Source organism: Ursus arctos, unplaced genomic scaffold (assembly GCF_023065955.2).
Source record: "Ursus arctos isolate Adak ecotype North America unplaced genomic scaffold, UrsArc2.0 scaffold_15, whole genome shotgun sequence".
Lineage (NCBI taxonomy): Eukaryota > Metazoa > Chordata > Mammalia > Carnivora > Ursidae > Ursus > Ursus arctos.
This window is the reverse complement of record NW_026622819.1, coordinates 20,305,629-20,377,717: the sequence shown is the minus strand read 5'-3', so window position 1 is coordinate 20,377,717 and position 72,089 is coordinate 20,305,629. Positions and strand designations below refer to the sequence as shown.

At 36.1% G+C, this 72,089-nt stretch overlaps 1 long non-coding RNA gene across 1 annotated transcript; it reads left to right on the top strand.

The window, feature by feature from the left end:
- The first annotated feature begins 15,794 nt into the window (after positions 1-15,794).
- LOC130543692 (uncharacterized) lies at positions 15,795-63,695 on the top strand. The gene is made up of 4 exons (XR_008959189.1): positions 15,795-15,872; positions 16,654-16,792; positions 55,770-55,929; positions 61,901-63,695. It is a non-coding gene; the product is annotated as an uncharacterized LOC130543692 (long non-coding RNA).
- Positions 63,696-72,089: the final 8,394 nt, after the last annotated feature.

Genomic DNA, 72,089 nt, shown 5'->3' with positions numbered 1-72,089 from the left:
ACATGTTTTGTCTGTGTATATATATGCTATATCCCTATTATAAATAATATCCCTATTATAAATACTATATACCTATGTAATAGGTTACTATACTTAAATATAAAACAGACTATCCGTTAGCAAGGGAGTACAAAAGGTTGAAATCACTTCAAATCTAAAAACAAATCTCAGGAAAAATATTGTGCCTCATAACATCTGACATACATTTACTTGAGCAAAAAATAATAGATAAATATAAAATAAGCTCAAATGCTACAAACAGACTTTCAATAACATTTTCACACAAAACGCTTGTGAGCTTCGAAATCAAAAGTGTACTTCAAAACAATAGTTCATTCTATAGAAAAAGTATGAAACAACAAATTAAGATATATATATATATATACTTATGGTATATATAAATGTATTTCATACACTGGCTTTTCCAGGTAAATCTACGAATGAAATATCATAAGACCATTGAAAAACATACCTCAAGTGCAAGTAGAGCATTTTTGGGGGGTATAAAATAGGCATGTGTAAGAATATTATACACTTCAAAAACCACCATAATTGATCAAACTTTTCTAAAATTACAGGGAATTTCTTTTTTGGATCCTATGCAAATCCTAAATCTCTTTTTTTATGGATGTAGAAACAGAGATTATAAGCAAATGACATTCACTTGAATCAAAAATATTTCGAAACAAGTGATCACACAGACAATTCATACTGATAGAAAAACAGTCTCTTGCTGTGGCACTAAGAGAAAAAAGAGACTGCATTGTTTAAAAAAAAAGCTCGTAAAGTCAATTGGCTGGGAAGAAATAAAGACTAAACAGATTTTTTTAAAAAGGAATTTTCTAACTAGTCAATAATATCACTCTATTCTCCCTACAACACAAACTTTCTTTAAATAGTTGGTTCAAGAAAAAAAAAAAGCTCAGTAAATATTAATAACTTAAAAAGTGAAACATATAAATTTAAAGATAAAAAGGAATTTTAAAAAACAGTGAAGTATGAAGTATTCTACTAAGAAAAATAATACTGCATTTACGTGCATTAATATTGTGAACGAACATGTCATCATTACACAAAAACCATAATGAATCCATATCCTATACAAAGATTTTTAAAAGGTAAACTACATTATATCAGAGAAGAGATGATAACATATCAGAGATGGAACTTGCATTGGCATAATTAGGAAAAGAGAAAAAGAAAAGCAGATCGTCCCCAAAAAATGAAGGCAAGCCTCAAAAGATCAAATGGAAGAAGAGATCCAAAAGAAAACCCAGTAAGGAACAGTGTATATAATTCCAGCCTATGTTACTAAAACAGATATTATCCTTTTGTTTTCCAGGTAGAAAGGTTTTAACTATAAAGCAGTGGTTCTTGGGGCGCCTGGGTGGCTCATTCCTTAAGCATCTGCCTTTGGCTCGGGTCATGACCCCAGGGTCCTGGGATGAGCCTCGCAATGGGCTCCCTAATCAGTGGGAAGCCTGCTTCTCCCTCTCCCACTCCCCCTGCTTGTGTTCCCTCTCTCACTGTGTCTCTCTCTGTCAAATAAATAAAATCTTTAAATAAAAATAAATAAAGCAGTGGTTCTCAAACTTTTCATCTCAGAAATACTTCATACTCTTAAAAACTGAGAACCCAAAGAGCTTTAGATGATGTGGTATTTTTGCAGTAATATTACCATATTTGAAATTAAAACTGAGTTATTTATATTTATTAATTGATTTAAAAATAGCCATAATAAGCCCAGTATGTGTTAACATAAATATTTTCATGTGAGACATATTTCCAGAACTAAAAAATGTGAGAGGAGTGGCTTCATTTACATGAATGTCTCCCTTCATTAAAGACAGGTGGATTCTCCTATCTGCTTCTGCACCCAATGTTATATCATGTTATTTTGGTGGAACGGCATTTAAAAAAAAAAAAAAAGGTCCATTCCCACAGAGACACGTAGTTGGTAAAGGGCAAGTTTTTTTTCAAAGACTTCTGAGATAATTGTGGATATTCTTTGATCCTACACTGAATATGATGTAGAATCTGATCAATGATAAAATCCATTGGTCTATCTTGTGCTCTGAATGGACTTTTACTCAAAAATGATTTTTTCCTGTATTGTCTCATTTTCCATCCTTCCTAATTATTAAAACTTACATTATATACTCGTGGTGTGACCAGCTGTGTGTGATGCCTATTCACCACCACATGACTGAATAGTTTAGTGACATGGCATTGATTGCATAAGATACACCTCGAACCAGGACCTAGATGCTACATGTGGGTAGCATAGCTCACCAAAAAGATGTTTTTGAAAACATTTATATCTTAAAAAATTATACTGAAATTACTTGGAAACATGGCTAGTCCACAAACAATCTGAAAAGCTTATTTCTACCCTGAGCTCATTGATTCCACTCTACTCATGCTGGCAGACTGATTGCTCAGAAGAGAATGTGGTAGGCAAACAGAGGAATGTATGTTCATGAATATTCCTCAGGCTGAAACCTAGGAATAACAAGAGTAAAACTCATTTTGTGCATATTTTATGTGTGCATTGGAATGCTGATTTTTGCCAATCCTTAAATCCAGTTCTCAATGGGACTGATTCAAGTAGTAAGGGAGTGGCCTCTCTTACATGTCTTTTATGCGCTCATATATGACATTTTGAATACTTTTTTGGAAATAGCATAAAACCATTTGTGAAATGTGGCACAATGTATGCATAGGGAGAGTTATCTCCATCATTCTATAACAATTATGTAATTATTAAGAAATGAAAATCGAAAGTCATTTATGCTTTCTAAAACCCACTCCTAGCTTAATAACAGTAAACACTGCTCCTGCTAAGCATTTCTCCCTCAGAAATTATATCTACTTAGAAATATACAAGCTGTGTAAAATAAATGGAAACTTCAATTTCTTCTAGAAAATATTCTAAGCTGGCTTCTTGGGTTGAAACTTTCATTGGGTAGCTAATGATAGTCAATATTCCACGATATGATTATAAATGATAATATGAAAGATACAGTAAAATTGAATTTTGACCTCATATTCACCTCTGGATAAAAATGATAAAAGACCATGGGGACTAGGGAATTTAAGTTGAAGGAAAAAAAATCAATAAAATTAAGTAGACTTTTCTCAGTAGCCTGGAATGTATCTTTGTGCTTAAGCTGCATTTAAAGTCTCTCTTTTTTTTTTCTTTTTGCATTGACAAAAAGCTCTTTATATTATTGTAGAAATAAAAACCTTTCATACTCATTTCAAGTTAATGTCTTTGAAGGAAATTATTTAGGTGTCCAGAGTTTTTGCTCTCTTATCTACAATCACTCCAACATATTCCGAAAAAACTAAAGATTACTCTTTAAGAGAGGATTTTTCTACCTATCTGCTAATTTCTAATCTAGTTAAAAACAGTCTACCTTTGGAATCTTAGTAATTACTTATTTTTTCAAATTTCTTTATCTTTCCAGTTGCTTATTTCTCTGGGTTAGAAATATTGGTATGGATATTTTTTAAGTATCTTGCTATACTCACTTCAAGCTAAAGCAGTTCTGAGTTTTGATATTCCTTATTATATTTCAGGTTACTGAATATATATTTGTATACATACATAATTATATGTATGCATATATATGCATCTCTTTAAATATATATTTCAGTTTGAAAGTTATATACGCTTAAATTTTAAATCCTGAATATTGATATGTAAGGAAAAAAAGTTATAAAGCACCCAAACGATTCTCGGGCTCAAAAAGTCCTATTAGCCCGTGGGCTGACTTCATCCACAGGTATACTGTACTTGACTTTGTTACCAACATTTTAAATGGGAAGATTTTACCTAAGTACTCTATAGGCGGGGCGCCTGGGTGGCTCAGTCAGTTAAACGTCAGCCTTCGGCTCAGGTTATGATCTCAGGGTCCTGGGACACAGCCCCACATCAAGTCTGCTTCTCCCTTCCCCTCTCCCTCTGTGATCTCTCTGGTGCTCTCTCTCTCTCAAATACATTTTAAAAAATAATAAAATCTTTAAAAAAAATACTCTATAGGCATTTGAAGTTTTGACTTTTGTTCTCCTTTGGTTTATTGCTGAGAAAGACTGTAAGGAGGTGGGAAAGAGGCAGATTTCACATTGTTTAAAAAGTAAATATTTCAATGTGCTAATAGAGAAAATTTCTGTAATTCAGGGCTGGGTTTTGTTTTTGCTTTTTGTGTGCTTTGTTTGTTTGTTTGTTTGTTTGTTTAAGATTTTATTTATTTATTTGACAGAGACAGCCAGCTAGAGAGGGAACACAAGCAGGGGAGTGGGAGAGGAAGAAGCAGGCTCATAGCGGAGGAGCCTGATGTGGGGCTTGATCCCAGAACACCGGGATCATGCCCTGAGCTGAAGGCAGACGCTTAACAACTGCGCCACCCAGGCGCCCCATGCTTTTTGTTTTTTTTTAAAGAGCCATCATTGTCATATAACTTGTCTTAGTCAGCTCAGGCTACTATAACAAAATACCAGACTGACTGGCTTAAACAACAGACATTTATTGCTCACAGTTCTGGAGGCTGGGAAGTCCAAGATCAAGGTGCCAGCCAATTCCATTCCTGGTGAGAGCACTCGACTTGCAGACAGCAGTCCTCACCGTGTGTGATCACATAGGAGAGAGAGAGCTGTCACAGCTTTTCTTATAAAGTTACTGATTCCATTGTGAGGGCTTCATCCTCATGATTTCACCTAAACCAAACTACACCCTAAAGGCACCATCTCCTAATACCATCACATTGGGAATTAGGGCTTCAACATATGAATCTGGGGGGCACACATTCAGTCTACAATAATGCCCATGAAAATCTACCTCCCTTTCTATTCTGTAAAATCTTAAAGGCAATGTAAAACAGTTTCTAAGAAACTTACAGGAGATCCTTAATATCACTCAAAATGACTGTGAAGATGTGATCGTTCTTAAAACAACCCTAACGATGAAACTTCCTTTTGCCTTCTCTGCGACTCTATGTTAGGTAGAATCAATGAACATCATATCACCCTCTAGATAATGTTTAAAAATAAAGTAACAAGGGAATGAGACAAAACTGAACACAGGTTTTAGGAAGTACAGAACCGCATGAGAAGTAAAGGAAAATGACCACACTAAACTGAATGATTTATTATATTCATTTTTTTCTAAATGAGCATAACTTCTAGTCCCTCCCAACAAGCAACCATAAAAACATCATATTTCCATCAATTCCAAAGCGTAGCTCCTGTTAAAATTGGGAAAATGATGGAATCTGCTCTTCCTGTCATCAGTAAATCTGTTCGAGAGAAGAGGTTGGTAAGGAGTGCTAACAGGACCTGCGTGGGAAGAGGCCTTCACACTTGCCTCCCTTTGTTCTACCCCCCACAGTGCATCCAGAATAAACATTCTTATAAAATATCACCTCATTATGTTGAGCCTACGTATTGCTCTCAGGGTAAAAAAACAGATTCTTCTGCTGACCCTATCAGCCACCAACAGGTTCCCCTACAGAGATGGCATCATTTTGGTACATCACATAGTGTTACTAATTTGGCAATGATCCAAGAATTACTTGCTTCAGGAAGCACAACCAAGAAAGAAAATGCTTAAATGTACACAGTTAAAGTGGTTTTTCGGAAGGTATTTTCCTTTGATGAAATACATTTAAAACTCTTTTCCTTATGAGCACCCGGGTGGCTCAGTCTGTTAAGTGTAAAACTCTTTATTTCTGCTGGGGTCATGATCTCAGGGTTGTGAGATCAAGTCCCGAGCTGGGCTGGGGTGGAGCCTGCTTAAGTTTCTCTCTCTCTTTTTGCTTAGATTTATAGACTACATCGTTTCTGAGAAATACCCACACAGTGAATCCCTGTGAGTTTACCAAAGTCCCACTGAAAGGGTAAGATGAAAGCAGCAGCAATAAATAATATGAACAATTAAAAAGCATTTTCTACGTATGATCTGATTCAGTCTTCTCAACCAGTTTATAAATTAAAAATTTAATAAATTTAAAAATTGCTGCTCTCCTTTTGCAAGGATGTAAACAAAGGCTTTATGATTATATAAGTAACTTCAACAGAAGGTATAAATCTCGTTAAGGGCCAGCAGAAAAATCTGGTTTTATCTCATTTCAAAAACATATTCTATTAGTAACTTTACTATCCTTCCTTCTAGAGAATGTAGAGTTGATACTTTCTGATAGACAAGACATTCTGGTCCATTGAATTATAGATCCAGAATCCTTCAAAGTAGCATCAGAATGCTGTCCATTTTGTTTCTACTTTTTCTTCTGATTGACTCTGGATATCCTGTTCTTACTCCAAATATTTACAAACTCAGACCATCCTCTTTCTTGTCTGTCTCTTCTTTCTCTTCCTCTTCCTCCCTCTCTACTTCCCTATTCTTTTTTGACCTTTTTAAAGATTTCCTTATAAGGAACTATATGACACATGGACCCCAATTACTTACCTCAGGGTTTTTTTTATATATTCAATTCTGGACAAAAACTTTCTTCCCTTCTCCGTTGTGTGCAGTGTAAGCAATCCAAAGCAGAATGTTTTCCACATTCAGATTGGGCAAATGCAGAATAAGTGCAATACCTTTAGGAGTAAGCCTTTCCAAAATGATGATTTAAATGCATTTGGACTCTTACTCCCTTTACTGTCTATGCCAAAGTAGAATGATTTACATATATTTAATCAACTTATTTAAATAATTACTTCCCTGTCATTGTCTGCCTTCTTAATTCTTAAGTTCTTGCTTAGCAAGAACCTTGACACTGTTATCCTTTACTTTGTAGTGAGAATTATAGGCATTATTGGATGGGAAAGCCTTTAACTGAAGAGATATATAACCAACTTCATGAGTATAAGGAACATTAATTTTGTCAGTATTTGAATACAAACAGAGAAGGAATATATCATGTTAGTAAAACTTGTTAGACTCTACATTTCTAGACTGCTGACCTAGATGCTAAATAGATATGGTAAAGTTTCTCGATATTGTTCTGAGTGGCCTCAAAGCATCAACTGTATAAATTGTGAGGTCCTGAAATTAAGAGAGCAAGCCTAAATGCTAACTAGCTGACTGCAAATTCTAAGATACAGGAAGCAAACATGTAATTCTGGTTTCATGATGATTTAGTTTCACTGTACCTTTACTATAGATAATATTTTAAATATGTATAAATAACTAAACAATTTTAGTTTATACTGGCTGGATTCCTGGTGGATTCCACCAGTAGAGTTGTTTAGACACAAGCAAGTAAACTGTTTACCAGTCCACAGTATTGACATGGTTGTTGTGTATCACTTTTAATATCATCATTTCTCTGTTCATTTCCCTCTACAAATATTTCCAGAACCCTATGTGTAATTATTCTCAGTCCCTCTTTCATTCCCCCAATGGTCTAAATCTACCTCATCAGGTGTTTTTGTAAATAAAGTTTTATTGGAACACACACTCCCACGTCATTTACCTATTGTCTATGGTTGATTTCCTGCTACAATGATGAAGTTGAGTGGTTTTGACACACTGTATTGCCTGCCAAGCTTAAAATACTGGTTATCTGACCCTTTACAGAAAGTCTGTCAACTCTGTACTAAATGGATAAATACACAAACACACAAACACACACACACACACACAGAGGCATGCAAACATTCATCCAATACCTCTGATAATGGTAGAGGATGTGTGGGTTGAAAAATGATCATGGTTTAAGTAGTAAAAATCACCTGAACACATCGAAATAATTCCCTGATAAGGATGCTACCAAATGGATCTCCTACATCCGGAAGGGATTTTTGGAATGGCTTCAAGGATTTAAGACCATAATTTAATTCATGGCTAGGAAACCATTTTTCTGCTATGTAGAAAATGGATTGGAAAAAACAGTTATAATAGAGAGTAAGACAGGTTGGAGAGTACACAGAAAAGAGTTAACATGGCAGGCTTGAGGTTGCTTGCAAGGTTTGTCCTTGGCCAAAATCTCAGAACCAGGATTTTGAGAGTGTTAAATGATGATAATGTTTCATCATGACTAGACTCTTTGTGCAAATGATTTATACTCAATACTTGCTTTCATTTGGGAGTCTGGAATTTTAATAAATCTTAGATAGGAGGTGCCTATGTAACTAGTTCCCAATAATAAAACTTGATACTGAGTCTCTAATGGGTTTTCCTGAGAAGAAACATCATATACATATTGCTGCATTTTCACTGCTTGAAGAAGAATTTTCTGTGACCACTCATAGGAAGGTGAGAGCATAAGATAGTCTGAATACAAATGCCTCCAGATTTCAACCATGTCTTTTCCCATTATGATCTGACTATATACTCCTACTACATCACTGTGATGAACCTTAGTAATGAGTACAATTATATACAGAGTCTTGCAAGTCCTCCTAACAAATCTTCAAAATGGGGGTGGTTTTGTGGAGCTCCAATACAAGTATTCCAATAGCACAGCAAAATTATGGCAAGTATAGAGAAGAACGAGGGCAGTGGTATGGAGAAGGAGGATATATTCATGGAATTGAAAGACAGACCATCCCCTAGCTTCTTACTAAAAAAAATACTGTCATAATGAACAAAACTGGAGAGGAAATGAGATATTTATTGTATTTCGGCACTCATCACAGAGAGCTATATAATCAGGATTATCTAGATATCTTATTAGAAGACAAGAGCAGGCTCAGAATATGTACAGGGGCGCCTGGGTGGCACAGCGGTTAAGCGTCTGCCTTCGGCTCAGGGCATGATCCCGGCGTTATGGGATCGAGCCCCACATCAGCCTCCTCTGCTAGGAGCCTGCTTCTTCCTCTCCCACTCCCCCTGCTTGTGTTCCCTCTCTCGCTGGCTGTCTCTATCTCTGTCAAATAAATAAAATCTTTAAAAAAAAAAAAAGAATATGTACAGAAGATATACAAAGGGAGAATGTGGAAGATTTTAAGCTGTGATTTCAGATGGCCAATTTCAGGGAAAAAGCATTTGACTCTAATTCCACTGCCTACAAAACAGAAGCAAATAGGAGCTTATGATCAGAAGTAAAGCATGCCATATAAGGAGTAAATTATATCACAGAAGCAATAGGTAATGAGAAAGTAAGTAAATGGATCTGTCATAAGAACTATTTCTATTACCCATCTTGAAAATTGTCTTAACTCTCAAAATCGGGGGTTCATGTAGCAAAGGATGCAAAAAGTTCATCTTACTTCTTAATGTCCCTCTGGAGAACAGGCCTATTTGAACAATTTTTTATAGCAATTAAGTAAATTCTCCAGTAATAAGGTCATATTGCATGACAAAGAAATTTCAGAACATGGATTTTTATTTTAGTTCTCCCAAGATTGTTATTAAAAAAAATGGAAGCTTAACTCCCACAGGAATATATTCATGTAAGACCCAGTCAGTAGAGTGTGGTATTATTAGTTCAACTATATCTCCCTTTTGAATAAAATTCATTTGGTAAGTACCAACATACTTCTAGTCAGACTGTGTTTTAAAAGTTATACATATCTAAATGAGATAAAACTATATTATTATTGATATCTTTTTACTAACCAACTTTTAGCTAATTCTACTTCAATGTCACAATTATTCTGCCTCTATAACAGGAGTTATTTAGACAAAACAAAGACTCATCAAAGTATAATTCCTGGAAGAAAGCTCTCTACATGGACAGGAACAGCAAAGTCCATGGCTCTGACTTTCCCACAGACTTTCAACATCATATTGAGGTTCTTTTGCTTTGATGGATGAAACTGTCACCAATGAAATGACTATAGACATATGCTGACTGAGAATATATAAACTAAAAAAGGACTAGAAGAAACTTAAGAGAGAGAAGAGACTTTCCTAAACACTCTAGAAGAATAAAAGGTACATAAATAATTAGAGAAAAAATAACTAATCTGAATTGTTCAAATTTTCTATCCTACATAACTAGTTTGCTCCTTGGTCATGAAAGCACTTAATCACTCAACATGCACTGAGGTAAAAGAAAATGAGATAAACAAAATAACCAACCCCAAAACTAACATTCTCTATTTGAGTCTATAGTGTCAGTGACACATGAAACAATGCAAGTTCTCAGGCAGAAAAGTTTGAGAATAACCACTAACGGATAAAGATTTTTTAAAATATATTATCAGCTTGTTACATTATAAACTTTCTCCACTTACTTATATCACCCTTAATTACATAAATAAGATATAGTTAGCCTGACCAGCTGTTTAAGTAGAAATGGTAACACATTTTATAACCATTAAGGTACATGAAAATTCATATTTAAAGTCCCATATCAGAGGCTTGTACTTGGACTCCTGAAAAATTTTATGCATCAGTACTTTGTTATTATTACTATGTATTTTAATCGCTAGTCTCATCAAAGACAGAGTATCTTGGAGAACTCTACTAAGTACATTCTTGCCAATGTAATTTTACTATGCCATTCAATCAAAATTCCAAACTGATCTAGCCAAATAAATCTGAACTTGTCTTATTAAAAACAGTCACAATTAACTAATATGAAATTATAATAACAAATGCAGCTAACATTAATAAAGTTTTAATTCATGCCTTCAGTAATAATAAAGCAAGGTTTCAACAGATATTACAAGTCACTGAATCATGAAAACAAAACGTAATGTGAGATCTTAAATTAGCTCCTGAAACAGGAAAAAAGAAAGAAAAAGACTTCAGTGGAAAAAGCAGGTGAAATCCAAATAAAGTCTGTAGTTTAGTTCATAGTATTCTATCCATATTATTGTTGCTGTTATTAGTTTTACTTTTGGTTTAGATCATTATTATGGTTACACATGTTGTTAATGCTGATAGTGAAGAACGTATGGAACTCTGTATATTTTTGCAACTCTTCTATAAATCTACCATTATTTGAAAGTCATAAGCTAAAAAAAAAAAAAAAAAGTCACTGTAGTTCAATTACATCTTTGGACAGTTCTAAAAGTAAAGAAAAAAAAGTTTTTATACTGAGCCAGTATTTGTCTTCCTAAAGCTTCCACCCATACATTTCAATCTTATCTCTTGAGAAACTATAGAACACAGTTAAAACCTACTCCATGATGGATAGCTTCAGATATTTAAAATGACTTTCCACATCGCCAAAATGTTAACTTTTCTAAGTTAAACATTCTCTAGTCCTTCAGCTTTTTTATCATGTAAAAGCTTTTTAATACCCACACCACCCAGTCACTTTCTCTCTAAAAGTGAAAGTACAGGATCTGTTTTGTCCTAAGGGCTTTACTTGACAGCACTGCCTCTTGGCAGATATAGACACTCTTGACAGAAACACTTCCTGATGCAGACCCTCAATGGCGAGGCCGACCACCAGTGTCTCCATCAGCTGTCAAACCCTCCTAGACACAGAAGTTCCTGGCAGCTTGTGAAACTAACAGTGACAGCTCCTGTTAATGTTAGCTAGTAATGTAGGTAGCAATTTCCAGCAGTCTTTAGGGCTGCCCAAAATTTCCTTGCGGTGACTGCTTTTTTGGAGTAGCTCTTCTACTCTTCACCATTGCTGTAATAATACACCTAGTCAGAAGTTTCTTGGATACCAAGGAAGAAGATTCATGTGACTATGACACCTATTGTCTTAGTCTACTCATGCCGCCCTAACAGATAACATAGATAGGTGGCTTAAACAATAGAAACTTCTCAAAGTTCTTGACACTAGGTAGTCCAAGATCAAGGTGCCAGCCAATGTGGTTTCCAGTGAGAGCTCTCCTCCTGACCGGCAGGAGGAGATGGCCTCATTCTCACTGTGTCCTCACATGGCCCTTCCTAGATGTATGCACAGGAGAGGGCTCTGTGTCTTTCTCTACCCCTCAAGGAGTAACAACTGCCCTGACAAAGAGTTCCGGGGGCCCACACCACCCAGGCCAGTTTGAACTTAAACCCTGACTCACACTTGCATACATGGACCATGGAGTGACCCATGGGGTGACCAACAGGTACCTTTACCTCATTATAATGCTAAAATCTCCAGCCAAGGGGGAAGCATAGCCTTACTTATATAACATATAATGTATGTATAGGCATGTATCCTTAAGGTGAGCCCTTATGCCTACCTCTATGTATGATGATAAGGCTCCCTTATCTAAGTATTAATCCCAACGCTAAATGAAAGAAGCCCATCCACCCTTGCTCAGGGAGTCACAGCTTTGGAAGTTATTTCCCATGATTCCCTTATTTGATGCAAATAAAGTTTCCTTTGCATGACAACTCCACCTGGTATAATTCTTATCTGTGACTAACCCAAGGAGCAAACTCACATTAGCTTGGTTACAAAACCAGACAGGTTATGTCCTTCCAAAATACAATAGTGGACAGGCATTAGATAGATCTTTCCATTCAAAGAAAAAGGAGTGATAAATATCAAGCAAGTCCAAATCCTAGCAAGGCAAATTCCATGAGAGTTTATGGCTTGAGAGTAATTCTCTTTAGTTCAATACTCTGTCCTAAAGGCCCACTGCAGTAGCAGAATCATCCCCATGGCTCTGTGGGTGGCTCTGCCTCTGTAACTCTTGCAAGGGTAGTCCCAACTTTGTGGAACTGGGCAGGTTCATCCTGGACCCCTGAAATCAGACAGGCAGCCCCACCTTCTGTTACTAGGGAGAGAAACAACCTTGCCCCGGGACTGTGGTGGGAGTAGTGGCTTTAATGATCTCTGAATCACCTTCTGGGTCATTCTCCCCTTTCCCTGAAGAATAGCACCCATTTGTAGCAAATCAGCTCTTTAGCCCCTCTTGCAGAATTCAAGGCCATACATATTAGGAAGAGCAATTGCTTTACTCAGTCTATGAATTCAAATGTTAATCTCATCCAAAGCACTCTCACAGACACAACCGAAATAATGTTTGACCAAATATCTGGACATCACATTCAAGTTGACAAATAAAACTAATCATCACATTCATGCAGTCAAACATTTTGTTTGTGAGATGTGTATTTCTCTGTATAGAGTGGCCATAGCTTTCCATGAGCACAGTCTCAGAAAAAAAATGCAAATATGTCAAACAACTTACAAATGGTTCCAATTTAACAGGTTGCTTCCTACATATTCCTGCTGTTTTCTAATGGCAAGCACAGCGAGGCTCATTTGTTTCCAAGAAGTTGCATTATGGAAGCAATGCTATCTATATAACAGAATCTTAGTCACCATCTAAGTCTTCTTTAAGAGGGATCATCAAATCACCCTGTGCTCAGATAAACAAGTGTTCCCAAATAAATTCTTTCCCAAAGTTTGTAAAGTGCATCTAACACTCCCTTGGGGAGTTTACACTGAGGTAACTAGAGGCATTGGTAGAAATTCCATTTTCTATGTGGCTATTTCTAAATGTAAAGAACTAGTTTCAAACATCAAATCATATCCTAAACAACATATCTGGCATATTATAGTTTTCCGATTTTGTTTCATTTTAGATTCTTTTCCACAAGGAACTTAGAACAAACTAGGCAGGCATAGTAGCTATGTTGTCTTAAGATAATTAAAGAACACACGGTTGCGGCTTTTGAATGTTTGGTAGAATTCCTGTGAAGCCAGCTTGACAAGTTGCATTTTTCAGGGCTGATTCCTTAAAAAGTTTCTCTATTCCACTCTTGGAAATTGATCTGTTTAAAAATTTTATCTTTGGGAGGGGGGCGCCTGGGTAGAGCAGTCGTTAAGCGTCTGCCTTCGGCTCAGGGCGTGATCCCTGTGTTCCGGGATCGAGTCCCACATCCGGCTCCTCCGCTGGGAGCCTGCTTCTTCCTCTCCCACTCCCCCTGCTTGTGTTCCCTCTCTCTCTGGCTGTCTCTCTGTCACATAAATAAATAAAATCTTAAAAAAAAAAAACTTATCTTTGGGACACCTGGGTGGCTCAGTGGTTAAGTGTCTGACTCTTGATTTCGGCTCAGGTCATGATCTCAGGGTCCTGAGATGGAGCCCCAAGTCAGGCTGTGTGCTCAATGGGGAGTCTGCTTGAGATTCTCTCTCTCCTTAACCCTCTGCCCCTCTCCCCTGTGCGCTCGCGCGCTCACTCTCTCTCTCTCTCTCAAATAAATCTTTAAAAAAATAGACTAAAAATTTTATTTTTAAAAAAATTATCTTTGGGGCCAATTTTAGAAATTATTTTTTCTATGAAATGATACATATAAATTATTTTGAAAAATGTTGCATGAAGTTTTAGAAATATATATTTTATAAATATAGTATATTATTCTCATTCCAATAATCATTTCTCCCTTGTAATTTCTTTTATTTATGACCTGAGCTGAAGCCAGATGCTTAACTGACTAAGCCACCCAGGCGCCCCTCTATTTCATTTTTAATTTTTAGTTGAGTCATCTCCCTCTCTCCCTCTCTCTCTCTCTCTCATTGGATGAGTCTGTATAAAGGTTTATCAGTTTTGTTGATCTTTTCAAAGAACCAGCTCCTGATTTCACTGATTTGTTATATTGTTTCTTTAGTGTCTATCTTACTTATCTCTGCTTAAAGCTTTATTATTTCCTTCCTTCTACTGGTTTTGAGCTTTGTCTATCTTTTCCCAGCTCCTTTAGGTGTAAGGTTAGGTTGCTTATTTGACATTTTTCTTGCTTCCTGAGGTAGGTCCATATTGCTATAAACTTCCCTCTTAGAACAACTTTTGCTGCATCTCAAAGATTTTAAACCATTGTGTTTTCATTTTCATTGCTTTCCATGTGTTTTTTGACTTCTTAGTTGACACATTCGTTGTTTAGTAGCACGTTATTTGACCTCCACATACTTTGCTCCTTCCAGATTTTTTCTTGTGGTTGATACCTAGTTTTATAGTATTGTGGTATAGTTTCTTATATTTATAATTCTTCTTTTTTCTTCTTTAGGTTAGAGACTGGGTGGTGAATTTCATTTTGGGGGACATATTTGTTATTTTTCTTCATTTAACAGCTCCGTTTTAGGGATGTTTTAGATAGCTTTTTTTTTTATTTTTATATTATTCCCTATTTCTGCTTTCTTTTGGTTTGCTTTTTCGAAGTTTTATATATTTTCAAAGTTGTTTCTTAACTCATTTATTTTTTCTTTGTCTTTATAAGTAACAAAAATTCAACCAAGTAAGTTTTAAAGATCTACATGGCTTTATTAATTGAACTATGAATTGGGCAGCAACCTATCTAGCAAACAGAGGGAGAACTACAAAGTACTGCAGAAAAGGAAAGGTTTTTAAAGATAAAGAGTGAGCGGAAAAAAGGAAACTACTGGCAAAGAATCTATTGTTTTAATCAAGGTCACCCTCTTAAGGGGAATAGAAAGGGTCTATCAATAAATTTTCTAGTGCTCACCAGGAAATTTCAATACTATCTGGTTAAAGGATCCATTTCTTGAAGGGTTGAAGCACAGTTAGGTTAGGTTTAAGTCTTGGTTTACTGACTTAGAGCTTTAGGTAACACCACTTTGGGCCTATGGTTTATACAAATATTTAATACTACTCTTGAAGGCACGGTGCAGGGGCAAGAGCACCAGATTCAGCCACTCACCACTGTCAGAACCCAAAGGCAGAGAAATAAATGGTGGTGAAACAAGAAAGGAATTTATTTCAATGAGGCCAACAGGGGAACAGAAAACTAGCGTCTTAAAGACTGTCTCCAAAGTGCTGAAAACACTCCTAGGTTTATATAAGGAAAAACGTAGGACAAACAGGCAGTAAAGGTCAGGTCCATCATTGTCTTGGGGTCAGTCACATGGGGCCTTGCTGAATCAGGGCAGTCTTTATTGGTCAAAGGGGTAGTTTCAGTTCCCACCAGGGGATGCTTTGCCTGCAGTGTCTTTTGCTTGAATTAAGAGATAAGCTGGAAAGAAGAACTCAATTAGAAAGTACAGACTGAGGTCAAAACGGAGGTAAATGAAATCCTCTTTCACTCTCTAACTTTACTGTGTCTCTTAAATCTTAAATTCTGGTATTTATTATATTCATTAACATTTTAAAAAATTATTTTCCATCTACTTCTACTTTGCCTTTGACCTAAAGTGTTTAAGTGGGAAATCTATTATTCTTCCAAATAAATGTCTCCCCTTTTTTTTGGGGATTTTGATCATATACTGCATTTTATTATATTTACTTTACAGTATATTGTGACTTTTAAACAAATGATTAAATATAGTTTTTGTAAATGTTCAAGTTTCCTGGAAAACAAGTTTTTTTTTTTATTATAGGAATACAAACTTGTATACATATAAATGTAAATATAAATATATACACATATGTGAAATATCTTATTCATTATGTTAAACTAAGTTCATATTAAGTAGTTTTGTGTTTGTGTATCTGAATGAGAGAAACTGATTACAGTATTCATATAGGAAAAGAAATAAGAATAAATAGCAAGAACAACCCTAAAAATGACGTACTATAGTGAGGGGCTGGGAGAAATTCTACTAGATAATAAAATATATGTATGTCATAAAACTCCATGTTATGGACTAAATGTTTGTGTTCCCACAAAATCATATCTTGGAGCTCTAACTTCCAGTGTGACTATACTAGAGATAGACTTTATGGATGTAATTAAGTTTAAATGAGATTATAAGAATAAGGCCTTTAACTGATGGAATTACTCTCCTTATAAAAGGAGACACCAGAAAGCTCCCTTTCTCCTGTATGTTCCCTATCTGTCTGCAGGTCTTTCTGTCTCTGTATCTCCTACATGCACAGAGAAAGGGCTTTGTGAGAACATAGCAAGAAGGTGGCTATCTATAAGCCATGAAGGAAATGAATCAGCCAGCAGCAACTGGATCTTGGACTTCTCAGCCTCAAAATTGTGAGAAATTTATTTATGTTACTTAAGCCACCCAGCTTGTGATACTCTGTTACAGGAGCCCCAGTAGACTAATACACCCCACAATAAAAAGCATATTTTGGCATTGGTTCATGATGAATATTAAAACTAATGAACTAAACCAGAAATCCAGAAATAGAATCAACCTACTATGGAGAGTTATTCTATATTAAAAAGAATATCTGAAATCAATACTGTTAAGATGACTTCATAAAAGATACTGGGAAAGCAGGAAGTCATTTGGAAAAGGTTAAATTTGGATTCATACCACCAGCATAAACCAGAATAATCGCAAATGGAATCACATGTTTAAAAAAAAATTATGTAGAAGTAGAAAATGGAGATATTGGTTTATGCATATTGGTTTGAAAAACTCTGAGTGAATATTTTTATAAAAAATAAGAACTTTATGTGAAGCATTTTTTAATTAGCTATACTTCCATATATATTATTTTTCTTGTACGTTTAACACATATTGTTGAATTTAGGAATCTTAGATCAAACTCATTTTCCATCAGTGTCTAACACTGTTACTTGTTAACTTTTAGATTTTAGAGTTATAGAATAGGGCAAACTCATTCTGGGTTGTAGAGAAGTTAAGCAGATGGTCTGGAATACAAGTCTACCCAGATTATTTTTTTTTAAGATTTTACTTATTTATTTGAGAGAGAGAGAGAGCACAAGCAGGGGGCAGAGGGACAAGCAGGCTCCCCACTGAGCAGGGATCCTGATTTGGGACTCCATCTCAGGACGCCGGGAGCATGACCTGAGCCGAAGGCAGATGCTTAACCGACTGAGCCACCCAGGTGCCCCTGTGTCCCCAAATTATAAGGGAAGGTTGCTGGGGAAAGCTGTCCTGGGAAAAGACAGTTGGTCAGTAGCTTGGTTTTATCACCTTATAAATAGTTATATTTTGATATTCTGATAAATAAACTTCTGATATTTGCTAGGAGAGTAATGTCTATGGATTAGTCTTAGCGGAATTATCATGCTTTAGGATTGCGTAGAGTGAACAACCTCAAATCTATAGATTCATGAAGCATGACTCACTGGAAAATGTCACAGAAGCCTTACAATCATCTGGGTATATAACAAAGATGCTTCATAACCTAAGCTCTCCCCTTCAGGTGAAGTGACCCACAAATTATACTTAGTGACCTCATCTATCCACTGGGCCAGAGGAGTGTGTCCAATGTGAGACAAGTATCAAGGAACTATGCAGAATGTGCAGGTTTCTCCCACCTTTGCCTTTGCTTCTTACATGATTGTGTATTTCATATTATTAGTAAAATTTAATGCTGGGTAATGTCTCTGATTTGTGTGAGTCAGATCTGACAATTTAATTTTTGTGTTAGCTTTCACTGGCATTGTGAACAGAGTTGCTTTACAGACTCATAAATCCTAATGGCTAGGGTACTTTTTAGAAGAAAAGGGTAAGGATGAGAAAAATGTAATGAGACTTTGACAGAATTACTACCTACCCATCCTATGTATGAGGGAAATGATGGGGTAAATTCATGTGGGAATCTTATCAGAATTTGGAGAAAAGAGATTCAGTGGAACTAGCTAAATAATTGTTAGGCAGTATAAGACCAAAAGAAAGGTAGCAAAATTTCTATTCCTTGGTTGCTGCTAACAGCCCTGGTCCAGGCTAAAAATTAAAAAGAAGAAGAGATGAAACTGAGAGAAAAATCTGTATGTAAGACTAGTTTTTCCTATCCCTGGAAAGCCTTCTTAAGACTTTGGCTGAAAAAGCCGTATGGCTGCGGTGAGATGTGATATTCACTCACAGAGTTACTCAATTAAGTCCTTCCGTTATCTGTAAGAATATACGGATATCTGGAGGCAAAGGAGGGTATTCTTTTAAATAGCTGGATTGTTTTATGAAACTGTATCAGAGTCATACAGGCATATTCTTAGAATTAATATTCACAAGGCATATCACTAATTTTTGATTCCACTGAACAAAATGGATTATTTGAATTGATACAGATACTCAACAGATTGCAAACGTTTATGGATAGGAGTTTCTAGGCATATGCCACCTCATCTGTAGCAGTAGTTAAATGCTATCGGGCACATCTATCCTGAGAAGGGTAACTACCCTACCCTTCCCAACACACAAATGGAATCCTTCCTAGGTGGGTGAAATGTGACTTTTTATACTGTCTTTATGATGATCGTAGAGACAAACTTAGTTAATGCCACTGACAAAGATCTTGATAGATGCAGTGATAGGGTGGGCTTCTTAATCTTGGGTGCCTTTATAAACTTGCACTTGGGAAGCCAGGGGAATATCCAGTAGGTTTTAGTTGGCTCAGTTACTGTGTACAAGAACTGCATAATTAGGGGAAAAAATCCACACCTTACAAAAGAAAGGGAGCCTGAAGAGGGGACTTGAAAAGGCCTGTGAGGAAATGACAGCCTGATCAGCTGGGTGGTTTTGTTTATTTAGCTTTTAAAAATGGAGTGAAAAAAAGTAAATATATGGAATTTTTCTATTAAAAGTTTGACAGCTTATTATCAAAGTGTGATTGGTGAAGGGAGCACCTCCAGTCCCACTCCAAGCTCCTCAAACACCTTAGCAAATTCACTCCTTATATCCTAGTCCGAAAGAACTCACATCCAATTATGAGGATCATGATTTATAACAGATAATTCTCAAATAAGGTGCTAAATTTATTGCTTCAATTAAAGCCACAGAATCTGAAAAAAAGCCTGAATGAAAAGCTAGTATCTTGCCTCCTGCTGAGAGTGAAATGAAAGTGGAATAATAGGCTACATTCAATAGTTGAGGGGAAATGGCCTTCCAGTAATAAACAAGAGAGGGAGCAATAGAGCAAAGCCCACTCATAAAGTGGATTATGTTAAAGAACACACTGAAGGGAGCAGAATTCAAGGGGAGTTTACTGCCTTCAGGAGGAGGTTGATTCACTGCCCAAACAGTAAAGGAGAGAAGCTTTCAAAGAGCTTTTGCTTCCATCACTGTCTGGTCAAAGCCCCAGATTCTATCCCAGCCAAGGCAAAGCTGGCCACCCGACTCAGTGATGAGCTTTTCTGGATTAAGGGACACTTTTATGTTTGGAAATCAGCAACAGTACACCTTGAAGACGGAATAATCTTGGTGGAGGAGGAAAACTCCACATTTTTTTAGTGGTCAAGTAAAAGAATAGATATAGATATCTAGACATGTAACAGTAGAAAGAGCACTAGGGTCCCACTCTAAATGTGTTGTTATAATATGCACAGAATCTTAGGATATAGCCAATAGCACTTATATATAATTAGGCAAAAGGCCCAAGATGAATGGAAAACTTTATGGGAATTTGAAGATATAAAATGGATAATGCAGATCACCACCAAAACACCCCAAAAAAAAACAAAACATAGTTGCAGACTTAGAAAGGATTGTAAGGCTAAATCCAATGCTTTGGTCATATCCCAAAAGGTAGCTACCTGGTTCTAGTTGTGTCAGTAATTAAGACTTTGCATCTGATGGACTAAGAGATGACACCAAGTCCGACTAAGAGGTCACTGTGGCAAAGAACTGTGCCCCACGTACATAGGAAAGGTATCACTTGAAAAGAGTATAAGCTGGGGAGCCTGGGTGGCTCAGTCAGTTGAGGGTCTAACTCTTGGTTTTGGCTCAGGTTGTGATTGCAGAGAGTCATGAGATCAATCTCTGTGCCAGGCTTCACTGGGCATGGAGTCTGCTTGAGATTCTCTCTATTCCTCTCCCTCTGCCCTGCCCCCCACCCCGCGCTCATTCACGCATGTGCACACTCTCCCCCCCCCCCCAAACTCTGGAAAGGGAAAAAAAAAAAAAAAACAGCTGTAAACAAAACTCTCCAACAAGAGTCAGGCACAGATGTCAAATGGATTGCATTAGACTTCTCTTCTAGCCTCATGTAAGTATTAACCAGAATGATGCCTATTCAACCCTAGCCTTTTGCTGTAACAGAACCAGCCTTGAAGAATGCAATTTAAGGTCTTTAATAGCAAATGCTATCAATGTGGCCTACCTAGATGAAATATTTTTAAGATTTATTTATGTACTTATTTGGTTGATTGGGGGCAGAGGGAGAGAATTTTCAAGCAGACTCCCAGTTGAGTGCAGAGCCTGACAAAGGGCTCCATCTCACGACCCTAAGATCATGAGCAAAACCAAGAGTCAGGAGTGCAACTGACTGAGCCACCCAGGTGCCCCTGGATGAATTTCTTTTGATCAACACACATCAAGGTGAATAATTCACAACCATCAATTTATATAAATGCACGAAAAAGATAGTATTACATGGATATACCATAAACCTTACTTCCTCTGGAACAGTGACCTCATTGAAAATAGAACAAAAAGTGCAAATACCTGCTACTTAAAAGAAGTAGAAACAAACCCATAAATACAAAGAAAAAATTGATGGTAGCCAGAGGGGAGGGGGTAGGGGAGGGGTAAAATGGATGAAGGGGAGTAGGAAATACAGCTTTCCAGTTATGGAATGAATAAATCACAAGGATGAAAGGTACAGCATAGGGAATATAGTCAACAGTATTATAATAGAGTTGCATGGTGATGGATGGTAATTACACTTGTGAGCATAGCATAATGTACAGACTTACTGAATCACTATGCTGTACATCTGAAATTAATGTAACATTGTGTGTCAACTATACTTCAGTAATATATATATATATATATATATATATAGCCTATATATATATATATAGCCAAAGCTTTTACAAACATATATATATATATATATATATATATATATATATAATACATACACTTCAGTAATATATATATATATATATATAGGCTATATATATATATATAGCCTATATATAGGCTATATATATATATATATATATATATATATAGCCAAAGCTTTTACAAACATATATATATATGTATATATGTATATATATATATATGTTTGTAAAAGCTTTGGCTATTTTAGTTAATGTGCCTGGAAACTGAGTCATGAAAGGAATTAAGATTTTTAAAATCTGGTTGGTGGAGGATGCAACTGCATACCTCTATAACTTTGCCTCCTCAACACAATTTTTTCTTTTATTTTCCTAGTCTAGTGTTCCCAGGCCCGAGATTAAATAAGAATTCCAAGTAGGCTGATGCCCTGAAACATCATATCCGTAACTTTATTTTTGACAGTGTGTATTCCAGAGATACTTTAGGTTGGGTTATAAATTTACCTCATCTAGCCTCATTAAGGCTAATTGTGAATCCCTCCATTACCAAGCAGCAGAGACAGTTCTATGATTCTTTGTCAAAAATCCGTGTTAATATGCCTCAGAGTAGGGGCCAAGAGCAATTTCTAGTGAATGTACTGTTATTTTTTTTGTAGCAAACTGTACAATCTGCTGAGCTAGAAAGTCTGAATTAGGGAGAAGGGAAAAGGTATATAGTCAAAATTACGCTGTTTATAGGGGAAGTTATTATTTCCCATTGAAAGATTCAAATCCCGGTCGTCTTTTGATTGTTAATTGGCTTATCATTCTGTAAAAAGATTTTGGAGAAAATTTTGTAAGACAAATGTAAAAAGAAAACTGAAAAATACAGATAGTAAGGGGATATTAACTAAGAGGAATACAAATGGGAGGAAAGACTTTTTAAAGCAGCTAGACTGGGATTCATCCCTGTCCTGAATACTGGAGGAATGTTGTGGGGAAAGAGGCAGGCGACCTGGTCTAATCTTGCAAATATGTTAACTGAAAGTCCTCCTAAGGAGACTATTAATATTGTCTAGAAGGAAGGGGAGTCCTTATTAAAACTCTTAGCCAAATATCCTTGGCTTAGGATTCCTTAGAGTGAACACAGCTAAAATCCAGGGATTTAAGTATGCATGATTCCCTGAAAATATTATATAAAATCTTCAGCAATCTTGGTATAAAACAGAGATGTTCAATAAACTAAATGGTCCTTGTATGACAGGACAGACAAGTCTCAAACTTCTCTCTGGGACAGAGAAAATGTGCCCAATGCAAGAACAGGAGATACGCAGAAAGCCTCCAAATCTCCCAGCTATATCTGAGCCTCTTTATCTGCCTTTCATGTTATTAGTAAAGTGTAATCCCGGGTTAGAACTAATTTGTATGAATCTGATTTGACAATCTGATCTACTGTGTTTGCTCACATACTTATATTTTTCTTCCTTTTTATTTACTTTGAGATTTATTTGAGAGAGACAGAGAGAAAAGGTGCGCGAGCGCGCACAAGGGGAGGGGCAGAGTCACAGGGAGTGAGGGAGAGAAGCAGACTCCCCGCTCAGCACAGACACCCACCCCCACCACCAAGGGGTTCACTCTCACAACCCTGAGATCGGGACCTGAGCTGAAATCAAAAGTCCGAGGCTTAACCAACTGAAACACCCAGGCCCCAGGCGCCCCTCTTCCTTTTTATAAACCATTTCCTCTTCATATACAAATGAATTTTGTCTTTGAAATTTAAACATTACAACCAGATTTGCAAAATTCTCGAGTCACATTTCATTCATATTGCCCTGCTTTTTGTGAGGTTTTTTTTTAAATTTGAAAATACAGGGGCACCTGGGTGGCTCAGTCCTTAAGGGTCTGCTTCAGCTCAGGTCATGATCCCAGCGTTCTAGGATCAAGCACCCCCCCCCCCCCCATCAGGCTCCCTGCTCAGCAGGAGGCCTGCTTCTCCCTCTCCCACTCCCCCTGCTTGTGTTCCCTCTCTCGCTGCCTCTGTCAAATAAATAAAATCTTAAAAATAAATAAATATTTGAAAATACAAGTTTAGTTTGTTTTCCTTGGTTCCGCATCATAAATGCTTTTTATTTTTTAAATTTTTTTATAACTACTCTTTTTAAAAAGTTACTTTGATTCTTGTAATCTACCTCCTTCTAAAGTACTATTATACAAATTTTAGCTTTGCTATATCATTCTTCCTCATATTTTGCTTTATTTTTAAATACCTCTCCTTTCAGAAAAAAAGAAATTAACAATATTTTAACTTCACTACTTTGATTTGTTTCATTATTACACTAATTATTCACCATGTCCAAAGTGTATTTAATGCGTTGGTCATATTTTCTTATCTTACACTATTTCCTGATTTTATTTTTTCTGAGTTCTTTTAAATTTTTATAATAAAAATTATAAAACTTTCCTAAACACCCTAATTCTTGCATTAATTCAACTACTGATCTACTTCTTTAGAGATTTTTTATTTTGAAACAATATTTTTATGCATCTGATTCTTTTATTTTTATTTATTTATTTATCCTTTCAAAGGAAATGCTCTGCTTGATCAGTATTTAAAATTAAGATGAAGTTTGTCAGTAATCTAATTGCTGTACAAATCATTCAGGACTAGGTAAAGAATAAAGAAAATGTTAAAATACAGGGTAGTTTAATTTTGCCGATTCAGAGAACTAGCTAAGAGGTGTAAGTAGAGAACCCTTTCCAGGGATGTTTAAGGCAGAACAATTGTCTTTATGATGAAGAACTATTTAAAGTTTTGCAAAGCTGTTAACAGTTAACTGTTACTTTTTTTTTTCTTTTCTTTAATTGACCCCTTCCTGTGGTAAAGATGAGACACAACATCCTTGCTTGGTATGGCGCTGAGATCAGTGCACTGCCCATGTGTACTCCATCACTGAATAGCTGCCCAATGGCTTATACTACTCACTCACTTTAGAAAAGGGTTAGTGCAGTATCTTGTATCTTTTATGCACTTCTTAGAAGGCCTTTGGGAATAACTGCAGATCAGGTTAGCTCTTCTTTCAGATAATCTTCCTTGGCAGACTAAATTGTTGATGAGCACATTCACATTTTCCAACATGTACTTCTAGCACACGTATGTATTACAGCCCTTATTTTCCTATAAAATCAGTGTTTTCTATATTAAGTTAGGAAGGAAGCCAGAATTAGGTACCAGTACTCATGTCCCAAGTTATCTAGAAGTTGGTTTAGCTGCCCAAAAGCATTTCTATATTGTAAATTCACATCTTAAGAATATCACATCATCGTCACTGAAAAAGAATTGCTTAATAGTGACCACGCATTGTGTAAATGACCTACAAGCATAATCTCATTTAATTTTTTATAACAACCTTATGAGATTATATAGTAGATTACTGATGGTTGCCTTCTTAGCAACAATGAACCTCTGTCTTCTTGGTGCCCTGCCCCCAAATCCATTTTAGGAACTAAACATCTTCCAGAAAAACTACTCCACTCCTAGTTCAAGATGTGAAGCCCTTTACCTAGATTCAGCTAAGGAGAATTGTCCATTTATCTGACAACACTGCATTTTTCTGGGGTATGCATCTGACCTTATCTAATTGAATCATAGTAAGTTTCAATCATTTTCTGAGAAGGTGGGAAATGTTCTAGGGACAGACTGATACAGTGTTTTAAGGACTAAAATTCACAGTCATTTTTGCTATCATAAGGGGTACCAGCCTCAAACTAAACCCAAAACTCAGAGAAACAAAGAACTGAAAGGGAAGCAGAATTCTAACTGCACTGTGAAATTCTGGATCAAAACATGCCTGATTTAGTCCTACCTTATAAAAAGTCTACTCAGCTACCTGGTTTTCTGACTTGGTATCTTTCCTCTAATGTTATTTAACACCCCAGCCCCATCTTTTGCCACTGGGCACCAATAAGTTTGGTGATTGTTATCACCTTTCCTGGATATCCTTGATGATTTTCTTTATTCTTCTGCCAGCCGATTTGGTGCTCTATGACACTGTGGAATATGTCTCTTTTTACTCATAGAAGAGTGCTGCTTGGAATCTTGTGTCTTATAAATTTTCTCAGGGAAATGGAACATCCCTCAAATTATAATGGACACAGTTTCATCCATGTCTATAATCTGAGACAGATGACACGTTTTATACTTAATCCCATTTTAATCTTATGCACCAAAAATTTGTCTTACTTTTCTTTCAACAAATTCCCACATAAACTGATTCTTTAAGTACTCATTAGAAAACCTGTCAAACGTGGACACATGAGTGATTCATTTGGGATGCTTGTGTCAGTTACATAATAAAAGAACAAAATATTCTTGCACCATGTATTCAAGAAAATTAAAACCTTAAGTTAACTTAAGAAAAATAATCCTATAAAACATCCATTGCACAAAACACACACACAAAAATGAATAAATGTGCGCAGATTTTGTTGTAAATATATGCTTTCAAAATGCCTCAGGAAAATTAAAATTCACTCTATTATTAGTATTTAAATTCTAAATTACATAAATTTATATATTATATATTATATAAATATGTTATATATTATATAAATCTATGTAAATTATAATTACATTTAAAAAGCTATACAATAAGTGGAAATGATGCTTCTGAATTATTAGATAAAAATGTATTTTAGACAAACATTTGACCTCAGCAATACCCTAGGATTTTATGAATTTGTCTAACAGCAGGGAATCATGATATGCATTAACATGATATGGAGTAACAGGAAGACCATACAGTCTTCAAAAATTACAGCTGATAGCTGAAAGGGAAGTAGGTGACAGTGCCCAGAACAGCCATATGTTTTTAAAGGCAGCAGACCATAAAGTGAATGCTGCAGAAAATAAAGGAGGCATATGGAAAGAGAGTGTCCTCACCTATTCACCTGTAAATGAAGGTTATGCTGAATAAATATGTAATGTCATTAGTGCACATAAAAATGATATAGGAATACTGAAAATCTTTATGGTTTTATGCAACATAAACTATGCTTTTTATTGTTAACCATTTACATATCTCCATAGTTATAGCTATCTTCCATCACTGGAAGTTAACAAAATTTAGTCTAGAACTAACAGAGTGTTAAGATCACTCTTCTAATTCTTGCATTTAGGAATACTGATATCAGGGTGTTTGGCTGGCTCAGTTGGTAGAGCATGTGACTTTCGATGTTGGGGTTGTGAGTTCAAGACCCACACTGGATGCAGAGATTACTTAAAAATAAAATATTTTTTTAAAAAAGGAATACTGATGTGGTTCATATAATTAGTAATTGTGAACCTTGGTGTCCTCAATTATTGATTTTTATTTAAATGATTATATAATTCCTATACTGCCTGCTTCTTGTCTAATTATGAAAAAAATACAATAATTCATCTCAAAATGCTTTTTAAATCACGGAGGGCTACATTGGTAGATATTTTTGCTTCAAGATACTAAAATAGCACTATAATTCAAATTGGAGGTCTTTTTGCAATAATGATCTATTGAAGAATTTCGGGTATGCTGGCAAAGAATGATTTTTTTTTCTTTTTCAGCAAAGAATGATTATTAATGCTAGTTTCATATTTGCACAAAATTGCGGTCAGCCCCACAGTGCGATGTAAATAGGATCTGAGTGAATGTCAGAGACCAAGGGCATGGAGGAATCCAGAAATACTTTTATAATTATAGATTAAACGAACTCCTTGACCCAACAGTAATATAAGAAATATAAATATTTGATTTGCAAAAAAATATTCAATTATAATTAAACATACTTTTTATGCAATTACTTTTTATTACTATATATGTTTGTTAAAATATGAGTGCTTTCTAGCATTAATTCATTTATCCAATAATAATAATGACAACACAAAACAGCTAAAAGTATAGATTAGAAGGGACAATGCACAGGCACAATGTTTTGGGCTGGGTACAATAACTATCAAGCTTCTCTCCTCACAAGATTTATACTTTCCATCTACTGAAAGACATGATTTCCCAATGATATATATAGTTTTAGTGGTACCTCGACCCCCATCACAAACACCAGTACTGCTTTTATTGGCAGGACATTAGCTATCCTAAGTAACAAATCATGTCATTTCTGAGAGACACATGGGCTCAAAACCAACATCAAGATGGATTTCCAAGTTTCAAGGTTGTATAATGGGAATTTTGTAAAACTCAGCCTTCAGCAAATTTTATTAAAAGTAAAACTTGGCAGCAGCAATATTCAGATTTCTGTAACTCTTGCTGGTTGTTCCTACTGGTTACCTCACTTTTCTGCTTGAATTGAATTAAAGATAAAATCTAAGATATTTTTGGAAGCTAGGTGAACCTAATGAGTGATTTCATTTTTTTAAATTTGTATTTTATTGAGCCTGTTTGTGAATATCTGAATTCACTGTATTATTTGTTAACCATTGTGTATTTCCCAAAGATTGGCATTTTAAATATGGTTGTAGGAGCCAAATTCCTTCTCAAATAAACCAAACTTCGTTTTCTCCTGAATTTTTACACTTCTTCAAGATAAAATATTTTCAAGAAAATAAATAAAACAGTGGTTTCCTCATACTATGTGAATAAGAAGAGTGATGTGGGAAAAGGAGAATGTTTTAGGTACAGAGCCTTTTGTAGGTCCAAGGTATCCTTTGAGAATCGATGGAATTGTGTATATCTGTACTTTAAAAGAGTGGAACTTTGTTTCCTCAGACTTTGAGCCCAATTAGCCTTTTATGTGCCGTCTCCCAGGACAGAAATACTAATAATAAGGTCTGTTTGGATTCCTGAATTCTGACTCACATTCTGTCCTTGATTCCAGCAGGACTCAGTTTAAAGAGGGAAACAAAATTGATCAGGAACCACAGTTAAATGACCTACAAGAAGTTGCGGGTTAGTGAAAGCAACCAGCCTCCCTAACAGATGAGGTAGTCTGTCCTAACATGACTGATCTAAGTAGAAAATATGGTATATGAAGCATTTAACTTGGGTTAATAATTAATTATACTTACAGGTTCACTTTAGAAAATTCTAACAGCACTATATGGCCCTAAAGATTTAAAGACTGCAATGATAAATCCAATGATTTTTCTTTTTACTATCACATTATGTTGGGTATTCATGAATTTTGTCAACTAGGGACACATAATATGATTCCTTTTTGCAGAATTACAGCACCTTGTGTGTATTATTCTGCTTTCACTCTGTAGTTCAAAATTGGGCTGTGCAGCCTGAACAGGTGCAGACTGATGAGCTCTTTGAGCGGCTCTCCACGTATTCTGGGACTGGTTGAGAACCATTGGACGGATAAGGTCCCACCTTGCCAAGAAGAGTATTTCCCCAAACAGGAACAGATGTTAATATGGGCAAAATGTTCTGTAACAATAAAATTTTTATTTAAACATTTATAGGAATTCTTTTATTCCCCAAAATGCTTTAACATTCCATTTCATGCAAGAATCATCTTGCTGCAGAATTTCTGTCACTGCAAGGTAACCAATAAACTGCTGCATAATAGAGAATAATAAAATTTAGAAAATAATCTCTTGAAATTATTGTATATGGATCTCACAAACTATGCAATTTGGTTTAAAAATCTGATTTAAAGGAACCCTATAATAAGAAATTATGTGAAACTTATGTGGATAGATATAGATATCTGATGAATCTCTGAAATAGCCTTTCTACATAAACTGGTCTTCAAGGCAGTTCATACTGTCAGGTGCACTTCCACTAATTTTTCAACTCTTTAGGAATTTCCACTGCCACAACATTTTGGATTAATTAAAATGCATTTTTTTAAAGATTTTATTTTTTTGACAGAGAAAGAGACAGCCAGCGAGAGAGGGAACACAAGCAGGGGGAGTGGGAGAGGAAGAAGCAGGCTCCCAGCAGAGCAGGGAGCCCGATGCGGGGCTCGATCCCAGGACCCTGGGATCAGGCTCTGAGCTGCAGGCAGATGCTTAACGACAGAACCACCCAGGCGCCCCTAAATGCACTCTTGAAAGTAAAAAAATCACATATTTTTCTTTTAAGATTTTGTTTGTCAGAGACAGAGAGAGAGAGGGAGAGAGAGCAAGCAGGGGGAGCTGCAGGCAGAAGGAGAGCAGACTCCCCACTGAGCAAGGAGCTCAGGACTCTGGGATCATGACCCAAGCCGAAGGCACACACTTAACTGTCTTAGCCACCCAGGCGTCCCAAAAAATCACATTTTAAAAGTGTTTTTCTAGTCAAACATAAATTGAATGAGTAATTTTCAGGGCATGATGTTAATAGTGAGTCATCACTAGCTGTCACTAGCTTCAGAATACTTCCTAGTTGTTTTTAGATGATCCTGTCCCCTTAAATAAATGTATTAATGGTACTTAATCACTAACAAAAAGGTGATTTGGCACTATTTTCATTTGTGAACACTTACTTATTAGCACAGAATATTTTTCAGACAGCTACTAATGTAAATAAGTATTCCAGAAACTGCCAGGTCACAGATTTAGATGTGACACTATCAAAATTTAATTTTAGGAACTGATATATGAATGATATGTTTCAATTATTACTGCTTCTTTGTTTTACATTTGCTATATCCTCTTTCATCTGGAAAACACTAAAATAATTGAAATAAAAAGAACGTTTTAGAATTTCAAACAGGAAAAAAGATCATTTCTTTTTTTTTTTTTTTTAGATTTTATTTATTTATTTGACAGAGAGAGACAGCCAGCGAGAGAGGGAACACAAGTAGGGGGAGTGGGAGAGGAAGAAGCAGGCTCATAGCAGAGGAGCCTGATGTGGGGCTCGATCCCAGGACTCTGGGATCACACCCCAAGCCAAAGGCAGATGCTTAACAAGCAAGCCAACCAGGGGCCCCAGAAAAAAGATCATTTCAAACGCAAACTCGTCAATTTTTTTTTTCTGAAAATGGTAACTATGCACTATGTTGTTTGTGAGTTTAAATATAAATTCACAGAAAATATTTGAATTCTATTCCATGCATTGCATATGACATCAAAAGAGCTGAACGAGAAAAGCCAATATATAAATCTAATGTATGTTTCCATCTAGTATGCAATATATATTTGACTAATTGAAAGCTTCAATTATTAACAGTATCACTGCCATATAAGCTCAAATATACTTTTCTAGACAAACAAGTATAAAAACGACAGTATGCCAAATGTTAGATATTTGCCAAATTACAAAAGGCATTTAATGTCAGAATGTAGGCAAGCAATGTGAACAATGTAACTCAGCTTCTGGAGCCAGAGGGAATATTAAATATTGCTTACTGCAAGCACGTTAGGGCCAAAAGACTGTCTGCAACGGGATTCCTTTTAAAGAACAGATCAGAGAGACATAAAAAGACAAAGATCCAGGACACTCCAGTAAGTCACTGTGTTTTATTTCAACAATTGTATGTGGGCAAGGTGGATACATAACTTCCTACTAAGAGGCAGCTGTGGTTAGTAGTTTTCAGGTTTTGGACTGATTTAAAGTAAACTGACCTCCTTTTATTCTGCACTGAATGAAAAGAATTGCATATTAACTAGAAGGAAAAGAACATTTATTTCATTCTAGAAAATTAGCAATTGAACATAGTATATTTAGTGTATGCACTGTATGTAAATGAGGACAGATTAACTGTTATTCAAAGTGTTAACAGGAAATTGCAGATATGAATCAATAGATGAGATCTGAATACGAGGGGTTCAAAAGATCAATAAATACTACAACTCAGAATAAAAGGAGAGGATACCAACTTAAAACCAATATGTATATCTACGCTTACCAAAGTTTTAGCAATTCTCTAGTGTTTAAGGATTTTATTCTATTAGCAGAGCCACACGTATAAAATTTTAATTTGACATTTATTAATTTGGGTCTTTGTTAGTCATTAGTAAATTGTATATCATTTATTACCTAATCATAATTGTCATTCTTAACAAATTCTGTATTGCCTTTCTAAATCCTGAGTTATTGAGCCTGCTCAGATATTATCTGGTAATTATTCAAACTGGGTTGATTAAGATGAATGACTCAAGAAAAGTAAATTAAATTTAAGAGAAAACATGGCTAATAACTATTATTCCCTGACTACACAATGTATTATAATGACATTCATATTTTTCTTCTATTTTGCGTGTTTCTGCTCCATTTCAATCCCTTACCATTACATTCAGGAATTGGGCACTGCAACCTACTGCAATAAGAAAGAATAATGGATTATTAGAGCCTAATAATCTTGAGGTGAAGTAATTTCAAGTGAAAATTTGAAGTTTACTTGGGGAATCTTGTTGAAATAGTGAACTTTGATGTGTTAGAAAATTACTATAATCAGCTGATTCTTTTTTTCTTTGCAGTCATTTCGCCATTAGGTCTGAGTTAGTTGATCTCAATGTGGCACTAAGCAGAAAAGGGAAACTCTAATGTACAGGACATTTCCAAAGGCAAAGCAAAAGAGGAAATCTATAGTAGGATGGAGAGACTTCGGAAATAAAACAAATAAGATGATTATAGTACTCAAAGACACCCAGTTAGGTGAGGAAAAAACAGGAAAATATAAGCTGGGACTTCATGTCCCCACTGCATCCAGCAGGGTTGGAATAACAGAAAAGCCAGAGTTTAAGATGGAAACTAATTAATAAGTAGCAACTGGTAGTTTGATCTCCCATAGGCTCCACTTGGTGTGCAAGAGACCAGTGTGCCACACAAAGGACACAACAACTGTGCAGAGAGAATTAGTGGCTGCTCGATAATATGAGGTCACCCAAAGAAGCCACAAAATACAGAAACGTCATGTTCGAAAGAAAACAGCAAGCACCTGGACGTCTGCAGTGAGTGTAACATGATATCCAGAAGACCTGGTTATTATAATGGTCACCAATGAGACTCCTCACTGCAAAATCACAAGGATGCAGTTCTGACCATCCACTGTGCAGCAAATTCAACAAAGACATAGTTTTGGACCACAGTCTTTACCTCTACTGTCATGAGGGTACTGTCCCTGGGAGGAAAGATGAGAAAGGTAGACACACCCCTGATAAGAAAATGGCATATGAATTGAACGTATTTTACTAATAAAAACTGGAATAACATGAAGGAAAGACAGTTTTGATCTCACAGTAAAAAGTTTCAACTTTAAGACACTGGCTGACAAATTAGTCTGAATTCAATGACAAAGATCAACTGGCAATTTCACCAAGTTAACTGGTGAAATCAATCCAAATGTACTATTTCATTATGTGCATCCTCAAATCCAGGTAAAAGAGAGTTGAAACAATATTTCAAGTTTCACCATGGAAAATTACATAAAGAGAAGAAAGAGATAGCCTATTTCTACTGACCATCTTTGGCACTCATTTTTTTAACAGGGAAACAAAATTTAACAGTTGTACCCAAGTAATAGCTTTAAAAAAGCATTAATTTATTTTCTGAAAAAATGACCAATTATAGATAATGAGTGGCTTACTTTTATCTTAATTCTCAATACTGTAGGTTTTAGAGGGCAACATTTAACCATTATAGCCTGCTAAATTTGTTCCAGATCTTAACCCCTTACTATGGAATTACTTCGTGTTGTCCTTTAGAAAAGCAATTTAATTCAGCCTTGTTTTTTTCTTTCAACAGACCAATAATTTCCTCTTTGCTTTTGGGGTCAGAAAACTGCAGATATTTGTAGAAGATACAGAAAGTGTTTAGAAAGTGTAAACAACACTGTTAAACTGAGAGACAAACACATGATAACTTTTAATGTGGTCACAATTTACTATAAAATATCTTTAAAAAAGAGAGTTTTGTGATTACCAGTCCCCTAACTTGCAATTCATTTACTACTAAGCACTGTGGTTGGAAATACCCTCTCTGGTTTCTAGCAAGGACCACCCTTGAAAGAAAATCCTTCAGAGTTTGAAAGTAGTGTATAGGGGACAAAAACAAATTCACACTTTGTATTTTTTCTCATCAAATTTTTGTCCATATAACAATCTTTACTGAAAGTACACTCCATTTTTGTTACTCAAATTTGAATTAATTGAATTTGCTTGAACTATTATTTCAAGAGGTTCCTCAGGAAGGGGTGGAGTAGGAAAGCAAGCTTTCAAGCTTTGCCACTCCGCGGCTTCTTCTGCTACAGCAGACAATGTTTCTTCACAGCACCAAACTTTGTGTAGCAACTTTGTAAAGCAACTGTGACACAAAGAAGCCAACCTGGGGCAGGGGAGCTGGTGCAGCTATGGAGCTTCCTTTTTTCCTTCTCAGACTACTTCATGGGCCACTATCACCAAGAGACACAGCCCTTGATTTCCAAGGAGAAAAACACTGAATTTATTTTTGTAAACATTTAGTAGAGCTTTCTGAAAACTGACATGTTTAGGTGGCTCTGCAAAGTGTGCCTTCTTTATTGAATTTCACTAGTACTTAAACCCTGTTGCATCGCCATCCTAGATATAGCAGGTTCCTTTCTGGGTGTGATCCTTTCCTTCCCGGAGTGACTATTTACTCCACCATGACTAGATCCTTTCTATCTCCTCATTCTCTGCCACAGTTTACAGGCTCCTGACTTTATGGGCACCTCCAACTTCAGGAGAACATATTTGAAGCATCTAAGGTCACCTTAGTCTTCTAGTGATCTGAAGACACCTAAGGTCTTCTAGTGATCTGAAAATGGAGATTTTTAGAACTCTTATACTTCTAGAAAAGTTGCAAAATTCAGAACCAAGTACTATCCATGTTTTATACATATCAAAAGTCTTTCTAGGCATGCCTTCATATGAAAGTTCATAGAGACAATTACTTTTCAAAGGATTCATGGAATGTTGTAGAGATCTCAAGTTTTATAGTTTGAATTCTCATACAGAATTTCAAAAGATTTTCCTTATGATACCACAGGGGATCTTCAATTTAAATCATAAGCGCTCAGAAGGGTAAAAGGACACTTACGGGTTATTTAATTAAAATGCCCAGCAAATATTTGAAAGCTTACACACATTTAAGGAACTTTCAGAGTCTTCTTCTGGCATTCCTGCATGTTTGCTTAATACCCTATACTATGTGCTGTCATGTATCACAAATACTTATTAGAATATAGTCTGATTACCTGTATGTCAACTATAAATAAGTAAGTAAACATTGAGAGTAAACATTATATCCTCCTTACTCTTGTTGGTCTAGCACATGGAAAACTGCCTGGAATCAAGTACATGCACATGAAACAATCTTCCTCCACTCCACCACCCATCTCTAATCTTACATTCTTTCCATAATTTCTTCACTGTTTTTTTTTCCCCTTATAGGTCTTATTAACATTTACATTGTATACATTTTAATTATTTTTTCACATATAGTGTTGCTAGAAATAAACCTCATGTGGGCTGGAATTTTTTTTATTCTTTGTATATTATGTATTAAATAGCCTCTGTCCCATAGCAGATGCTCAATGAGTATTTCTTTTATAAATAAATGAATGTAGAGGGGAAAAAATAAATGAACGAGACAGAAAGTAGAAGCGTTTACATATGGACAAACATTCACAAAGATGATCCTAAAAAGGAGAACTTAAGCAAATATATTTATTCTTAAACATCATACCACAGGTTACCAAATGCTGTCCTGTTGACTTCTTCAGTTTGGGCCATAGAGATTTCCCCCCACCCCGGGGGTGGGGCATGTTGCCAACTGATTTCCCGTTATAAACAAAGAAACAAACAAAAACCTAGATTTCTTGGGTTTTTTTTTTTTTAATGTAATATTTGGTCACATTTAACATCACTGCCACTTGCTAAAGTAGAGTTGATCCTTCAATTCGGCACACATCCTACAATTCCCTACTGTCTTCTAGAGTCTGCTCTCTACTCAATTATGTTACTTAGCTAAGAACTACAGAAATTCAATTTTTTCATCCATACTCTGTGAGAGAAATTTAGTTCTTGCTATTACCAATTATTTTTAGAACACCAGTTATTATTTTGTAAGACACTATTTTGTTATTTTTCTACTGCTGTCTGAAAAATTACCACACATTTAGTAGCTGAGAAAATCAGATATTATCTCCTAGTTTCCATGGATCAGGAGTCCAGGCATGAGTTAGCAGGCTCCTCAGTTCAGGTTCTCACCAGGTGAAAATTAAGGCACCAACTGGGGCTGCTACCTCATCTGAGGCTCAGTACTCTTCCAAGCTCTTCCAGTGTGTTGGCAGAAATCATTTCCTTGTGGCTGTGGAACAAAAGCCCTGTGTGTGCAGTTCTACGCACAGTTCATAACCTGGCCATTTGTTTCCTACCTCAAGTTTACCAGGAGACTCTTTGGACACTTCACCTTAATTTATTTGCATGATTAATCTTCTATTTGACTAACAAAAAGTTAGCTATTATTAACATAATCATAGAAGTGATACTCCATAATATTCACAGTCCTGCCCATGCCTGATGGGGAAGGGATTATATTAAAGTGTGGGTCATATGGGGCGCCTGGGTAGCGTAGTCTTTAAGCGTCTGCCTTCGGCTCAGGGTGTGATCCTGGGGTTCCGGGATCGAGTTTCACATCGGGCTCCTCCGCTGGGAGCCTGCTTCTTCCTCTCCCACTCCCCTGCTGTGTTCCCTCTCTCCCTGGCTGTCTCTCTGTCACATAAATAAATAAAATCTTAAAAAAAAAAAAAAATGTGGGTCATAGGAAACCATCTTAAAATTCTATCTGAACATTTAACTTAAACTGTAAGGTAAGTCTTGGGACTGGATGTTATCAACAAGCTCCTAGAGCTATAAAACTTATAAACTTGAATCTTACAAAGGAAATGTTGCTCTAAGCTTACTGTTTCTTTGAATAAACTTTCTAAATAAAAATATTTTCAGGGTGCCTGGGTGGCTCAGTCAGTTAAGTGTCTGACTGTTGATCTCAGCTCAGGACTTTTTTTTTTTTTTTTTAAGATTTATGTATTTATTAAAGAGGTAGAGAGAGAGAGTGAGTTGGCGGGGAGAGGCAGAGGAAAAGAATCTTCAAGCAAACTCCCTGCTGAGCACACAGCTTGACTCTGGGCTCCATCCCAGGACCCATGAGATCATGGCCTGAGCCAAAACCAAGAGTTGGGCGCTTAACCAACTGAGCCACCCAGGCACGCCTCAGCTCAGGTCTTGATCTCATGGAGCTAAGTTCAAGCCCTGCATTGGGCTCCATGCTGGGAGTGGAGCCTACTTTAAAAAAAGGGGGGGAGGGTACAAAGGCAGCTCGGTCGGTTAAGCATCAGACTCTTGATTTCAGCTCAGGTCATGATCTCTGGGTCCTAGGATCAAAACCTGTATTAGGCTCTGTGCTCAGAGGGGAGTCTGTTGGAGGATTCTTTCTCTCTCCCTTTGCCCCTCCCCCTGCTCACACTCTCTTTCACTGTCTCTCTAAAATAAATAAATAAATCTCTAAAAAATTTTTTCACAGGGTCATCATTTGAAACTATACTAGGCACTGCCCTGCTTTGCCAAACCTAAGTAAGATCATGAAGCTACGTTATTGTACTGCACATGGACCCATGTTTAGCATAGCATGATTATGCCCAAGGGAAGTTTGGTATATTACACTGGAATGCTTTTTTTTTTTAAGATTTTATTTATTTATTTGACAGAGAGAGAGACAGCCAGCGAGAGAGGGAACACAAGCAGGGGGAGTGGGAGAGGAAGAAGCAGGCTCATAGCGGAAGAGCCTGATGTGGGGCTCGATCCCAAAACGCCAGGATCACGCCCTGAGCCGAAGGCAGACGCCTAACCGCTGTGCCACCCAGGCGCCCCCTACACCGGAATGTTGTATGGTATAACTGTACACAAACTGGTGAATTTACATTTATCAAGTACTTCAACTGGACAATTTGGTTATTTGTGATACCACTATATTCCTTACTCATGTCATTTTCATGAGGTTTTGTACAACAAAAGTTTACACACACACCCTGCTGCCTTATTTCATTTGCAGTGTAAATTTGTTTTTGCTTCTCACCAGGTGCAAAGATAGTTACCAGATGGTTTATCCAGACTACACAAATTTTTCCTTGAGATACCTGAAGAAGGTTTTCTTTGCTTTATTTTTACAGACTTTACCCATCTCCTTACAAGTCACACCACCATCCTGCAAGTCCAAAGAATCACTTAGATTAAGACTCATTTGACCCTCTTTAAAAAAAAAAAAAATATGGCTTTATCCTTGAATCACAGAAGACATGTTATCACTGTCCTATTCCCAGAAAGGGTAAAGGATAAAGAACTTTAGTCCTTGTTAACAACCTTCTGATAACTTAATTTATCTCCCAAGAAATATTACTTTGAAATGCTTTCCTTTTTAGGTATTTTCATTATTAGTATTAATACATTATTTGTAGGTATAAGCAAACTGCCTGTTTCAATGCTGGATATATGAAAAGAACGGGATTTCTCAATTGAATCTGTAGGCAAAGTACATGGTTAGGAATTATGGTTCTGAAAACCATGCACTGAATTATGCTATGATGCAAAATGTGAAAATATCATAACTCAATTCTTGTTACAAAAAGGAGATGTGCTAAGAATCTTAAAATAAAGGGAGAAAAGTCATTTCAAACTAACGTCTTACAGGTTTGGAATTGATTTTTTTTTTTCCTATACAGAGATCTAAAACATATAGCTACTTACATTTAGCTCTCTACACATGTAAACTTTGAGTCTGAATTCCATAAATATATAGTGTTATTTAACATTATAATTAATTATTATAATGTATAGAAAGCTAATTTCTGCATCTGTAATTTAGGACCATTTTGAAAATCCTGTAATATATATCATCTAGATTTTACTGGTTGGAAAGTATTTTTACACAATTGTTATCTTGCATATTTCTACTAATTCTATTTAGGTTAAAATAGTCTAAAATGTCTTATTATAAAGACGGTGGCATTCCCTGATGCTGGAAATAAAGGGAAAAAAAGACTTATTTAATGTAATTAAGCTTAATTTTATGAAAAGCATTTCACCAAAACGTATTTGTGACATTTAACAGTAATTCCTGGTCTAAGAATATAGGAAGTATTAGAGTTTGAGTGTCCTTTTTTTTTTTTAATTGTTGTTTTTGTTACAAAGCCCTATGTGTATTTGAACTGTTTCCTATATATGGACTATTGCTTTCCATCTAGACTTCTTGGAGACTATGAAATTCCCAATATCTTTTTGTTTTTAAGTGTTTAAAAGGTTTCTATCCTGCTTTATCTAGCCAGAGTGAATCCTATTGTAGGTAACTGAGAATCTTAACTAATGGGAGTGCTTATTAAATAAAATGTGTCTATAAATACTTTTAAAATATGGCGTCCATCTCTGAATATCATTCTCCTCTCTCCATTTCATCTCTTCAATATATATATGTAAAGTGTGTGTGTGTGTATATATATATAAAATACATATGTGTGTGTACCTATACATATTTATATGTATAATTTCAATGATCTATTGATTTCATAACAATTCACTCTGAACCTGGCATCCAAAAACAATACAAATATGTTATCTTACAGTTTATAGCTTTAAGTAGGAAGTGGTTCATCTAGGTATTCTGCTAGGGTCCCACAAGGCTACAATCAAAGTATTGGTAGATCTTTAATCCTTTCTGTAGGTAGACCCTCCACCTGAACCAATTACCATGGGCTCCAAGCCTCATTTGTCAGTTTGGTGACTGATAGGCAAGTTAGAAAGGTCTTTGGTCCACAGTGCTTGTATGAACAAAACTTGATGGCATGTGGGCCTTAGCATTTGCCATATTTGGTTGAAATAATGGCTTACTCGAAGCGTTTGGACCTCTGTATCCCAAACCAATGAAAGAACTCAGACCAGAAGTAACAAGACCAATGGTAAACAGAATGGTATGTATATACTTGATAGGCTTTTGTTGTCTAATGTTGATTTTTCTCTAGCACATATTATTACCAAGGAAGGGTTGTCTGGTTTTATAATTATGGGATATGCATTGATTTTATTATTATTTTTGAATGTGATTTTTATTTGTGAACCAGGGTTTTTTAATCTCCCCTTTTGATAGTTTATACTGTCTTGGGAATGGATCTAGAGAACTCACTTTAATTTCCTATAGGGGATTGAGGGAGGGTATGGATTAATTAGCCACCCCCTTCTAATCTGAGTACTAAGGAGGTTTTTTAGGTGGTTGAAGCTTAGGTTCACATGGGTTTCATACTAGATGGACAGTCTAAGGGTAACAGGTCCCAGAATAGAATGCACCTTTGATTTAACCTCCAGACCTATGTGGAATGGAAGCAAGATGAAAAATCCACAAATACAGAGACAGATGTTATTAAAGGACCTCATATATAATTAGCCTCTATACACATGGCAGTGAGACATATACCCCTTTTAAACAGAAGAAAGGGCTAAGGGAATGTATTTTTATAGTTGGTGTGAGGTGTAAATCAGCCAAGGGGTCTTGAATTAAGAGAAATTAAGTCCTTGGGCAAGAAAGAGAGCTATTTAGGAATCCCTCTGTCAGACTGAAGTTTAAATAGGAATTGTCTGACGAAATCTTTACGTGTCTCAATTAAACTGGCTGCCTGAGACCTACTGGGGACATGAACATTCTATTGGATGCTTTTTGAAGAGCACAGCATTGTATATTCACAGAAGTGACATGTGTGCCTCGGTTACTATTAGCAACGTCTGAAACTCCAAGCGGATAAGGAGTGTCCTATGAGACCTTATATTGTGGCCCTAGAATATGTAGAGATGTGTGGTCTTGATTTATGTTACCATAAATCTGTGGGGCAAGAGATTCCCAGAGTTGTTGTGGGGTTTTGTTGTTGTTGTTTTGCTTTGTTTTTTAATCCTAAAGGGCACAATTTTTAGGCATTGGCCCAAAACTTTGTAAAAAAATATGCAAATAGAGCCATCTGCTGACATCCAGGGCTAAAATGCACTCTGAAGTTTGCCCAATTGTGCTCACCTTGGGTCTCATTCTTATTCAGGGAATTCTTAATAAGGGATGGAAAGCAGCTACAGTTCACTTAGCTCCATCAATTTTATGATGGTGGCAATGTCATTCATACATTCTATGGATTCCCATTGCTACTGACTCAGTTAGTTAATCCAGGTAGCCAAGGGGTCTTGGGAGGATGTCTCCGTCCAGCACATGGTTCTTGTCAAAGACTGAGAAAAGGGAAATCACCCCCTCCTGCAGGTGGAAAATGCCAAAGAGTCCAGGTTTAGCTCCATCCTGAATCAAGGAAGCCTCTGCAGTCTTGCTGAGGTTATGTGGTTCTAATTCCATGGACCAAAACATACTGGGAAACTGGGTAGATTGGGTCACAGGCTCAGAATCTGTGAGTCTCTTATCTCAAAAGAGTCTAGTACATGACCAACAATTTCCACTTTAATGGTGTATAGCACTGAGTTGAGAAAGGTCGTCTCTGGAGTCAGAAACCCATCAACAACATCTGGTCATCACAGGTGGTCCAGGGATTTCAGGGAGTGTGACAAAAGGTTGTTAAAGTCTCTACAGTGAAGGAGCTTCTGGGGAAACTAAGGGGAATGCCTGTTGACTTTAATTTGCACAGATTTTACAGGTTTTGTTGGAGACAACTGCATTTATAGTAGATTTATAAGTAGCAACATCAGTGAGATTAAGTAAAATTTGTAAATGAGGAATACGTTGCCTCCAGAACTGAAAAGGACTGAAAGATATTGACATGTGAATGCTTAATGAGTGTCAAATGAAACTTTTTGGAGGAGCATATCATCAATGTAATGTCCCTCCTGTCCTCCTGGAGAAAGCTGGAAGCAGTTAAAATATTGCCTACAAAAATTGTGTGCAATGGCAAGGCTGCTAAGGTAACCCATGGGGAGGTAGCCTGTGAAAGGTATACTATATCCCTTTGGAGGTAAAGGCAAACTGCAGGTGAGACCCTATCAAAATAAGCACTAACCAGAGTGTATTAGCTAAATCTACAGTAACAAAATATTTAGCAGGTGGAGTTAGTAACTTCAGTAATACTGGATATTGGGTTTGGAGACCTTAATGAATGGAACCATACAGCATTAAGCTTGCAGTAATTGTGAGACATCATTCAGTCTTTCAGGCTTAAAAACAGGCAAAATTGGACTCCCAAGTGGAGAAGCAGTGAGGATAATCAGCTATTCATTAATTTGATATTTTGTAATAATATATTTTAATACTTGGAGGTTCTATTCTAACTTATATTGAACCATTTTAACCTATGTAAATGGGGGGTGTCCACACAGTCTTATTTGGGTAAGCCAATTTGTAATTGTCAAAGGCTTAATTTAATTTAGTATTCACTGTGCCAAACTTTATACCAGGATGGAATATTATAGGGCAATGGCTATTAAGACTATGGAAAATTTAGACAAAGCTATAAAGTAAGGTATACTGAGTTTTCTCTATCATATTTAATTACTCTCCTCAAATTACAGGAGGTATAGTGTTTAAATTCAGTGGACTCCCAGGTATATCTGGAATTTGAACCCCAGTATTCATTAATCAATGAAGCTTTATCAATATTGGTGCATTTTAGCACATGCCAAATGTAATTTAGAACTTCTGTGTAGGGGCCCAAAGGCCAATCAGTGCCCTTTTGGTGTTTTTGAGAGAGAATGTACGCAAGTGTGAGAGCGAGTTGGGGTGGGGGGTGGAGGGGAAGGGGCAGAGTGAGAGGGAGAGAGACAATCCCAAGCAGGCCTCATGCCCAGCACGGGCCCTGACATGGGGCTTGATCCCATGACCCCAAGATCATGACCTGAGCCAAAATCAAGAGTGAGACACTTAATCAACTGAGCCACCCAGGCGCCCCCCCAATCAGTGCCCTTTTTATCTTTATGTTATATAAATTATTTTAGTTTTTGGATTTCTGATTGGGCCAAATTATAACTTATTTTTAAAACGTATCCTCCACCCACATCTAGGTTTTTGTGTGTGCTTTTTGTTTATTGGCTTTTTTTTATGATAATTTCTTATGCAGAACTTCTAGGTAGTTATAGGAAAGAGGGAGGGGGAGGGGAGGAATCCAGGTGTTTCTCCCATTCTAAAGCTTTCCAATCCACCTTCCATTAAAATTTGCACTTAGCAGACTAAAGCATGCTCTCCTTGGTATAGTGCAGGTAGCCCCCTTGTCTGGATTCCTCAGTCCCTTGGCATGTTAATATGGGGAGGCACCACTAAGGTTCAAGCACACCCTGGCTACGGGTCTTGCACTGTCAAGAAACTGCGTAACTTTGGCAAGTGTTGGGGTTGGAATGGGAGGTGATTCCCTTGGCCCAGGGGCTACTTTGTATTAAACCATTGGACTACTGGTCTCTTACAGTATAACCCACAGTACTCCTGAGGGTCTGGAGATCCTGTATTTTGCTGGTGATAGCAGCAAGGCATGCGGCAATAAAGAAGACAGGTAGCTGCTACCCTCACCTGAGCATCATCACCAATGAGACCAGGGTACCATTTCACTACCATGGGATAGCCCAACCAACACCTCCTTCTACAGGGGTTGCCAGAAACAAATGGACAAACTAGGTTCTGTCTCAAATAATAATAATGAAATATCAAAGTCAAAGACATGAGGGGCCTTGGAATAGGACTCTATGAAATATAGAATGTGACCAAAACCCACTGGAATGCTAAGTCTGGAAAGAGTGGTTCAAGTGGCTTATCACTCCTCCAGGGCTAGGGTGGACCCATCTGGGTAAGTAGCTAGCTGCTGGAGTTTAGAACTTAGCACTCTTTGACTATTTCTATGCTGAGGAAATTTGCATAAGGAAGACATAGCCACCACCAGGAGACAAAACAGCGAGGAACAAGTCACAGGTGAGAGCTTGCCCCTAAGCGTATTTCCCTCCCAAACCACTCTTGTGGAGATAGACAATTAGTCATCCAAGAGCTAAACTTCAAGAGCCTATGGATGAGTCAGTGGTCATGGCCACACCATTCTGCTCACAATGCCACTGTTTCATAAGCTTTAAAGATTCTTTTGATGTGTAACACAACACCCAAACACTCAAAAGTACATGAGGGGCCAAACTCTGTTATTTAGCTCTGAACAGAGAAGACAGCTAGGCAGGGCCACATAGGGAGCTGCACCTGTGACAGAGTAACAGCAATCTGGAGCTTAGGGGGCAGTTTATGTGTGATCAGTGAGGTGGGCTTGGCTAGGTTTGGCCCTGGGTCCCTATGGATTGGCTAATTAAAATAATTTTGTGGACTCCTGGGCATAAAGCCTAATGTAAGTTATCTAGTACCTGGTCCTGGGATAATTAGGGTGGGTGCATAGTAGCCTGCAGTATGAGAATCAGATAAGGGAAGTGGTTGTGTTGATTAAATCTTAGCTGCTCAAAAACGGGAACTAATAAGCCTCTGGCAAGGCCTCAAAACTGGGTCAAGATAGCATTAAAACAAAGAAAAAAAAAAAGACTATAATACAGATACAAAAATGTCTTGAAAGGAAAAGAAGTAGAAAGCCTACTCCAGTAGAGTGTAGGATATAGCCCATACACACAAAGAATTACAGACTTCAACAAATTGTATTGCTTCACTGGGGGAGGGGGTATTTGGAAGAAAATCATAAGGGATTTAGATAAAGGAGAAGGACTTGGGAAAGGAATTGGGAAAATTATGGTTTTTTAATCCTGGAATTCATTGTATAACTCAATGGCTCAAGTGCCTGAAAGTTACTTTAAGAATCTACTAAATAAATCCTGGTTTCAATAGTGGCCTACAGTTAATGATGAAACTCCAACGTATCACTCCATACTCTAATGCAAATGGTCCAAAGTTTTAGGGAAAAAAGAATGTTGGAATGGATCTATTATATGCAATCTGCTCAACTACCCTTCAGATAACCTGAAAAAAATCCACTCTTCACAAGGAGAAATGCTTTGATGAAGGGCCAATAGAATTCTTGAAAGTCTCTAAGGTTACCGAATTCTATAAAATGGAGATGATGGTAGGCAGGAGATGTAAAAATGGTATTGGGTTACTTGACCTCAGTGGGAATGATGGAACTGTTTATAACTAGAGGCCAAGTGGTAGTTTTTAACTCTTAGCGACATGATGAAAAAAAATACAGCCATAAACTACATAGTATGGGTTACTTACTTATTTACTTACTTAATTTGGTATTCAAGGATATAGGGTGCTGGGGAATTTATTGGCTGGGGTTTTAGAAATGAATGAGATTACCAAACTAATATGGTAAACACTGACATATATAATAAGAAAAAGTTTTATAACTGGGAGGGAGAAATCTTACCTGAATTATATAGTGCAGATTCATGCTCTTAACCCATTAAGATACTTAAATCTTCCTTCAAACTCTCTCAAAAGGAAAATAAGTAATAAATCTTGCAGAGATTATTATCTCCTGGCTTTGAACTGTTTCCGGAAACTAATGAGGTGGGGGACTTATGTAGGTCAGGTGATAAATGGAGTCTGAACTCAAGTCACCTCCAGTACAATCTTAGACCCATTACTTGTTCTTCTCAACCCAAAATATATAGAGGGTACAAACATAAGATAAAACTGTCAAAATCCCCACATTGGTTCTTCAACCCATGGAGGGAGGACTGTTACAGTAGAAAGGGCCAAGTAGAAGTCACTGGAATTGCACCTGCCCAACCCCGACTTACTAGAAAACAAAACAAAACAAAACAAAAATATCACACCCCTAGAGGAATTGTAAAGATTAGTGCCACCATCAATAGCCTGAAATATGCAAGAGTGCTAATTCTTACCACATCCCCATTAAAATGCCTATTTGGACAGTGTAAAGCCAGATGTGTCAAGGAGAATGACAGTCGATTATCACCCACATAATTAGGTAGTGATTCCAAGCACAGCTGCATTTCCAGATATGGTATCTCCCCTGGAGAAAATTAACACAGACCCTGACACCTGGTATACAGCCATTGAAATAGAAATGCACTTTCCCCCTATCTCTGCCAGCAAAGGAAAACATAAGCAGTCTGCTGTCACATGATAAATACAAGAGCACACCCTTCCTGTCTTTTTCAGGGCTATGTCAATTCCCCAGCTCCCTGCCATAAAATATTCCAGACTGGAGACATGCGTTGTCTTGATACTGTACAGAGTACAACCCTGGTCCATTATATTCCTGGTTGTATGATCATTTCAAAACAGATACAAAGGAAGTAGCCAGCATCCTACATCCTTGGTAAAACAGAGGATGCTAAAGGGTAACAAACCCCTCAATATTCAGGGATCTGTAAAATTGATGAATTGTCTTGGAGTCAAGTGGTCTGGGGCATGTTTTCCAATGCTGATGAAAGAAAGAAAAATTGTAGCACCTCTCAACAACCACCATCAATAAATAGGGACAATACACACAACAAATAAGCACAGTAGAATCTTGTTTATGGATTCTGAAGGCAAGGTATATCACATTTGGCCATCCTATTCCAATCTACTGCTTGGGTAATTTGAAAGGCTGCTAACTTGGGCTCTATAATAGATCCAGGTTGATCCAGGTTATTGTGCAAACTGCCTAGCCACGTGGGCGTTATGACCCAGAGAGCTATTGTTATTGAAAGTGCCTGTGTTGGGAGAGATAATTTTCATGGAGCTTTGATAAACTCCAGTCAGAGATCAGGAATCCTAAATCACAGGATTTGGGAATAAGGCCATGACCTTTTCTACTGACAAATTATTCTCCATTTGAAATGTTGTGTGGCTCACACTGAAGTTTGCTTGTGAATATGTTACCCTACATGGGAAAAGGACTTTGTACATGGGATTACATTAAGGATCTTGGGACTGAAAAATTATCCTGAATTATCCAAGTGGGCCCAATGTCAGCAAGGGTCCAAAGAAGATGAAGGCAAGACTTTCAAAGTCAGAAAAATGAGATGACAGAATTAGAGGTCACCGCTGATTTTGCAGATGAAGAATGGTTCTATCAGCCAAGGAGGCAGGTGCCCTCCAAAAGCTGGAAAAGGCAAGAAAACAGACTCTCCCCTAAAGCCTTCAAAAAAAAAAAAAAAAAGAAAGAAAAAAGAAATGCAGCCCTGTCAATACTTAGATTTTTGGAATCCTGATATCCAAAACTATGATTGATTTGTATATTTAAGCCACTAAGTTGTGGTAACTTGTTAAGAGTAGAAATAGGAAACTAATACAATGGGACAAAATCATGGGCTTGAGTAGGTCCTAAAAGCTTAGGGAAAAAAGGGCAGGGGGTGGCACCTGGGTGGCTCAGTGGGTTAAGCATCCGACTCTTCATTTCAGCTTGGGTCATGATCCCAGGGTTGTGAGATCAAGCCCCAAACTGGGCTCTGTGCTCAGCACAGACTCTGCTTGATATTCTCTCTCTCCCTCTCCCTCTGCCCCTCCTCCCACTCGAGTGCATGCTCTCTCTCTCTCTAAAATAAATACAAAATCTAAAAAATAAAGGCTACGTGTGCGGATGTCATAGATTCCTGCAGTAGATCTCCTTTTGCTTTTTTGCTTTGCTCTTGCTTTTCTTCTTTCCTCTAAGTTGACACCTGTGGCTTCTGCTCAAAATTAATGGAACAGAAAACAGCAAGAACCTGATTTGTGACTATATCTGTACATTCTGCTGCTATCAATCAAAGTGAAGGACTTCTTCCCTATGGCCCCACTCAAGAGGAGCTCTAAAAGACAGTGGAGAAGGAAAATTCTTCTTTATGGACAGATCTTTGAAATTCACAAATAATATTTAGCGCTTTGAGTAGGTGACCAGTGGCAAATAAACAAATAAAACCCTAAATATTGGAACATGGTACAAAAAGTCTAGCGGAATAATGATGTATGGATGCATGACCATGGAGTGTGAAGATATTTATGTTGCACATTAATGCTTACGAAAGCATTTAATGCAAAGAAAGCATGCAGTTATCAATGTATAAGTATACATCCGACCATAAATATAAATATCAGCTTCTTTTCCCAGGCTCTCTAGTTTACTCAGTGGCCTGATGTATAAACCTGTAATGGAAGCAAGGAGAAGGGGACAGGCAAGAGCTCAACAACATGAACTTCTTATCAACACTAATAAAGATAGTACCACCATTGAGTGTGCAACATGCTTTAGCAGGATGCAGTGCTGCACCCAGGAAGCATCCCCATTTACCTGGAAAAAACCACTCCCTACTTGGTGGAAATCTGATTGCACAAATCGCCTTGAAGGAGCATGGGGAGGGAACTTGATTCCATAGCAACTGCCTATCTATTCCTGTAGATTTCATACACAGTATTTCCTCCGACCACTGGGTACATTTTAAAAGATATGAATGTGGCAACAGATTCACACTCAGAAAATTAGCTGATATCATATGTTCCATTACCTAGGAAAAAACTGGCTATTGGAAGGGTGATAAAATCTGAAATTTGAGTGCTTCCAAAACTGAGACGTCATTCTTTAGAATATGGCAACTGCCATAAACCAGCAACTGATAAGCCATCTCTCCCATAATCAGAATGCATACATAGTACTGGGAACCAAGGGATAAGGGTACAGATTATATGATTATCCCTAAAAATTGGAGATTTTTTGGAGAATTTATTTGGAGAATTTCTTTTCAACCTCACAATTTTTGGGTTGGTTAACTTGGACATCTTTGAGCCCAACAAAGGAATGTTTTCTCTGAGGAATATAGTCAGAATTCTATTGAATTATATATAACTGTTGTATGTCTATATATATGACTATCATCTGTCCAGATTGGGATTCTCATGTTGTTCGAATGAACATGAAGTAAAGGGGAATATGTGCTAGGCAGGGAGATTGATCTCAATCATCAGAAGAAAACTGGTTTCTGCTAAACTATGGAAGACAGCAGGACAGTACTTGGAACCCTAGTTATTTATTCAGGATCCCTATTACTACTTTCTCACTTTATAATCCTGGTTAATAGAAAACTGAGGTAAACTCAAACAAAAAATAATTCCAAAAGATGAAGATTAAGTTCACCCCACTGGTTAAAATATCCATTCAACTGAGTGGCTACTTGAGGGAAAGAGAAGTAGTAGGAAGTACTAGTAATATAAAGGCATGACTACAATTTCAGTTCTTCTCCCCAGCTGAAGAGAAGACTGTACTATAATAATGAGTACACCACCTTAACCCCACTGCCTTATACGGAGAACACTAATGATGTCTAATATATTCAGTTTCACGTGAACGTTGAACTGAGTTGACACTGGCAAGTGCTGATGTGGTAGCTTCTGTGACCTCAACTTCTCCTGTGTTGTGAAAATTACACTTCAAGCAAAATAAGATGTAAGGATGAATGCTGGCGGGGGGGATAATGGAGTAGACTGTTCTGGAGATCTTCCCTTTCTAACTCAGTACATTCTCCATTTTCTGGGAAGCTACCCTATATGGACCACGTGGGATCCCGTTAGCTAGCGTCTGATGGCTAGAACACTGGGAACACTAGGAGATCTAGCAGACACTGAAAGTAAGTCTGTGGTATACATCGTCTTGGCTCACTGCTTTAGTAGCTGCCTTAGGCCTGCTGTGACCCTACAAGAAATCTTAGCTTATCAAAAGGCAGTTCTCTCCTAAAGCTACTTGCCCTGGTTTCCAGTGACCTTGCTGTCTTGCAGCACTTTAAGGGTTCTGGGTAATTACAGCACCCCAAGGTCCTACACTTTCCCTTTTGGTTTCCCTATACTATTGCCATGCCATAGTCCCTTATTAAACTCTTCTTAAAATTTGCTAGTTTGAGTTAGCTCCCTTTTCTTCCAGAATGCTGACTGATAACATTTCTCTACAACATGCCAGATACTATACACATATTAATGCCTGTGGATACATCAGGGGAATAACTTTAAAATTATACTCTATTCTTCAATTGATAACATATCTGCATTTCAAAGATGTTAGCATTTTTTCTCTGCACGGTGGAAAGGCAACAAGACCAATAAACTTGAACAAAGCTCAGTCAAATCATTATCTGGTTACACATGAATAGAGGAACATCAACTTGCTCTCGGACAAGCCTAGAAGCTATGAATGGGTTAAAACGCAAATACATCAGAAATACATGTTTAGCACCATCTTCAGAGGGAAAAAAAATAGTTCAAATAGTTCACAATTTGTGTCCTATTTAAATAAACATTTCTTTTTTTTTTTTTAATGCCATTTTAACTTTCAGATATTAGAAAGCCCAGAGATTCATTCATGGTGAATGTCCCAACCTTGGTACCCTAGAAACATGCTATAAGAAAGTACGCCAGTTGTGGACTAACAGCTTATGTTTCATGAAATCACTGATTATTTACTGAGTATTGTCTTTGCTTGTTGTAAACTGTACTAGAAAAAGAACAATTTGCACTGTTAAGGAAAAAATCCAGTTTGAGGTGATTTATTTCAGAAGTATGAAAACATTTCAGAAATATTCTCAAAAGTGACCTGAGAAAATCTGGACAGGTGATCAGAAGATTCAGTGTAGTTAGTAGTTTCTTCTAATATGTAGGTGAGAGATAATTTAAAAGAATATTTTAAGACTGCACTATGATGTCCTCCAGTCAGAAGAAGTGACAGAAATATCAAGCAATGATAACGGTATCAAAATTAGCTTAAGGTATGGGCAGGAGCATCTAAGAACTATGAAGAGAGTTTCTAGGAAAGCTTGTAGAAATTCAAAATGATGCTGAGTTTTGGAGAAAGACTGAATTAGCTTCCTTTTTTTTCTTCCAGAGTACAAAAGAAGATAGCGTATTTTTGAAATAATACTCTATATTTAGATGCAGAACTGTTAAATTGTCCGACATTCAAAGAAGATAATTCTCCAGTATGACTAGAGAGGGGTCAGCAAGTGGAGTAAAGGTGGTCTTAAAATGGGGGCTGTTAAATAGAGACAGGCCTGTTGAGGAATTGTGTAGTTAAGACAAGGAGTGTGAAAATCATATTGAAATCTTGGGGTCCATGTAATAATTTTAATAATAGGACTGGCATAATTAGTATAGAATTTAGCCAGTTTCCTCACAGCAATAGCAGATATATATGAAGGGGCCTGGAAAGTGGAGGGTGAGCTACAAAACTTTTATAGTAATAAAGGGCAGAATGCAGAGATGAATCCAAGAGTAGAATATACAATGACCTAAACTCAGCAGCAAAACTGTACGGGGAGATAATGAGAGTCGGTAACAAGGAATGATCTCTGGTTTCTGGAGTGTGGGATGAGTTGATGCTAGTACTAGTCAGTAAGATAGTAAGCACTGTGAAGGAACAGATTCCTGAGAAAAGTATAATTCAACTTTTATTAGGTTTAAATTTAAAAGTATAATTCAAGTTTTAATTAAGCTTAAATTTATTAGGCTTAAATAGTGTAGAGTCATTTTAAAAAGATGTTGAAAGGAAATGAAAATGCAGGTTGAGGGATAGAAGGTGCTGGCGCTGGTTGGGCTTTTCTGTGCACCCCCCCCACACCCCCGCCTCCCACCGTCAGCAGGCAGCTGTGTATCTGCACATGTGAGGGTTCCATAGCTTTCTGCTCTTTGCCTTTGACAGGATTAGGAGCAAAGGGGAAGGGTGGCACTAACTACATTTTTTCCCCTTCTCAGGTGCCCCCGTCCCTGTGCATCCACTAGTTTAAAAAAGTAATAAATGACAGTATTTGGTTGTTTTAAAGGGAAAAAGAGGGTGAGGTATGGGTTTTGGTTTAGTCGGTCAACAGTAACGGTCATTGAGAAATCAGGATGTTAAAAATTGGATAGTAAACATAAATCTGAATATATCAATAATTTGTATCAATGTAAATAGGGTAAACAGATCCACTAATTGTCACCCAGCTTCAGATTCAACTGCCTGTTTTTTTCTAAGTGTAGCAATAGCTGGAATGCACATCTAAAACAGGATGCCACATTGGGGCGCCTGGGTAGCGCAGTCGTTAAAGCGTCTGCCCTTGGCTCAGGGCGTGATCCCGGCGTACCGGGATCGAGTCCCACATCAGGCTCCTCCGTTGTGAGCCTGCTTCTTCCTCTCCCACTCCCCCTGCTGTGTTCCCTCTCTCGCTGGCTGTCTCTGTCAAATAAATAAATAAAATCTTTAAAAAAAAAAATAAAATAAAATAAAATAAAATAAAACAGGATGCCACAGAAAGGCTGAACATTGGGCAATGAAAAATGATACCATGCAAAATACAAATCCCGCATAGAGACACTAAATATTAGATCACCATGTTTTAATATGAAGTCCATTAGTAGCGATTAAGGGACTTTAGTAATTAATAAGATGGATTTCATAATTATTTTAATGATTAAATGATCAATTACTTTTTAATTAATTAGAGTTTAATAACAAAATAATTGTCAATTAATTATTGGTATTAATATGAAGTTAATGAATTAAAAGAAACAATCCACTACAAAATTATAGCAATAAATTATATCATTGTATAAATATTGCAAACTAGGTTTCCAAAACACAAAGCAAAGTTTCGTGTATCCTCCTTTATTTTGAGGAGTTTAAGGAAACATTATATCCATCAATATCTCTGATGAGAGAAAATACAGACCTATACATACAAATTCACAGTAACATTAAATAAATAGTACTAATAATTTTAAACACACTATTGACTTCAAAATAATCTAGAATTCCTGGGATTCAGACTCAAAGAATGACCATAAAATCAGTGAAGAAACTTATGAGTCAAAGTCACAGAAACTAAAGTATATGTTGCTTCAAATATTGTCTCCAATGTCTAGGAATTAAATACTGAGTATCTATGCAGGAGCATTCAAACTGGAGAAGTAGGGCAGAGATCCTTAACCAAATGGCTCAATAAAACAACTGTGTTACAAGGTGTCATAGAAACGTATTTATATCTAGGACTCAGTTAGAAGGAAACCTATCCTATGAAAAAATGAAGCTGGATGACTTTTATAGGAATTCCCAAGTTTTCCTCCAAATTGACGAATTAATGTAAAGCCTCATTCCATATTGTTGAAAATCCTGGTATTACTAGCAGAAGTACGCCTTAAAAAAGTTCTATATTAACACACACTGATTGGATTAAGGATCTAACTATGAAAAACATTTTTTAAAGTATAGAAAAAAATACAGGAATGCTACGATGACCTCAATCTATGGTAGCTTATTTGAACACAAAATGTACAGTCTACACTTGAAAAGATTAGAATATTTAACTATATTTAAATAATAAAAGACCTATGTCAAACAACAAAATCAAAGAGTTATCTATAAAACTGATGATATTTTAAGTTCATGTACCTATGAAAAGATTAGTATTTATAATGTTTAAAAACTACATATTAAAACTAAAGTAAAAAAAATGAAAACTATGATCAAATATAAATTTAAAAATTACAGTAGAGAAACCCTGAATTTCTAATAATCAATTTAAAAATAATTAAATGCACTAGTAATCAAGAAACTGCAAATTAATATACACTATGTGATACTATTTTATATTAACCAAAGGATACGTTGTAAGTTTGAGAATACCAATGATTCAAGACATATGTAAAAACAGAAACTTTAGTAAGCTATCAAATAAAATTTGTAGTAAATTTCCAAATTTTAGCATACAGAAAAAGTAGCAATTTCACTTCTGGCCACATACTCTAGAAATAGTGTACCACATACTCACAAGGAAGTAAATATTAGAATACAGACCACAGAAATATTTTTTGCTAATTGTGAAAATCTTGGTAAAACCTAAAATATCAACAATAAAAGAAATGATGCTATAGTCTATTAATATAATGTAAACTTTACATCAGTAAAAAATGAATAAACAAGTTCTTAGTGAGGCATAATGGATTACAGGATATAAATAGGTCTAAAATATATTCACAAAATAAGTTTTTAAAAGAAATAGGCCAACTCAAAATTTTATACACAGCAAAAAGTCTTCGTGTTATAATGCAAATAATTTTTTCTTAGTATAGGAGAGTGTCCATCATCATCTAAGAAATACACACACACAGACATATACCCATAATAAATAGAGTAAAACAAAATACAGTAAAGGAGTCTAAAAGGAACGTGTGTGTTGTATGGATGATTATTCTTTAATCAACCAACACAACATAAAGATTTATTGCTAATAAACTTAAAAAATCAGAAAAGGTGGCCTCAGAAAAAAATAATCAATCCAAAAGAAAGAAGATAAAGGGGGCACAAGGAATGGATGAGATAAATAATAAACAATTATTAAGGTTGTAGACTTAAACCAAATGATATCAATGATCTGCTTATATGTAAATACTTTTAACATACCCAACTAAAGGCAGAGGTTGTCTGACTGGATAAAAAAATCAAGATTAGACTATATGCTGACTAAAGAACACCAATTTTAAATATAAAGATTCCCCACGTTAAAAATAAAAGGAAGAAAAAACGTGACCATGTTGACGAATCAAGTCAAAGCTGCAGTGACTATACTGATAGCATAAAAAGTGTATTTCAGTTAAGGAAATACTAATAAAGATAAAGAGAATAATTTTACAATGGCAAAGGAGTCAAATTTTCTGGACGACTTAACAATCCTAGGCACTTATGAACATAACTATAGAATCACGAACATAACTAGAATTATGAACATACCTACAGAATTTCAAATTATAAGAAGTAAAAAATGATATAGTTGCTAGAAGAAATAAACAAATCCACAAGATATGAATGCTCCTCTCCCCAATTACTGATAGGAAAAGTAGACAGAAAAATCAGCAAGACTATAAAAACTTTAACAACACTATGAACCTCAGCTTGACCTAATTATTTAGAACAGTTTGCCCCCCAAAAAAATCAGTTTATTTTCAAGTACACTTAGAACAATTACCAAGATAAAACATATTTGGGGTCTTAAAAGAAGTCTACTTATATATAAAATGATGCAGATATTGCAATGTATGTTCTCTGAGAACTACACAATTAAATTAGAAATCAATAAGAGGACAACATATGGAAAATGCCCCAATACTGGGAAATTAAATAGCATGCCTTTAAATAACTCCTCGGTTAAAGAAGAAATCAAAAAGAGAAATTAGAATGCATTTTGAACTGAATTAAAATGAAACCACAATATATCAAAGTTTGAGAGATTCCACTAAAGTCGCACGTAAGGGGAAATTTATGACAATAAACCCCTACATTAGGACAAAAACAAAGTTTTCATATCAATGATCTTTGTACAAAATTTTAAAAAAGCAGAAAACAGGGCAAATTTAACCCAAAATAGAAAGAGAAAGGAAATAATAAATATCATCAAAGCACAAATCTATAAAATTAAAAACCTGATAATTCAAATTTTATCAAAATTAACAATCACTCATTAAAAACACTTTTAAAGAATGAAAATACAAGAATCAGACTTGGAGAAAATATTTGGAAACTGCATATCTAATAAATTTTTCAGGTTATAAAAGCAAGTATAAAAACTCAATTTGAAGAAAGCAAAATTAAATATGAATATAATGTTTGAACTTACACTTCAGCAGATAAAGAGACAGCAAACATACACTCGCAAAGATACTAAACTACATAAGTCATTGGGGAAAAGCAAATATAATACACAATGAGATATCACCATATATCTTTAGAAAGTCTGAAGTTAAAAAGGCTGATTACAGCAAGCGTTGGTGACAATAAAGAACAGTCCTTCTAGTGGGATTGTAAAAGGGAAAGGAGAATATTGATAAAGTGAACTTCGTTAACATAAGAATGTTCATTAAAATACACCATTAGAAGAATGTAAAGGCAAGTCACAACAATGGAGGAGATATTTGCAATACAGGTATCTGCAAAAAGTTTTTATTCATAACATGCAAGTCAACTCCCATGAATACTTAAGAAGCAAACAAACCAATTAAAAATTGAAGAAAAACTTGATTATGGATAGTACTTCACAAAAGATAATTATAAATCCTAAAATCATGTGTTTTAATTTTTAAAAATCTGCTTTGACAAATATCCTTGAGGTTAAATCCTTTTGTCTCTGAAATGGAGAACAAGCACTGGGTTTAATGTATTTGTTACAGGCTTTTCCCTATCATACTCAGATCTTATCATGTAGCTTTAAAATCAGTAGGAGCACAAGAAGTATGTATTGAATTGAGGTGAAATACTAACTCATGCGCATAGTAAACTGTTTTAAGTACTCCCATTTATATTGGATTCTTTTTTTTCACTTTTCACTTGGATTTTCAGTACAGAGAAAATTGCACTTAGAATTTAAGGCAATAGTTGATCACCTTCGTAATCTTTTTTTTTTAAGATTTCATTTATTTATTTGAGAGAGAACACAAGCAGGAGGAGGGGCAGAGGAAGAAGCAGACTCCCTGCCAAGCAGGGATTCCCGACGTGGGACTCGATCCCAGGACCCCGGCATCATGACCTGAGCCAAATGCAGCCACCCAACCGACTGTGCGACCCAGGTGCTTCAACTTCATAATCTCTTTTGAATATTTCTTGGCATTTTTCAGGATACCTAATACCATATAAATGTTGCTAACAGCCTATATATATAACTCAAAGACAGATGGAGAACAAAGTCTTAATTATAGAATATTTCCACTTTAGAAAATTAATCCAAGAAGGTATATATTTTACCTAAAGAACTGGGAAAAAAGTTTACATATAAAAAGCTGGTGAATATAGAAGTTAATATAATAGGAAAATTACTATGAGTAGCTTAGAAATTAGTGATTCTTCATACCAAATAAATTCAATGTGGAAAGGATATACTTTTCCATGTCAATAACCATGACTCCAAAGTAGTAGGGATTTTTTTTGTTTGTTTTCTTTTTTTTAAATATGATGCCAGCTTCCTGTCATTCCTCCTCTCTCTTTATATATATATATATATTTGACAGAGACAGCCAGCGAGAGAGGGAACACAAGCAGGGGGAGTGGGAGAGGAATAAGCAGGCTCCCAGCAGAAGAGCCTGATGTGGGGCTCGATCCCAGAACGCTGGGATCACGCCCTGAGCCGAAGGCAGGCGCTTAACGACTGCGCCACCCAGGCGCCCCAACCTCCTCTCTGATTTTTACTTGGTGTTAACAGCTTTCTGAAAAAGCTCTTACATTGAATTAAGCTGTGTTGTTTGAGAAAAGAGATGATGTGTTTAATAGTCCATATATGGATCTCTAATTTTTGAATTACGACATCATGAAACAGGAGACCACCAACATAACTTCCAAATGTGAAAGTGGCAGAGAGCTCCAAGAAAAGGTACATTGCCTGCTACAGCCTATGAAATATGTATTAATAGAGGAGTCTTCTACTGAAGATGAAATTTATAAAGAGTCTTTCATTCCCTGCCGTAAGAAAACCTCATATATCACTCTTCAAAAAGGAGGAGGAAGAGTTCACTGGAATCGCATAATAAAATGTCAGTACTGGATGGTGATTAAAAACACCATCTAAATTCTATTTGGGCAGGGCACTTGAGAATCCAGATCAAATATGCCATGTATCAAGAGAGCAGACTAAATGTCACAAAGTTCTACAGTGACAGATTAGATAAGTGCCAGAGAAATATATTGGCCTGAAACAAGAATTACTAAGCAGACATCTTCGAACATGCCTCATGAGCATTATTCCACATAAATAGGAACATTTTAAATGGTGGGATTTATCATTAATGTGTTTGTAGGATCTTTTAAATGTTATGTAATTTTTGGCATATCTCAAAGCATGAAACCTATCAGATATTCCAGTATTCAACAATTTCTCTTGAATATGATGCTACAGAAGCCCCACTTAGATGTGAAAATATGGTGTTTCCCTAAAAATGTGATGCCTTCCATCTTGAAACACCTTTTATTTTTTTCTTTTGTTGGCTATTTTGAAACTCCAAAAGTCTACTTTAAAATGGAGTTTCATTAATAAATAATTCACCATACATTCATATAAGAACTTAGAATTTTGAAGATGTTATGGGATAACCAAACAAAAATATTTGACTAGGGACACCCATTTTTGAAGATGAAAGAGAGGAAATTTATAATAAGAGAAATACATTTGGCCACTATTTCCCCACTAGTCTATGCAAACTCAGAACGACCTTAAATTCTTCACACCTATTCCACTCAGAAGTCAAACAAGTGATTTATTTTTCATGCATATGTCTGCACTCAGGTATCTTCTTCAATGCTGGTGCTTTGTACTATCTGTTGCATTGCTGCCCAACACACCAACTCATGGTGTTTATGCATGGTTAATTTGATAAAACTAAATATGTAACACTATGATCTACTGTCATTGTATTTTGTGAGCAGAGCCAATAATGATTTTCATTCTTTTTACTGGAGCAATAGGAGTAAAGTGCACTAATTTTAACACTGAAATTTTTATTTTGCATACATCCATGTAACTAATAATGGGGGGAGGGGAGAGTAAAAGTAATTGCAGGATCATAGATGACTACCTCTTGCCATCCCAGTCAATACACACCTCAAGTTAACATATATTCTGGCTTCTCTCAAAACTGATTTGCTTGTCCTTGAACTCATATTAATTGAATCAAAGAGTATATAATCTGTGGTTATTTCATTTTACAAGCTTCTATGAAATATATTTTATTCTATGTAACTCTAATTTTGTTTTAATTTGCTGTGTAGTATTCTTTCATTGAATATATAAAACTATTTCAATATTATCTTTTTTTATAATTAATATTCTATTTTCTTCCAGAACAAGTAAGCTTTATTTTTTTAAGTTTTTATTTAAATTCCAGTTAGTTAATATAAAAATTGAGTCTATAATACAGACTGCCCATATACTCCCTCCCCGCTTTGTCCTCAGTATTTCCATTACTAATACTTTGCATCAGTATGGTACATTTGCGGCAACTGATGAACCAATATTAATATGATCTTACTGACTAAAGTCCATAGTTAATATGAAAGTTCTTTATGCTGTACAGTTTCATGGGTTTTGGCAATTACAGTATCACACAGAAGAGATTCACTGGCCTAAAAGTTCTCTGCGTTCCATGTATTCATCTGTCTCTCCCTCTCCCCAAGCCCCTGGTAGACACTGATATTTTTGCTTTCTCTCTACTGTTGCCTTTCCAGTATGTTATATAGTTGGAATACCACAAAATATAGCCTTTCAAACTAGTTTTTTTCACCTAGCAGTATTCATTCAAATTTCCTCTACGTTATTGTGGCTTGATAGCTCATTTCTATCTATGGCTGAATAACAGTCCATTGCATGGATATATCACAGTGTGCTTATCCACTCATGCTTTGAGAGATATCTTGGCTATTTCCATCTTTATTGAAATTATGAATAAAGGTGCTACAAACATTCATGGGAAAGTTATTCTGTAGAAATGAGTTTATAACTCATTTAGATAAACATTTAGGATGTGATTGTTGGATCGTATAGTAAGGCTATACTTAGCGTGCAAGAACTACAAAACTGTCTTGTGAAGTGAGTGTATTGTTTTGAATTTCTATCAGAAATGAATGAGAATTCCTGCTGCTCCACAAACACCAGCATTTCACTTGTTAGTTGGATTTTAGCCACTGTAATATCTCACTTCTGTATGATTTGCAATCACCTAATGGTATATGATGTTGAGTATCTTTCCATATATTAATTTTCCATCTGTATATCTTCTTGATGAGGTGTCAGATCAAATCTTTCTACTTTAGTGTTTTTCTTATTGTTTAATTTTAAGAGTTTCATGCATATTTTGGATACGAATCCTGTAAAAGACATGTTTTATAAATGTGTTTTCTTAGTCTGTGACTCCTCTTTTCATTCTCTTAATTCTGTGTTTAGAGGAAGGAAGGAAGGAAGGAAGGAAGGAAGGAAGGAAGGAAGGAAGGAAGGAAGGAAGGAAGGGAGGAAGGAAGGGAGGAAGGAAGGAAAAAAGAGAAAGAATCCAACTTACCTTTTTTTTTTTTTTACCTTTCATGGATTGTGCTTTTGGTGTTGTATCTTAAAACTCATCATCAAAGCCAATTTTTAAAACGTTTTTAGTATACTTTTCAATGCTTTACCTTGCACTTAATCTTTACATTGAAAAATACTTTTTTGTAAGACGCCAAGAGATTCTTTCCTCGCCTATGTTTCCGCCCATCTTTGTCTATTTGAAATTTGTGTTAGTGAGCTATTGCAGTCCACTCTGTTGGTCACAATGATTTATACATCCGTCCCCCCCAGCCACTTTCAAAATACATTCTCCTATTCCCCAAAACACAACATTTTCATCCAGTTTTGAATCTGACTAAACACTAAGAATCTTATTATCTTGATCAGTTTTGATTCTGGCTCTTTTTTGTTTTGGAAAACTGTGACATAAAAAGATAATTTCTCTGTCCCCACCTATCCAACAAACAGTGGTGAAATGGAAACAGGTAAACTGCAAGCAGTACCTCCATTTGAAAAGTGAAAGACTATAAGATACATAATTACCGCATATAGTGATTCAAGCAGTCACTTGTGTCCACTGGGCAAAATGAGAAGAAAGAAAGGTTTTTTAAACAGGTACCAGTTCTAGGATTGGCTCCATGGTTCATCTTTCTCCTTCACACATGCTTTCAATTCCTGAGATACAGTTTCATTGTTATCACTGTATTTAGTCATTTTTCAGGAGAGCTTTGAAATACATACTCTATGGCATCTGGGAAGTTTCCTCAATCTATTTCTTGCTGCTTAACAGAAAGATAGGAGACTAAATGTCTTTTTGCATTTCATAGAAACTGATTTTCTTTTAACCAAGACCACTGACACTTTTTTCCTCTAAAGCTTTCTCTCATGAACATTGCCTTTGTCTCTGTATTCATTTACTTATGTGTCAAAACCACATCCATGACTATTTTTAAGATACGTATATCTTACAGTGTAATTGCAAGTAGACTGGACACATCAAACTTTTCTCAGAACATGTCCTTAAGCTTTCTAAAAATATTTAAGGAAAGATATACCGGGCAACATCTTAAACATTATAGTTTCAGAAATTATAATAAAAGGAGTTATAGATAACCTCTGCCACATAAAAATAACAATTTCACTGGTGTAGAACTTAAGCATTTGTTTTCGTTCACACATTTTCCTCTTAGCTGGGGTTCAACTGATGTATGCTGAACTTCATTGCTGCTGGTCTACAGATGCAGGTTTACTTTGGGTCTGTATATGTATGACTCGTTCTTCTTCAAATAGCAGATATGAGGCATATTTATCAAAGCAGAGGTCAGAAGTTCTCAGATAACTGAAATATGCTATTTATTACGATCTACACTTGCAACTTGCACATTTACCTCTGTCCCACTCTACTGGCTTAAAAAATGAGCAACACCTGAGCAAGCTGCTCATCACTGGAGCAGGTACTCTAACTGTAGTGGACTGATCTGAAGACATGATAGAGGTTGATGCAAGAAGGAGTAAATAATAAAGAGCAATAATGAAATATGCCATAGAGCAGTTGGTACATTTCCCCTTAGTATAGTCATGGGTTCAAATCTACCATATAAGTATTTGTTCCCTTTTATCCTCTCTCACATTTGTTCTTTTCTTTCTTTCATGACCACCGTGAAGTAAGACATTTTCTTTTATTGTCCCATTTTCTCTACTAACGTGTTAATTATACATTACTTTTGGGTATTATGGAAGAGATTACACCCTGAGTCCTTGACATTTGGTACTGAATCTTAAATTAGTTCTTCTACCACCCCACATACAAAGCCTGGTTCTTCCAGTCAAGTAATTCAAGAAACATAATACCCTGCACTTATTTACTCCCTTCTCACCAAATATGCTATCACTGTCATATATTTTAATACAATATATTTTTTAATCCAACAACATAGCATTATTATTTAACAGTTAGTTGTATTTAAATGCATCCATGTATTTTATCTTTCCTATGCTTTTCACCACCTTCTGTTGGTCAGCAATGTGATATATTTACTTTTGCCTAAAGAACTTTAATATTTCATTTAGGATTGCTTTCCTGATAAATATCTTAGTTCTTATTGTCTAGTCATGACTCTTTTTACTGTTACTTGTAAAGGATATTTTCATTTGTTACAGAATTCTGGTTTGGTATTTGTTTTTGAAGTATATTAAAAACTTCATTTTATTGTCTGTTTACTTATATCATTTATGATGAAAAGTAGGATACTGCTACTTTTATGGTAACATGTCTTGCTTCCTCTGGCCGATTAAGATTTTTTCTTTGCCTAAGTCTTTCTATAGGAATATTACTATGTGTGTGGTAGGCTGAAAAATGCTCCCCCGACCACCTAAAATACAACTCACTTTCTAATCCCCAGAACATATAAGTAGAATCTTCTCTGGCAAGTGAGGAGATTATGTTAAGGATCTTGAGAGAAAGTGTTATCCTGGATTATCCTGGTGGATGTTAAATGCAATTGTATGTATCCTTATAGGAGAGAGAGAGAGGTTGTTTTGACACAGACACATGGAAGAAAAGACGATGTGAATATGGAGACCATGACTGAACTGATGGGGCTACAAGCCAAGGAAAGCCAAGAAATGCCTGGCAGCCACCAAAAGCTAGAAGATGCGAAAAATGGATTCCCCCCACAGCCTCTGGAGAAGGTACAACCCTGTTGGCATGCTGATTTCAGACTTTTGCCCTCCTGAACTGTGAGACAAAAATTTGTTATTTTAGGCCACTAAGTTTGTGGTAATTTGTTGTGGAAACTCTTAGTGAAACAATGTTTCTAGATGTGGTTTTCTTTATATTTATGCTCCAGGAGTCTGTAGAGGATCAGGAAAATGTAGAGCGGGATTTTCAAAAGGTGGTTTTTTTGTTCTGTTTAGCTTTATTTTATTGTTTCCAAGACTGTTTCTGCTCCTTACTCTCTCCTCTCCTCCTGGGAATCCAGTTATTACATGTTAAGAATATTTCACTATTTTGACATATCTTTTAATTCTGTTCTGTGTTTCCCTTTTTTTCCCCCACCGTGTTTGCTTCCATCTTTGTATTTTCTACTAGATATTCTCTAATTTACTAATTCTCTTTCTTCTAGGTCCTATTTGCAGTTCAGCCCACATTTTAAAATCTATATTGCATTATAATATTTTTGGTATTGTTATTTCTATTAGCTTTTAAAAAACTGATTCCATACCTCTGGTGAAATTATCTATTTTTGTATTTACTTTCTTGAAAATATAATTTGTATTTACTTTTCAATCTGGATCTAATAATGTCAGTATCTTGATAAACTATATATGGAATTCTCCCATCTGCTTTCTTTTCCTGAGATTCGTGTTCATTGGTAATGTTTCACATCATGTTTGATGATTTCTGATTAACTACACAAATTGTGAATAAGTAAGTACAGAACCTCTGGATGTGTTATCTTCCACTTATCATGACTTGATACAGGTTTATAGGGAGATCATGAAAACCAGTGGAGGGTGGTACCTTACCCAACTGCCCCTAATTAGTGGATTGCATCCTAAGGGCCTAAGACATAAAGGGTCTCAAAAGCATTCTAAAGACTAGATTACTTTTTCTAGTGTTCTTAGAAATCCCTGAGCCACATATTTATCTCCCAAGGCACATGAAGCTTAGAATTTATCCTTTAAGCAGCATCTATTACCTTAGTTTTCACAGCTTCCCAAGGCTGTACTGCTTAGTGCAAACAGGATAAAAGTCTTACCCTTCTGCAGCTTTGTGTTCTTCAGAAACTTGTACCTTCAAGTTCTAGCTTTTTGGTATCTCTGTATTCTACATTTTGTTGACCTAGTCCATGGACTCTGCCGCAAGTTCTAGTACCCAATTTAGTTTGGTCTATACGCCCCATAATGAGAATCAGGAAACGCCCTGGAAGAAACAATTGTTTTGAATGCAGGGTTCAAATCATCATGTTTTTCTTTACTTCTGTAATTGTCCTGGTCATGCTAATTGTTCTCTGATACCTATAAACAACTGGGTTGTGGAGTTTTTTTTGTTTTTGTTTTTTTAACCTTTTATAACAACTCTCAAAGATCAGCTACTTTATCATAGTCTGTAGCCGGATCCTAGAACTGACATTTTAAATAGAACAGCTATGGCAATGTCCTGAACATCCAATGAATGTCTGTACACTAAATAAACTGGAATGAAGTATTTTTGGTTAGAGCTATGCTTTTTATGACTAAATATTATTCCTCTAAATTAAATTCTCACAAATTCATTGAATGATTACTTTTTTAATAAACCTTGTTGAAAAATCTGTTGCATATCTGGGTAACCTATGGAAAGTGAGGTTGAAGTTAATTTTTTGGGGGGGGTATATTTTTAGTACCCGTCAAAAAGGTACTTAAAATAGAAAAATGATATTGAGTAATAACTGTTTGAATCTATAGAGATGAGAGGAAAATTTAAGTCATATACGAGCTGCTCATAGAACATATGACATTTTATTTTATTTTTTTTGAAGATTTTATTTATTTATTTGACAGAGAGAGAGAGACAGCCAGCGAGAGAGGGAACACAAGCAGGGAGAGTGGGAAAGGAAGAAGCAGGCTCCCAGCAGAGCAGGGAGCCTGATGCAGGGCTCGATCCCAGGACTCTGGGATCACGCCCTGAGCCAAAGGCAGATGTTTAATGACTGAACCACCCAGGCGCCCCAACATACGGCATTTTAAATTGTAAAAGTCAAATAAATTTATAGGATAATTTTATAAATAATTTTAAATATATTTTATGTATTTATTCATATGTTAGAATAATCACCCTTGGTTTTTATGACACAGCAGATGCTTCCATACTCCCAGCCCCAGCTCTGTGTCATTTCAGGATGCTAAAGGGAGTTTCTACTTCTCTTTAGTAGAAGAAGTTAAACGTCAAACAACAAATTATTGTAAGCCTGTTCCAGGTATGTCCATTACAGAGCTTCATGGAGAAAAAGGATTTTACTTGAAAAAAGGAAATTCTGGTTCATTCAATGGCTGGTGAAATCTTCCAGGGGTGCTCAAATGCACAAGTAAGCAAGATGTTAAATCATGATCTGGTCAAGGAGATTAAATGAGGTCTCTGAAGCACAGAAATGGATCGCCTACTGAAGATATTTGGCTGAGACTTTGACTATAACTACATGGAAGAACAGTTAATAGAATTAGAGCTACTAATGAGTAAGCTGAACCAGAAATGTGCTTATGTTTGTATTCCACTTCTGCTTCTACTTGAGTCCTAGCCCTCTTCACATATGATCCTAGAAATGGAGAGTGAAATGGCCCCGCATTACCGGCCCGAGTCCCTGTCCATACTTAGAACCTTTTCTACAAAAGCCTTTGTATCATTTAGCACTTTATTTATTTGCATGTAAGAGGTATCATCATAGTGGTTTAACCAAATAAAACTTGATTTCTCAAACTGTGTTCAATAGTTTGTGACCTACAGCTGTTCAAAAATCAAAACTGCTTTCTTCTCTACTGTTCTTAATATATAATTTTTTTTTCATAACTGTAAGGGGGTTGCTCCACTTTTGGTTATAATTTTCAACTTCTACCAGGAAAAAGAGTGAAGGGAAAAAGATAACAATGCACAAGCTGATTCTGTACCTTTTCATATGGAAAAACTGAATGTTTTAAAAAGGGTAGTACATTTTTTATACATATCAACAGGCAGAAGTACACATATGGCTAGATAAAGCTACAAGAAATCAGGTTTATAAAGTTAGATATACTCACTTTCTCATTAACCAAATCATTATTCAGTTAATCAACAAAAGAATGGATGTGAATTAGTAACTGGCTGTTATCTGTACAATCCTCTCAATATAAAGAGCAGTCACCTGCTATCCATCTCTCACAATTACTTGCCAGGAAGATGCAAGTCCTAGCAATATATACGCCAACGAGTCAGAGGTGACTACCATCATGGAAACCCATGTGTACAACCACACAAAATTCCTAATTATATGGCTTGGGTCTTGGTTACAAAGACCTAAAATATAGTGGTTAAACACAGTACAGCCACATTTCAGTTACTCTTTCCTGGGCTGGTAGGGCAGCGCCGCTCCCTAAGGATCTCAGGCACCATACTTCCACTTCATCATTCCTAGCTATGATCTTCATCTCAGTAGTCCAAAGTGGAGCTCATTCCCTCAATATATAAACCAAGTGTCAGCTTTCTCCTTCAAATGGTTCCTGTAAGCCACTAAAAAACATTACTGCTGATCTGCAGTTGTTGAAATTTAGTCACTTGGTATGTTCGACTTCAAGGAAGGATGAGAAATGGAGTCTTGATTATTGGCAATCAGTTAATAAATGAATATTGATGGTCTGAGGAAACCTAGTATAGTATCTGCTACAGCCATCTTTTAATATAAACATGATCATTCCTACCCAGCTCCTGGAATAACTAGCACATGATAACTTCCAAGAACGTCTCTACCTATGCCAGTTCTATGCAAGGAAACTGTGATGATGGAAACCTATGGTAGCCACCAGCCACATCTGGCTACTGAGTACATGGAATGTATTTAGAGTGGCTGAATAACTTAATTTTATTTAAATCTAGTTCAACTTCAATTTAAATAGTCACAAGTAGATGGTGGCTCTCATACTGGACTATGCAAGTCTAGATATCCCCAGTAAAGGGACTAAGTTCCTCAAATACGAGCCATCCTCTGGCAATAAAGGTAAAACTTCAAACTATTTTCACTAGAGCAACAACAACAAAAATAATTTAAAGATCCATCAAGGTATTTTTATATCAATAATTTGCTCTCTACATTTTTATTTTGTCATGTGTTACACTTTTATGCAGTGGATAACTAAATAACCAACGGCTCCAGAGGCAGTTGACTCAGTAAATTTTAATTAAGAACAAATGGAAAATGATAGAAAGTTTTGGTTTTTTAGCTCTATGTGTGTGTTTATTTTAAGGCAGAGCTTTAACCCAGGTTTTCAGAGAGTAAGAACATGTCCCTAAACACCCTTCCACTTTGTCCTTTCCACTGTAAGATCCTTATATAAATCTGCGAAGGTGACCTGCAAAGCTATAACTTGCTGAAATGAGCCCTCAGAGTCTTGCTCAGGATCTAGGACCCACAATGAATGATTATTGATGTTTTCAGCAGGAAAGCTGTCAATTAGATGTACAGTTTGCCATAACAGCTCCAGGGTATAAACCTGAACTCTTCTGTGAATTTACTGGATCTACTGTGCAGCCACAGGGCCAAGCACACAACTCTCCATTTGCTTCAGGAGATCCAGATGTTCACCTTATTTGGTTGTGTGCCGGAAATTGGATTGTGAGTTTGATGTATATTTGTCTTATAGCATTTCAGGGTTTTAGCCTAACTGCTTATTTTTAAAAGTGTGTTTATTTTTTTCTGACTATGAAGTAATACATGTTCAATGTAGCTAATTTAGAATGTATGAAAAATATGAACAAAATTATAGTTACTTGTAATTCTACAACACAGTGATAATGACTGTTATCATATTTTCTGTAAGTTGAGAAAACTGCTATTTTCATTAACTTTGCTTTAGTATGTAACGTTTTAAAAGCATTTTCTTCCCCGTCTCTGTTCCCTCATTTATCATTCACACTTCTCAATGCACTGCCATCTGGCTTCCTTGCTGTCAATCCATTGTAGCTTTTGTTGCCAAGGTCACCAATGGTTTTTTGTCACTAATTTGAATGGACACTATTTAGTCTTTATCTTACTTGAATTCTCTCCAATAGTTCAGAATCCTGTCCTGCCACCTAGGGAAGTTTATAAAAGCTGCTGAGTCAGACTGCTTCCAAATTATTGCTTAAGCTTTTGGGACTAAACCCAGTTAACTTTTTTGTGCCAAGAATGAATTAGAACTAAGTCTATTTGCCTCAAATGCTAGTTTACCTCAAAAATTTCCAAAGGGACAGATATATCTGCTCGATTCTTACAAAGCAGCCATCTGAGCGTTACATTTTGCTCATTATCTCCCCATGGCTATTTTTTTCTCCCCAAACAGGTCACTCTGGTGAGGCAGTCACATGGTCAACCACACCCAATACAAGAATGGACATATAACTCACAGCAGTCTTCTTGAATTCCAATCTTTCAGAGCAGTGCTTATTACAGGGTTGAACACATGTCATGAGCAGCAGCAGTCAGACACATCTGGGAGGCACTGCTGCAGATGTCATAAATTGTATGGACTTAAAGCATAGAGAAGCTGAGACCCATTTTTACACATTAGAAAGAACTTGCTGGAGATTAAAACTAATACAAAAGAGGGGCGCCTGGGTGGCACAGCGGTTAAGCGTCTGCCTTCGGCTCAGGGCGTGATCCCGGCGTTGTGGGATCGAGCCCCACATCAGGCTCCTCTGCTATGAGCCTGCTTCTTCCTCTCCCACTCCCCCTGCTTGTGTTCCCTCTCTCGCTGGCTGTCTCTATCTCTGTTAAATAAATAAAATCTTTAAAAAAAAAAAAAAAACTAACACAAAAGAGAGAAAAGCATTAACAAGAGAAAAAACAAAAGATACCTGATAAACAGTTTGAGCCCTGGAATACAGCTAGCTCTTGGTATTTTACTTAACAGAGTCAGTAAACTACTTGCCCTGCTCTCTTTTCCTTCTTATCTAACAATCTACCTACCTACCTACCTAATCAAGAGGCTAAAGCAACACTGCCCTGAACACTGCTCCTAACGCCTTTGCATAACTTCGTATGAACCAACTCCCATCTCTCTCCTTTTGCCACATTTCCTCTATTCCATCTGGAAACCCCAAGTCATGATTACAAAAATCGTATTTATTTTCGATTTTCCTATTTATTTCCTTTCTAGGACTTGGCTGTTTATTTGAGGATCTGCAGCTGTCCCAAGCTGCTTACTTAGGCCAGTACTGGTATCACCAGAATAGTTTACTAAAACACAGACTGCTGAGCTCCACCCCAGAGTTCCTGCCTATTTGTTCTGGGGTGAGACCCAAGAATTTCCATTTCTTAAAAAAGTAGTATTGCTGCTGATCTTGTGACCAAAGTTTTACTTATTATCAGGACAGAGTGAGGACTTCTAAGTTCCTTCTATGCCAGAACAGGAACCCAAAGTCTAAATCAGACTTTATCAGATTGTGTGAAGTTTTACTAACAACTTTCTCTTCTCTGAAGATATACTGAAGAAATTACCATAAATAGAAAATTCATAAATAAAATAGCCTTTATAGAACTAAAACTTAATTTGAACATAAAAAGTTAAGCAATCATCACATTTATATTAAATCAAAACTAATAAAGCAATTAAAATGAAAATTATGATTTTGCCAGCCATTTGAAAACATACTCATATATTAATAAAAGACAGCCTTCAATACTGATACGATTAAACTGTATATAGCAATACATACCTGTAAAAATAACAATGAAAATGCTAGCCATTCTTTGGGTTTTGTGATTAGGGTATTTTTTATTGTAAAACATTTATATAACTTCCAAATTTTCTATACTAAGCCTTTTGCTGTTACAATAAATATTATTTCTTTACATGTTAGGAAAGAGTTAATAAAGTAGGTATGATTGCTCACTGCTTGCATATCTCCAAGAGATCCTGGAATCATGACTGACCCTTGGCCAACTCCTGGGAATGTGGCCCTTAGAAGGTTCTTAATGTTAGTGACTTACGATTTTGTTATTTATCTAGAGCAATGTACCATGTTGTACTAGTTTCTCAGGCTTGCTCTGCACAAACCTCAAGATCGATGATGCGTACTGTGTTTGGTTGTTGGGGGTCCTGACTGTTGCTATGGCTGGGAGTATAATACAATGTGGCTATGTGATCTGCCCTCCATAAATCCCCAGATTCTTAGACTTAAGTGAGTCTCTATAGGCAGAGACATTCCACACATATTCCTGTAGTATGCTTCTAGAAAGAAAGTACGTTCTGTGTAGCCTTAGGTGAGGAAGTTGGAAGCCTGTGTCTTCTTTCTGGACTCCATCCAATGTGCATTTGTTTAGGGTTGCTTCTGTTCCATAACTGTTGCTTTAATAAACCTTGGGCATAAGTATAACTTACTATTATACAGAATCATGTGTGGTCTTCCAGTAAATCATCAAATTTAAGATGGTCATTCAACTTCCAAACAATATATATGTTTTTGTATAAGTGTTTGTGTGATGTGATGCGTGTTTGTGTTTAGTGATGAACATGCAGGAAGTGATTATCTAGTAATTCTATCTCTCTCACAGGCAAATTAAATGCTTTATTAGAAATATCTTAAAGGACCAAGTATGCAAATTACTAACAATTTAATCAGTCACACCTATAAGTTCCCTGAAAATTGTCATTCATTTATGCATGCATTTGTTCATTTATTTAACAAATATTTTTTAAGTTTTTGTTAAATATTTGTTAAATAAATATACTATATGCTATGTGTTTGATATATAATAAAGAACAAAATAGCCCTGTCTTTTAGTTCTCATTTTCAAAGGATAAAGACAAATACACAGAACACTGCAATGCAAAGTTAAAAGTTACATCAATAAAGGAAATAATTATCATCTTCATTATCGTTAGGGCTAGTTTGTATATACCGAGCAGTTACTCTATACCAGTCCCTTTGCCCCTCTCCCCAGCTCGTGCTCTCTCTCTCTCTCTCCATCTCAAATAAATAAAATCTTTTAAAAAAAATTTTGGAGATGCAATAGACAGAAATTTGTGAATGAGAAGGTATGGGGCCATATTGCAGGGTCAAGAAATATAACTTTGGATTTTTGCTTGGACATTTAAGTATATGGAGGTATTATTTACTAAAATTGTGCCAAAACCTTACCTGAAGATAGAGTTTTGAAATTAAGCAACAGAAAAATGAGTATTTAAGCAGTGGAAATAAATTAAATGACCTGGGAGTATTTGTTATTTGAGAAGATAGGAATGACTGAGTCATTACCTCTAAACCTGTCCTGTCCATTACAGTACTAGTCACATGTGGTTATTTTCTTAATTAATTAAGATAAATAAATTTAAAAATCACTTCCTCAGATGCACTAGTCACATTTTAAGAGCTCAACCCACATGTGACTATTGGCTACTCCATTGGACAGCACAAATTATAGAACATTTCCATCACTACAAAATGTTCTAATGGACAGCACTCCCTAAAACCTCTGGATTTCAGGAATAGACAAAAAGAGGGCAGTTATCATACAAGACTGCGAATCAGTAACTCGAAAGAGAGGAGAAAAACAGAGAAAGGAAGAGAAAGTTTTTCAAGGGGAGAATGGTCAACCATACCACAGCTTAGAGGAGTTGAAACAGCATTAGAAATCGAATGGTCCTTTCTCAATCCCAAAACATTCAACTGGCTTTATTGCTGATCTTCAAAATCAAGCATACTAACAGGATAAAAGATGCTCAAGCAAATGAGATTTAGAAATTACCTTCTAAATATACATATTCTGAAAATTTTGAAAATTTTTGGTTCCTCACTAATTTTTCTACATTTAGTAACCATTTATTTATTTATACACTTCCAAGAAGGTATGAACAGAAACACAGTTAATGTTTACACACTGAAAGAACAAATTTTCGACCACTTCTAGGAAAAGTTAAGAATCATAAATATTATTACACAGAAATAATACAGTAAGAGAAAAGCGGGGCTTACTCGCACACACACATTTTCTTTCTACACTTTAAACAAGTTGCTCCAGTAGAGGCTGCACTTCTCATTGCTCACACTTTAAAATATTGGTTTATAGCAAACAGTTTTGAGAGGAACTAAAGCATATTCCACTTTCTTTTCTTTTAAGGTGAGAGTTCTTAAAAATGCTTTACATACCTCTTGTTATATATAATTGTTTCATTCCTAGAGACTTTTGTTCCTTTTTTATTATATTGATAGTATTTTATTTCCATATAGACTTTCCACATTTCTTCTTTCAATATATAATATTGAATATCTATCCTTTATTTAATATTTCATACAGAATTACCTTCATAGCTACCTGTGAATGCCAAATTCTCCTGACATTTACCAACCTTCTCCATTTTTCTTCACTCTCTAAGATCTATTTATGTTAGGAAAATACTTTCACATTGTTAAAATGGTAACTTTCTGGAAAAGAACTGAATGTGTAGGAATAAGACAAGCCAAGGAGAAAGAGAAAAAAAAGAGACAAGAGCATATTAACATATACACAGCTGGAAGCAAAGAAACATGTTTATGTATATGTTTAGGTACATATACTTACATACACATAAATAAGTACATTTAAAATCAACACAAATGAAGGCTTTGAATGGTATACTTCATAGGGTTGTGAAAACTGATTTGGATTTATAAAACAATTATAATTCAATAAAATCTATATGTAAAACTTGTAGAAGTTTATGATTTCTAGAAATTAACTTGTATTTAGCATGAAAGTAAAATATTAAAATTAATGAAATTATAAGCATTTGTGAAAAATCATTTTGGGATTGATATGCCAAATAAAAAGTAAAAGCTAAGAAAATGATATGTGTAATCTACCATGTTTATTTGACTTTGAAAACCTGCGTAACTTAGTCAACATTTTAAATTCTATTAAAACTTTTAATTTGTTTGTTTATGTACATGACTTTTTAAAGCGGAAATTATATAAGCTTTCTCACTAAACAGATAAGCTTTATGATGAGAAAGGCAACCAT